General features: G+C 43.8%; 5 protein-coding genes and 2 pseudogenes across 7 annotated transcripts; 4 read left to right on the forward strand and 3 right to left on the reverse strand.

Moving 5' to 3' along the window:
* Positions 1 to 1,116: 1,116 nt before the first annotated feature.
* soul5 (heme-binding protein soul5) lies at positions 1,117 to 4,898 on the reverse strand (the record flags this gene model as incomplete). The annotated part of the gene is made up of 7 exons (XM_080523301.1): positions 1,117 to 1,183; positions 1,339 to 1,502; positions 1,640 to 1,779; positions 1,877 to 1,997; positions 2,108 to 2,189; positions 2,335 to 2,394; positions 4,825 to 4,898. The coding sequence occupies 7 exons, from the start codon at positions 4,896 to 4,898 to the stop codon at positions 1,117 to 1,119; spliced, it is 708 nt and encodes a 235-aa protein (XP_080379427.1).
* Positions 4,899 to 20,132: 15,234 nt separating this feature from the next.
* Positions 20,133 to 21,253, forward strand: LOC308150475 (kelch domain-containing protein 10-like; annotated as a pseudogene). The gene has a single exon. The product of its transcript is annotated as a kelch domain-containing protein 10-like (transcript).
* Positions 21,254 to 23,779: 2,526 nt separating this feature from the next.
* On the forward strand, positions 23,780 to 25,268 carry LOC308150476 (HAUS augmin-like complex subunit 8; the record flags this gene model as incomplete). Its single annotated transcript, XM_080523302.1, has 4 exons — positions 23,780 to 23,938; positions 24,178 to 24,319; positions 24,514 to 24,655; positions 25,142 to 25,268. 4 exons carry the CDS (start codon positions 23,780 to 23,782, stop codon positions 25,266 to 25,268), a joined length of 570 nt encoding a protein of 189 aa, XP_080379428.1.
* A 3,711-nt stretch (positions 25,269 to 28,979) lies between these two features.
* On the forward strand, positions 28,980 to 30,107 carry LOC308150477 (kelch domain-containing protein 10-like; the record flags this gene model as incomplete). The annotated part of the gene is made up of 1 exon (XM_080523303.1): positions 28,980 to 30,107. One exon carries the CDS (start codon positions 28,980 to 28,982, stop codon positions 30,105 to 30,107), a length of 1,128 nt encoding a protein of 375 aa, XP_080379429.1.
* Positions 30,108 to 32,618: 2,511 nt separating this feature from the next.
* Positions 32,619 to 34,107, forward strand: LOC308150479 (HAUS augmin-like complex subunit 8; the record flags this gene model as incomplete). Its single annotated transcript, XM_080523305.1, has 4 exons — positions 32,619 to 32,777; positions 33,017 to 33,158; positions 33,353 to 33,494; positions 33,981 to 34,107. 4 exons carry the CDS (start codon positions 32,619 to 32,621, stop codon positions 34,105 to 34,107), a joined length of 570 nt encoding a protein of 189 aa, XP_080379431.1.
* Positions 34,108 to 38,731: 4,624 nt separating this feature from the next.
* On the reverse strand, positions 38,732 to 51,389 carry LOC308150480 (3'-5' RNA helicase YTHDC2-like; annotated as a pseudogene). Its single transcript has 25 exons — positions 51,221 to 51,389; positions 50,974 to 51,064; positions 50,337 to 50,533; positions 49,881 to 50,083; positions 49,332 to 49,498; positions 48,995 to 49,097; positions 48,259 to 48,415; positions 47,829 to 47,936; positions 47,367 to 47,516; positions 46,838 to 46,973; positions 46,420 to 46,546; positions 45,896 to 45,961; positions 45,518 to 45,699; positions 44,873 to 44,969; positions 43,759 to 43,846; positions 43,469 to 43,549; positions 43,199 to 43,281; positions 42,618 to 42,723; positions 42,360 to 42,479; positions 41,930 to 42,114; positions 41,223 to 41,373; positions 40,493 to 40,699; positions 39,443 to 39,625; positions 39,024 to 39,101; positions 38,732 to 38,737 (listed from the first exon to the last, which is right to left on the reverse strand). The product of its transcript is annotated as a 3'-5' RNA helicase YTHDC2-like (transcript).
* A 2,818-nt stretch (positions 51,390 to 54,207) lies between these two features.
* On the reverse strand, positions 54,208 to 57,233 carry shfl (shiftless antiviral inhibitor of ribosomal frameshifting; the record flags this gene model as incomplete). The annotated part of the gene is made up of 7 exons (XM_080523306.1): positions 54,208 to 54,452; positions 54,683 to 54,759; positions 55,044 to 55,145; positions 55,251 to 55,354; positions 56,395 to 56,550; positions 56,802 to 56,857; positions 57,059 to 57,233. 7 exons carry the CDS (start codon positions 57,231 to 57,233, stop codon positions 54,208 to 54,210), a joined length of 915 nt encoding a protein of 304 aa, XP_080379432.1.
* Between the last annotated feature and the right edge of the window lie 14,856 nt (positions 57,234 to 72,089).

The raw sequence follows: 72,089 nt of genomic DNA on the forward strand, positions 1-72,089 counted from the left end.
TGTGTGTGTGTGTGTGTGTGTGTGTGTGTGTGTGTGTGTGTGTGCTACTTTATGTCAGTATGTCTGTTTTCCATGTAGCAGTAAACACTGACATGACGGTTCCAGTGGTTGTTAAAATAGAGGAGAAGAAAATGCCCGTCCTCCATCTTCTCACTCAGCCTTCTGCTGCCGTCTGTCCATCAAACAGCTCCCCCCAAACCCACAGATGAGAAGGTGAGTCCTCAGACAGGATGATGAACTTTCCTGCTTCTATGTTGAATTATATATTTTCATCCTCTGCATTTAAAAGGGTGTCTGACATATTTCTAATACTGCTGGTTGACACAAATTATTTTCCAATGCAGGTCATCCAGGATACAGTCTCACCTTCTGACCAGGCAACTAGACAAAGACCAGGCCACCTATAGAACAAATACTTCTACTATGTTGTTGGACAGGTAAGAGCATGTCAAACTCCATAATATTCAAATCCACATCAAACTTAACTCTTGAATATAATAACTTGCCTTTCTACTCTTTATATTAGAAATATAATATTCCCCCTGTGTGTTCCTTTTTTTCTGAGTGGGGCAGTCCCACTCATATTTTTCATTTTATTGGACAGATATAGTGAAGACAGACAAGTAAGGAGAAGAAGGGAGAGAGGGCATGTCAGCAGGGCATGAGCTGGATTCAAACCCATGCCGACATGGGCATACATGTATGTGTGCACTGTAGACTGCGGTGCTAGACCACTGGACCACCCCTGGCCACATCTGTGTGTTTTTAAAACAAACTTACAAACTAAACTACAGACTCATTACAGATTGTAGTTGTTTTTATTGAATATTTCAGAAAACATCAAACTCATTAGACATTTAAGTTTCTAGTCAACGAAAATCCTCCCTGTGCTGTCTCTTTTGACAATATCAATAATTTTGTACAAAAATGTCACATTATATACTTTGTGAATACATATAATTATGTAGATATTATATTCTATGCTATATTTCAAATGTATATACCGTATACTGATTATTTAACATGGCATATGACATATTCGTTTTTGATTATTTTGTATAGTTCTGTATCACATGCAATTGTAGTGAAGGATAAGGTTTAAGAGGAAGGAGCTTCTCAGCACACAGGTTCCCCCTTAACAACATACCACACCTCATTATGCCTGTTCAGAATCTTCATTGGGCTGTAATACAAACACACAGACACAAACACATCACATAGGGGCAATATACTGTGCATCTTAACAACAGAAAGGCAAATGATAATATTCAAGTATTTTGTTTTATGTAAGTTGAATGTTGTTTTTTAGTATAATTAAGGAGTTTGGCCTCTTCTTACCTATCATATCCAACAGCATAGTGGAAGTCTTCGTTGTAGGTGGCCTTGGCTTTATTTAGTGCATTGGACAGAAGGTAAGAATTCATCCTGGATGACAGGGACATCATCCATCCCCCATAGCCCCTCACATACACGTTCATGTCTGGCATGTCCAGAAAATACACCTGCATTGGAAATCACATAATCAACCAGCAGTATTAGTTAATATGACAGACACTCTTATAAATGCAGAGAATTCAAATAGATGTATCATTCAACATACAGTAGAAGCAAAGGTTAATCATCCTGTCTGAGGATTCACCTTCTCATCTGTGGGCTTGGGGGGAGCTGTCTGATGGACAGACGGCAGCAGGAAGCTGAGAGAGAAGACGGAAGACTGCCACATTCTTTTCTTCTCCTCTATTTTGATAATCACTGGAGCTGTCATGTCAATGTTTACACCTATGGGGAGAATAGACATGTTGACATCTTGCAAGGTAGACACACACACACACACACACACACACACACACACACACACACACACACACACACTCACCAGCCTCATTTGCTCCAGTGATATATTTGAAGAGCCTTCTGAAGGCCGTGGTTGTTGCCATCTCCATGAAGTAGGATTCCTCATCTGTTGACACCCATTTAACAGCTTCATAGTGACGCACCTGCAACATATGGACAAACATTCAGCTATGAGTGGAAAGTTACTGTTGAAGGAAATCAGTCAAATGTGTGTGGTGAATTTGCTTCTGAGTGTGGTTAATTTGTGGCTTACCTCATAATCGTCAGTTGTACAAGTCAGATTGTACAGAAGACATTCTTTTGTCTCCGTACAGAATGTTGCCTCAGAGGAATCCCTGGGGAATCAATGTAAAACAAATCAATATCAATTCAATTATAATTAACTCAATTATATTCAATTCAACATAAAATCTAAAATAATTGTATGATTTCTGAAATGTGTTGGTATCTTATAAGTGATAATAGTATCTTATAGCTTACCCAAGCCTAGCCTCTGCTGTCAACGCCAACAGGAAGCCAAACAGCACTGCAAGATAAACCCTGAAATACACACAAAAAGTCAGTGTCAACACATCATATATTGAAGGAAGGGACTGCAATACAATAAAATAAAGAAATCATCATCCTACCTTGGGAATACTGTTGCATTAAATAATAGAAGAAATTCCCATTCCCAGGACACTTCATTCATGCTCAATTTAAACAAAGATACATCATATCATAAGCCTTTTTTTAATCAATGTAACAACTTACAAGTCTACTTACATTCTGATGAAGAGTGTGACTGTGTTCAGTTCTCAGTGCATGCATCCACAGCTTGGTGCAGAGCAACTATTTATGCACATTCTGGTTATGAAAGCAATGTTGGTCACTCCCTAAACGTGTAAGACACACCCGTAACCAGAGAAAGCTTGACATTTGACCAATGTTTTTCTCTCAAAAGAGAAGTTTGCGTGCCGTGTAAGATAACATGATGTAATCAGCGTTGATGCTGTTACAAAACCAAGTATTGTGAAAGAGCCTGTGATGTGTGTGTATCACATGTAGACTACTGTTTCATACAAGTTCGTACAAGTTTAAAGTTGCACTAAGATAATAGAAATCAAACAAATACACTTTAGAGTTAAATAGGAAACAAAAGTAAACAATAATCAATTCAATTGCAGATCAAATCATAATCATACCATTCACATCCATTTGATACTTAAAGGGTTAAAAAATGCAAATATCTGCAAGGCAAACTCAAAATCAATTTATAACCTAAAGTTAAGTTGAATAAGTTAATACGTTTTGTAGTGTCTGCTCCAGCAAACAAGTAGGTGTTGTTTTCTTGTTTCCAGCAGTCCATTGATCATCAACCACCACAGCCCAGGGAAAGACCAAATCATCTGAAAGCCTTCGTTTCATGATGCTTAGACTTCTTCTTTGAAGTAGGGCTTCAAAAGGTTAAAGAGAGAGGTTATGGTGTGTACAGGCTTAGGAGTCACAATTGTGTTTGCTGACACCAGACATTCACTGCATCTGTCAGTGTACACATGCTTTGTCTCTTTCCGTCCAAAATGTAGTACTTTTACAGTACCTACAGTACAGTACTTGTTCTTTCATATGACACCAAACCAAACTCAGCTTTTGCCAACAATTGCCAACTATCTTTTAACTGTTGGGCCACAGTAAAGGGCTAATAAGACTCTGTATGACACCCCTCATGGTTGGTAACTGTTGGGCCACAGTAAAGGGCTAATAAGACTCGGTATGACACCCCTCATGGTTGGTAACTGTTGGGCCACAGTAAAGGGCTAATAAGACTCTGTATGACACCCCTCATGGTTGGTAACTGTTGGGCCACAGTAAAGGGCTAATAAGACTCTGTATGACACCCCTCATGGTTGGTAACTGTTGGGCCACAGTAAAGGGCTAATAAGACTCTGTATGACACCCCTCATGGTTGCAGTGGCGAAGCTACCAGGGTGGCAAGGGGTGGCAGCTGCCACCCTTGAAAAAAGTCCTGCCACCCCAGTTACACAGACCAACTGATATAATTTGTTGTATTATTATTATTTTATCTTTATCTTTATTTTTAATCAGAATTCAGTGTAAAATTCCCAAATTTGAAAAATAAACTCACTGTCTGTTCCACCCCTCCGTCTCAAATGGTTGCACCCTATTTCACACGGGGAGATTTGAATAGGCTAGGTGTGTTCCAATAGTTCACCGCACAGCTGATGCTGATTAATCAATTAAACCTGAGCTGTCTTTCTGGTGCTGTGCCGTGTGGAGCCTGTTGTTCAGGTAATGTTAAATGTGGTTTTAACTAATTATGTTATTACGGTTACAATTCATTACCTATTGGATATGTTAGGTAAATTAAATGATTTTTTGTTCGTCAATGTAACGTTATTTGCTGAGTTATGAAGCGAAGACTTAAGTCTCAGCTGTTAGCTAGCTATTTAGCTTTTACTTACTGTTTAGCTAACGTCGGCGTTATTATAGTTATGTCATTGTAACACGATGTTAATGTATGTTGAAAATATGGTGCAGGAAGAAGGGTAGTAACAATGTGTGTTCCAACAGTTTACCGCACAGCTGATGCTGATTAATCAATTAAACCTGAGCTGTCTTTCTGGTGCTGTGCCGTGTGGAGCCTGTTGTTCAGGTAATGTTAAATGTGGTTTTAACTAATTTTGTTATTACGTTTACAATTCATTACCTATTGGATATGTTTAGTAAATTAATAGATTTTTTGTTCGTCAATGTAACGTTATTTGCTGAGTTATGAAGCGAAGACGTCAGTCTCAGCTGTTAGCTAGCTATTTAGCTTTTACTTACTGTTTAGCTAACGTTGGCGTTATTATAGTTATGTCATTGTAACACGATGTTAATGTATGTTGAAAATATGGTGCAGGAAGAAGGGTAGTAACAAAATGAAGAGGAACGGCAACGGTGATATTAGGATTTTCTTTGGCAAGCGACATCAGCCAGATCATGGCAGTACAGAGGCTGAGGAAGCGAGTCATGGCAATACAGAGGCTGAGGAAGCGAGTCATGGCAGTACAGAGGCTGAGGAAGCGAGTCATGGCAGTACAGAGGCTGAGGAAGAGACACCAGTTGTCCCTAGTTCAGCTGCAGCTGGTCCTCATGGTATGAATGTTTATGATTTCCACTTTTTGTTCCAGTCCATTATTACATTTGAATCAAACCTCATATAATACAAGTAGTGACATGTTATCAAAGCTACAGTACAGTATCATGTGTTAGCTTTAATCAAAAGTATATTTACTTGGTGAATATAAGTTGTGACATTGACCATCAGGGAGTAATCCGATCAGACCTATATCTGATTTTTTTTCCCTCCTTTATTTTTATTTTCCTAGATATTTCCAAACACAGAGGAGATGGCCCGACACAACCATCCTTGGAGACGTTTCCCAAGACATTGCAGGGTGGAGCCAGAAGGAGTTTCCGTGCCGACTGGTACAAGATACATCCCTGGCTGGAATACTCCCAGTCGAAAGACGCAAGTTATTGTTTCTCTTGTAGACACTTTTCTCTGCCTAATGCCCCTAAGAGTGTGTTTATGGATGGATATTCAAATTGGAAGAAAGCCACATTTAAGGACAGTGGATTTTGTTCCCATGCTAAATCTGAGAGCCATGTTAATGCAATGTTTGCGTGGACAGAGAATAAGAAAATGATAGATAAAAACACATCAATGTTAGTAATGATGGATGAAGAGTCCAGAAAAAAAGTAATCGAAAATCAGAAATATATCAAAACACTAGGTGAAGTTCTGCTGTTAACAGCAACTCAAAATATTTCCCAGCGGGGTCACAGGGAATCTCCTGAGTCTGATAATAGAGGCAATTTCTTAGAGATTTTAGATGTCCTATGCAAGCATGACCCATTTTTAAAGAAAAGAATGGAAGAGCAAGCCAAAAATGCTAAATACACATGCAGCAGTATCCAAAATGAAATACTCCAGTGTTTGGCAGGGATGGTTCAAGAGGAGATCATAAAGGAGGTCAAAGAGAGTGCACAGTTTTCTGTTCTAGTGGATGAAACGAAAGATGTCAAGAAAAAAGAGCAGATGTCTTTTGTTCTTCGTTACTACTATAACGGTGTAGTACATGAGAGTTTTCTGGAGTTTCAAGAGGCAGAGAAACTGGATGCTGCCAGTTTAACAGAAAAAATTATAGGCTGTTTAGAGAAGCATGGGCTAGAATATAAGAAAAACCTAGTTGGTCAAGGCTACGATGGAGCATCAACTATGAGTGGGAAGCATTCTGGTGTCCAAGCCAGAATAAAAGAAGTAGCCAAGCATGCATTTTACGTTCATTGCAGTGCACACTGCTTAAACTTAGTGATAGTGGACAGTGTGAAATCTGTACCCGACGCTGCAAATTTCTTTTCATTGTTAGAGCGACTGTATGTATTTATATCAGGGTCTTATGTCCATCCCAAATGGTTGGCGGTGCAGAGGGAGATGTTTGATGGTGAACCAAGGGAACTCCAGCGGCTCAGCGATACACGATGGGCCTGCAGATATTTAGCTTGTCGCAATGTTATGGATAGGTTGCCTGCTTTAATGCAAGTACTTGAAGACATTTCAGATGAGGACAATCCGGACAGAGCTGTTGAAGCAAGAGGGCTACTGGTTCAAATTGATCTGAATTTTATTGGATGCCTTACAGTTTTGAGAAAAGTACTAGGTGACACCCGATTTTTGTCAGATATGCTCCAGTCAACACAGCTTGACCTTACTAAAGCTGTTGAGCTAATTGAAACACTACAACAGACTCTAAAAAACTATCGTACTGAGACATATTTTGATGAGCTTTGGATTGAAATACTCAACACCTGTGAAAGTTGTAACATTTCTACAACTCACACTCATAAGAGGGCAAGACGGATAACAAAGAAACTTAAAGGTAGTGTTATCACGTCTACACTAGGACAGCACACAATACCAGACAGCAAAAAGTCTTTTCTAACTAAAATATTTTATCCTGTCATTGATTGCATGATTGGTGAAATGCAAAGACGATTCTCTAGCTTTAACTGTCACATCATGCAGGGTATCCAGGCACTGAATCCATCCAGCAGCAGCTTTTTGAATGAGGAGGCAGTTAATCTTTTAGCAAATGCATATGGATCAAATGTAGATAACCTTAAACACGAACTGCAGCAGATTAGAAGATTGTTTGATCAACAAGCAACAAATGGAAAACAAAGTCCCTCCAGTTTAATGGAATTAGTTAATTTTTTGGATCCATACAAGATGGTTTTCTTGGAGATGTTCAGATTATGTAAAATAGCTGTAGTATTGCCGGTCACCAGTGCAGCATGTGAGAGGAGTTTTTCAACTCTTAAAATAATAAAGAATCACCTGCGCTCTACCATGGCAGAGAATAGATTAACAAGTATTGCAGTTCTCAGCATTGAGTCTAAACGTGCAAAAGCTCTGAATTTGGATGAGTTTGTGAAGCGATTTGCTGCACAGCATAGCAATCGTCGCATTCAGCTTTTGTAAATGTATTTATTTGTATTTTTTTATTATAATTTTTTTTAATAGCAGATTTTGTGGCAAGGCAAGTTTATTTGTATAGCACTTATACAACAGGGGCAATTCAAAGTGCTTTACATTATTTAAAAATACGTTTTTTTTTTTTTTTTATGTAATTAGGAGGATTTTGAATTCAATTCTCTGAGAGACTGGTAGCCAGTGCAGGGATCTCAGGATTGGTGTAATGTGTTCAAAGTTCTTTGTTTTTGTTAGGACCCTAGCAGCGGTGTTTTGGATGAGCTGCAATTTACGAACAGCTCCTTTAGATAGGCCTGTTAGTAGACTACAATACTCAAGTCTACTCCAAACAAATGCATGGATGAGTTTTTCAAGGTCTTGCTTGGACATGAAACCTCTCATTCTTGTTTGTTCTGACGATCAAGTTCAGCGCGCATTGTTCATGTTCCTTGTTTATTGTCTCAGAATGAAAGAGATAATAAAATGTTTTTTTCTCCCACAAACCTATGTCTTTGTAATAATTTACTGGATGAGAGAGAAACCTGTACACATGCACACACTAGTTCTATATGTAGAACAGGCTGTAAGGGATGATAAATATACATAAATGTAAGACATTAAGATAGCCACTTATCAAAATGATGGCCACACTAAAATATCTGCTTGCCACCCCTTTGCCACCCCATGTATAAATCTCTAGAATCGCCACTGCATGGTTGGTAACTGTTGGGCCACAGTAAAGGGCTAATAATACTCTGTATGACACCCCTCATGGTTGGTAACTGTTGGGCCACAGTAAAGGGCTAATAAGACTTGGTATGACACCCCTCATGGTTGAAACTGTTGGGCCACAGTAAAGGGCTAATAAGACTTTGTATGACACCCCTCATGGTTGAAACTGACTTGATATGTATACTATAGAAGTGTTGTTGAGTAGATTGGTAGTAGATTGGTAGTAAAAATGATGTTTAGCTATGTCATATTATTTGTGTACAGTCCATTGTGTGTCCTATGCAGTGCATATAGGGCACTTTGAAACTCATCTGATACATATTCTAGAAGTGTTGCTGAGTAGAGTGGTAGGCTACCAGAGATTAATTTAAATATTCGAAAAATATGTATATTAGCCTACATGTAATTGCACCAATAATGTAAATTGTACATAGTTTTTGTTGGGTAGAGAACACATACGTATCCAATTAAACCCAATTACCCACCCACAAACCCAAAACTATTAGAATCACAATAGTATCTCCATTGAGACAATCTTTATGAAACTTGGTGAATGATGGGTCTTGCTAAACAAATGGGACAATTACGAAATTACACATATTTGGGAATAAAACAGTCGGTTATGAAGCATCATTTAATACCGGCACAAGCCAACATCAATACTAAAACCAGAGTTGTCTAATAAAAAAGATCTGGCATTACTTATAGAACATCATTCATGGGAGTGCTACTACAGTGGAGTAATGTAGGGATGAACAGGACAATAGAGCTCCGGGAGTTGACGTCACGCAACCCGAAAATCCGAGTAATGGTCCTTAACGCCACCATTTTGGCAGAGTAGAAGCGGTAGTACAAAGCGGGAGAGCGTCCAGTCTTCCATTATTATTAATGAATTTTGAAACTAATTTTCTCCTATTTCACTGCATAGTGGACATATTATCTTGCTGGAGGATCTCTTGCAGTTAAGTAGCCCGGTTTGGTCTCAGATATGTTTGCAGAAGGCCGGCAAATAGCGTTAGCATTAGCTAACGTCAGTCTTAAGCTAATGTTATCCAGTCTGTATACACAGTATGCTGTGCTCTTACAAATGCCTGTGAGTCTGTTGTACCAGTCCAGTGAACACCTAAACTGTCCCAACAGGTGTGACATGCTACTGAGGATGTTCAAAAGTGAAATAAAGCTGATGCTTGTGACCTATTCCATGTTTTGTGCTGTCCCATGATTACACAAGTATGCCATGCTCTGAATGCAGACAGCCTAATACTGTGTGGGGTGACAACAGTTAAAGCAATGTTAATGTAAGACAAACTAGAAAGACAACATATTATAAATTGTACAATGTTGGTTGTGCAATTTGTCCTCTCACAGGTATCAGTTCACCCATCAATCCCCATTGTCTAGTGAACTGATACCTGTGAGAGGACAGGGGGAGCAGACAGAAGGCTACACATTTCTGCTGCTTGATCATAATAAATATGTAGGTGATAGGCATACTGTTTGCTTTACTTATACTGTTTGCTAGGTGAAGCGATTCGAAGTAATATAACTCTGGGTGAGATTAGGCCACATGGGACATAACGTTACCTAACGTTAACTTAGCCTCTGAGCAGACAGCTAGCTTGCGCTTTCGTTTTCTAATGGCTTGAATAGTACGCCGGGGGCATTATAAGGGTCGGTGATGTTCAATCTATTTAGTTTAGCGATGTAGCGTTCTTTGTCTTGGTCGGTGAAGTGGGACGTAAACTCCGATGGTCTGAAGTTGCCACTGGCGCTGGTGCTGCATCCATTGTTTTCTATTCTGCCAATATGGCGCCGTAAACAACATTTTGTGACTCGAGTCACGTGACGTCCGGAGCTCTATAGGGCGCATTTCAATAATTGTAAGTGGCCACCTACTTTGTCTCATGAATGAATGAATGAATGAATGGTCTTTATTGTCATTGATATAGTACAGGTACCAAACAACGAAATTTGGGAGGGGGGGCTCCCCTGGTGCTAGGAAAAAAAAAACTAAAAACAAGAAGGGAAAAGAGCTGGTTTACATAAATAAAGGCTATGTACACTATCCACTATACTATACTATACAAATAAAACATTGTGCTGTACTCTATGCTATGCTATACCTATTCTAACATTTCCTATTCTCTGAACCTTATAACCTAGGGTTGTCATATTGCACATAGTGTTATTGCACATTCATTTAAAGTGTCGCAGTTTGCAGGTTTGAAATGTACACAGTTGTGTTTCAGTATTACACTTGATTTCAATCTAGTAGCTGCCATCAATTTGTCTAGATTGTCCAGGGCCTAGAACCTAGGTCTTTGCTGTGTTCAAGGCCTGAATGGCCCTGGGGTAGAAGCTGAGCTTCAGTCTGTTTGTCCTTGCGAACATGGTCCTGAACCGCCTGTTCGAGGGCAGCCGAGCAAAGTGTTCGTACCCAGGGTGGGATGGGTCTCTGGAGATCTTGGAGGCCTTCCTGAGGCAGCGTGTGTTGTACAGCTCTTCCAGAGAGGGGAGGGGGGCGCCGGTGATCTTCTGGGCCGATCTCACGACTCTCTGTAGCGCATTCCTCTCTGCGGCTGTGCAGCTGGAGAACCAGATGCAGATGCAGTAGGTGAGGATGCTCTCCACTGCGCAGCGGACCAGCGGTAGAAGGTCACCAGCATCTCCTGTCCGATGTGGTCTTTCCTGAGGACTCTCAGGAAGTAGAGCCGCTGTTGTGCCTTCTTGATGATGGCTGCTGTGTTGATCTTCCAGGACAGCTCATCTCCTTCATCTACACTGACCTGATGAAAGAGTGAAAACAGAAAGGCAGAAGTGACTTTGACCATCAAGTTGTGTCAGATCAGTACAGACGGGAAAGAAACCACTGGAAGACGACTGAGATGCAGCATGAAACATTGAACCCTGCCCTACCTACACAATCAATGTACCCCCTCAGGATGTCCAAGTCCACAGTTAGAATACTGTCAGAAACCCACCTCAACCCTGAGCTTCAACATAACCCTCAATGACCCTGTGATGACAGCTGTTCACCTCCTCAAGAGCTCAGTGGGTGACTGGCCCAACTGTGAGTTCAACCCAAGAGAAAAATGTAAATGATCCTCCTCTTCTTGAACTCACAGTCAATACTGTAAACAGCCTCTGAGGTATTTTGCCTGTTCTGTGTGGGTGGCACATGGTGTTTTTAATTATCAAAAGCTCGTTGTGGAATTTTATAGCATCACCCCAGAAAGATCAGCTGGAACAACCACTGGCAGTCAGAGTAGCTACATTACAGGACCAAACAGTCAGCTACATACAGTGTAGATGTCCACCAACCATGTCTAATGTTAATCCCCAAAGCTAGCAGCCTGTAGTAAAGGTTCCCCTGCTTAAAATTGAACTCAGCATCACAGCTAGAGCCAGTAAACATTCATAATTTACCCTACGTTATAAGCTTGCTCTAGGTGAGTTGTAGGTTATCTTTTAGTTTCATTTAAAACACATAACACAATAACACTAGTAGAAGCAGTATTGGTATGTTGCTGATACAGTATTTTGCTTATTTCAAATATGAACCCTTTCAATATGCTATGGGTCCTACAGTCCACAGCCAAACCTAGTTCATGTTCCACCTTTACCATTAATTAACTACCAGTCCAGAGATCAGCACAGGAGACCAGTATGGCCTGTCTCCAAAAGTGAGTGTCTCCAGTTATGTTAACATTCTGCAGTTTATGACGTATCGACTTTCATAGTGTATTGTGTCTATATATGGGGGCCCTGTTCCAACACAAGAGTACTATAGCCTACTATACTGTGTGTAATGACTAACCTGGGATTTGAGACTTTCTATGGTGGAGCAGGGACAATAGGGACAATAGGGAATAGGGACAACACTCTGAGGAAACATAAGAGTTTACTAGAAGTGCATGTACATTTTTTCAATCATGCTGAAATTCCTGCTTTGTTTCCAGGTCTTATCACAGGTCACATGATACCATGGGGTTGAATGTTGGGTGTCACTGTCTGTTTGTTCACTGAGGCTCACATTGTCAAAACCCTGTAAGGAATTCTATACTATAATAGGGCAGTGTCAACCCACCCACATGTATAATTATGCGGAGACCTGATCGAAAACCCCCAAATGTTTTATAATTTAAAAAAATAACACAGAACTACTAATTACTGCTAGTAATCATTTTCACCATCTCAGCATCTTCTTGGTGTGCATTTGCAATGACTCAACTCATGCATACAAGGTGCACGTGTAAATAAAAAAATGCTGAGAAAATGCTGAGAAACGTGAATAACTGGTTGTCTGATTTTGCAATGACGTAGAGACTAAGATCCAGTTTCCATAGCGCACATAATTCTACAGGATTAAAATGTCATAATTATAACCAGTTGAACTAGTTGAAGTATTTAACAACTTTACATAATGGTTCAGAGGAATAGTCGGAATAGAGCTTCTAATTTAAAGACATTTAAAGACTAAATGCCAGTATACAGTGCCTTGCAAAAGTATTCACCCCCCTTGGCTTTTTACCTATTTTATTACATTACAACCTGTAATTTAAACATTTTTTTAATCAGAATTTTATTTGATGAATCTGCACAAAATAGTGTTAGTTTTTAAATGAAATGAGAAATATATATATAAAAAAAGAATTTAAAAAAATAAAGAACTGAAAATTGGCATGTGCATATGTATTCACCCCCTTTGTTATGAAGCCCCTAAAAACTTCTGGTGCAACCAATTACCTTCAGAAGTCACATAATTAGTGAAATGAAGTCCACTTGTATGCAATCTAAGTGTCACATGATCTGTCAGTATATACACACCTTTTCTGAAAGGCCCCAGAGGCTGCAACACCTAAGCAAGAGGCACTGTCATGCCAAAACCTGGCACTGCCAAATCCTGGCAGGGCCATCAACGATTCAGGAGCGAATTACGTGTTAAATTAGCATGCTAGCAGGTGTTTTCATATAAAATGTTATATATTATAGCTGACTAGTGAGCCTGCATCAACCTTAATGCTATTCAAGAGCAAGAAGATTACAATTGTCTTCGCAGTTTAAGATACACACATTAATATGACGGTGTGACGTCATTCTACTGCGCTGTGTTTACTACCGCAGCAGATTAATGTGTTCACTGCCATGAAGACCAAGGAACTCTCCAAACAAGTCAGAGACAAAGTTGTTGAGAAGTACAAGTCAGGGTTGGGTTATAAAAAATGTGCTTTAGCAGTATGCTTGGGGTCGTTGTCCTGCTGGAAGTCTCAAATCACTTACAGACTGGTACAGGTTTTGTTGGGCATAGATACAGCATTTTGAACTGTGTCATGATTGATTAGCTATTGATAGTCAATTCACAGACCTTGCATGCTTACCTGTGTATAGTCTGTTGTATGTTCTCAGTTGTTGCCCTCAGTTCCAACTATACTTGTACTTGTTGCATGGCAAATAAAACTTGAAACTGAACTATAAGGCTGGACATTGACTACTGAGCACTACACTATTTCCAGCACAAGACATCAGCAAATTACTCTTAGTTATTCTTATTCTGATTGATGATTTGTTTGGATCATTAAAAGAATAACAGTTACAACTACCTTAATGCCTCCGTAATAATAAGCTGGCTAATTACCTACAGTAATAACATTGCTAATAACCATGTTAGCAATAGCTAGCTATGTACTGTAAAGTTCTCTTTGAAAAGTCTATCTGACCCAGTGACTAACACTAATGTTTGCACACTGATTGTACTTTGCACAGCTTGTCGCACTATTGTTCTGCTGTAGTGCGACTACCATCACTTATACTTATCACTTTATTACTTATCATTACTTACTTTACTTATTTACTTATTATTGTGACTATGTACCTTGTTGAAGAACCAAAGCGAAATATTTTTATTCTTGTGTACTGTGAAATAAATTCTGATTCTGATTGAAGACTTTTTTGTATCATTAAAAGACAGTAACAATAACAGTTACAACAACCATAAATAATAATAAGCTGGGTAATTAGCTTAGGTAATACCTTGCTAGGTAATAATGTTATAGCTGTATAACTATAGCTGTCTGACCCAGTGACTAACAATGACAGGTATTGACAGCTGATAGCTGTCAATCTAGAGGGGGAGTGGTTGGGGGTGGGGTTAACCAGCTATTGTTACCACCCATTACCTGCCTGTGTGAAGGTGTGGAAAAAGTCCAAAATCTTTGAAGGCCGTTTTCTCAGGATTTAGTTTTCAGGGTTAACAAGTTTCAAATACTCATGTCGTCTTCCATTTTTCCCCAATTTCTATGTATGACACATCATTTGAAAGCTTACAATCTGTAGTTTAAGCATATGTAAAAAACAGAAAAATGACTTTGCCCCCTCCATGATCATTCCACCAGATCGCGTCACATATTCTCTCCTATGTGTCTGTTTTAGAGCAATCGTCTGTTTGCTTCTTGGACATCACTAAAAGTGTCTAGTTGAAGTGTGAACTCCACTGTCCCCCCCCCCCCCACACCAGGGGAAGCTGCTGGAGGTAGTCAGAAATCGGAGAACGGAATGAGGAATGATACCAGTGGTACCAGCAGGGCCGCTTTAAGGGGGGGCTAGCTGGGGCGGTGGCACAGGGCCTCGCGCTTTTTTTTTGGTACCCTGGCTGGCGAGGCCCTCCAAAGCGCCAGGCAAGGGACCATATTATTATTTTTGCCTTTAATACATTTCTAAATGTTCACACATGTGATAATCATAGTCAATCATACATCTAAAATCTAGCATACCTTTAGGACAGGGAGATTCTTAGCAACAGAAAAAAGTAATTTCCCCCTATGACACCTTACGTGAAACGTGAAACATTTTGGGCGCGCGTTGACACTTGTTGTGCATAGTGACTGCTTAGTGCAACGGACAAAATGCAGAGGGAACGAGACCGAGGAAGAAAATGTTAATCGGGTGCTGAAAAAAGAAATAAAAAGAAAAGAAAGGTAGGCTTCAGGGCCTCGCTTAGAGGTTCGTTCGAAACATTTCTAAAAACAAGTGAGGCTCCCGTTAGCACCGAAGAAGCTAACGTTACTGCTAGCACTAGCAATGCTAGTAGTAGCACGGCACAGCCCCCCCTGAGAGGCAAAGATGATGTCTCGGAGGTGGAGGAGGACAACAACAGCTACACCGGCAGCAGTGGGGCTGCCCAGCCCCAGGTGATGATGGTCAGGAGTGGCGAAGTAGAGGATACGGAGGCGGAAGATGGAGCTACTCAGAGCAGCAGCAGCAGGGTTGAGAGTGATGGAACGCAAGACGAGCCACGGTGTCAGATATGTCATGTATGATGATCCTGGTAAATTGGCCGGTACATATGGAATCTACAGTTACAGAAGTGATCATTAGAAGAGGTCCCCCAAAGATGAAACCTGGATTTAGTTATCCTAAAAATAATGAGAACAGGAACTTTAGTGAAACTTTATTTCTCCGAAAACTACCAAATGGGGAAAAATAGAAAGAAAGCTTGTGTACTCTCAAAAACGGGACATGTCTTTTTGCTTTTGCTGTAAGCTTTTCAACATAAAGGATAGGCCTACATGGTGGTGAGTAACATCTCTATTCATGTCAATAATGGCTTGTGCGTATTTAATGTTGGGTATGATGACTGCTTTATCCTAAATCCTAATCCTTTACGAGTATAAAAGGTTTGAAATGAAACAAACATGGTTGTAAACTATCTAAATAAGTAGATATTCTATTGTCTATCAGCACAGCATGTGAGCGCATTTCTTGCAATATATCGGTGCGTGCGTGTCGCGCGGTTATAACAGTAGCCTACATCATTATAAAAGGCCTCGCAAATCTGACTTCGCACAGGGCCTCGCATATCTCCCAAACGGCCCTGTTTGGAGACATGCCATAATGATGGTGAGGATTGTCTGGATGTTACTCCCAGATAGACTGAAACACCATTTACAGACCATTCCTGCGTGTGTTTTCACTGATCAAGGGGACAACACTGCAGGGCCAGACCAGTACAAGACCACATTTGAAAGCACACGTGCCTTTTTTGAACGTAATGGATTGCCTTTCAGAAACCAGCCAGATAGATCTAATGGTAAATTATCCATCACCAGAAGAGCTCCCAAGCCCCTGGCTGTTATGGGGACGGTCAGTCTGCATGATGTTTTGAAGGAGACCCAACTTGAAATGGATGTGAAGAGTGAGAGCCAGGAAATAAAACAGTCTGGGTCCCTGGGGAGTGTGGAGGCAGGTTCCCCTCCCACGAAGAGGCCAATAGAGCCAGACATGTGCATTCCTTTGCCCAGGGTGAAGAACACTTTATCCCTAGAAAAGGTAGCAGTTGGCCCCATTGAGATGAATCTGAGACGGAAGCATTTGGAATATCTCTTAGGAGAATCCACCGTCGTTAATACAGACACACTGAACATGTCTACTGAAACCCCTCCGCCTCAGGGAGTCACAGCATCACCGAAGGTAGAGTTGGAATGTAACAGTTCAGAGACACCGTGGATCAGCAAAGAGACCAGAGCCAAGCTGGAGATCCTCATCCAACGCAAGAGTAACAAGGCTTTAGTGGGAAACGTGAGGCACAAGAAAGCTCGCCCGAAACGCGTGAAAGAGTCTGTGAAAGCTTCTGAGCAGCCGGACGGTGCACCGGCGGAAGACCTGGATAAGAAACGTCCCCCCGGGGTCAAGGTTGAACCCCCCTCAGGGGCCTCTACGGACGCTTCTACGGAGGCTAAAGGGTCTCAGACCGCCACGGTGTCAGAGACAACAACCGACCAACCAGAAGCGAGTGTTGAGCAGACTAATCAGAACAACTCTCAGTGCACGAGGGATCCCAGCAGCACCATGAATGAGAAACCACTAAGAGGATGTCCGAAAGTGTCCCACTGGCCTTTCTCTCTGGAATGCTTCAAACGGCGTGTTGTTAGCCGTGTTTGTGGTCATTCCTGGTGACCATGCCTGTGATGAAACCCACGGTTCTTCTCACCCTCTCAGGTAAAGCGGAGGCGAGCCTGAAGGAGAGTGAGGAAGTGTTACAGCAGTGCACCCTGGGAGCTCTGCATGGCAACGCCACGTCTGCTGAGTGCCTGAGGGGGGTGAAGACTGCTGCCCAGGACATCAGTGAGCAGCTCTCAGGGTATGACCACAGAGTATCAGTAGAAATGAATGAATGCTATTTCTCCTTTTGGAAACTTTTTTCGTCACAGATAGACATGCATACATTAGTTTTGTCACTGCTTAAGTTAGTCTGTTGATGTGACTGGTAACAAACAATTGAGTCCTGGTTAGTGAATCTTGTACTTTAACTTGATGATTTTTTGGCATTCAAATGAAGGGTATGTGTTTAGCCTTTTAGTCTCTACTTTGCAAATGTTGCAGACTAAGCCTAGTTCTGACTGATACTTTCAACAGAAAGAATTAATCTTCATTGTGTTTTAATCTAGGACTAGACAGTCTAGGAAACCAGCGCTTGATGATTAATTTGTGAATGGAATCTAAGTAAATTGACACTATGGACAGGCAATGTGAAAGAAACGAGGAGGATATGAAATGAATGACTTGTTGTGATGTGACTTTGGTGTTGGTAGCTCCTCTGACCGTAGGGTGTCCTTCCCCCTCAGGGAGTTCTCAGCACTGCTGGAGCTGTCCTCCCTGGTCAGCCGCCAGACGGTCCACATCCAGCAGTCTCTGGAGGAGGAGCAGCTTGGCCTGACCAGAGCACAGGCACTCTACTGTCCTGAACATTGAAGAACCTTGTGAAGAACCTTGTATAGAATGGCTATGAATGAATGAATGAATATATTACTTTTTTGTAAATTAAAATATTTTTTAGCGTGCGGCTCTCTCTAATTTCTTAACTGTTTGTCACTTGGGTCCAGCGACCGGAGTTATTTTTATGATATGCGCATTATTATGATGATGTCTCTATAAAGAAAACTTGTTTTGTAAATAAAATAAATCCTAATTGACTTCGGTTTCAACAACCTGTATTATTTGTTTGCAAATGCTTTTTACTCAGAAGTTACTACCCTGTTATTGTTTAAAACATAATCAATCCATCAATCAATGTTGAATAATAATCTATTAATTTATCATAATGTTTTAAACTCTTTCACATTTGTTACTTCCTCTCCAAACATGGCTGATTTTTATTTATTTATTATTTATTTATTTTAAATGAAGGCCTCCTTTAGGCTACAGGTTGTAGCAACACCTCCCTCTAGGGGGGGGAATACATACAGAAGTTAATGCAGGCAGAGAGAAGATATATATGGGCAGAGATCTGCCACTAGAAACTGAATTTGAATTACTGACATTTGAATTTGAATTGCTCATTTTTAATACTTACATTAAAAAAATGAATTTGAATCACATAATTTGAAATGGTATTGTTTAACTCTGTTTTTCATTTCAGTTATTCAAGTTAAACAATACAAATTCAAATTATGTGATTCAAATTCATTTTTAAAATTCAAGTTGAGCAATTCAAATTCAAAGTCAGTAATTCATATTCAGATTCTAGTGGCATATATAAATGAGTTTCTTCGACATGTTGACCTGTATTAGCGAGGTGTACTTCGCTGTCCTCTGGGTTAGTCTCCGTGTGTTCAGACCGTGTGTGTGAGTGTCTGAGGCGGCTTGGCTAACGTTTCAAGCCTGCAAACTGTGACACTTTAAATAACGTGAAACAATACTATTGTGACAACCCTAGTCGTCTATCTGTACAGTATAGTACAGTGGATTGTGTACATAGCCTTTATTTATGTAAACCAGCTCCTTCCCTTCTTGTGATTTTTTTTTTAAAGTGTTTTTTTTTCCCTTTCCTAACACCAGGGGAGCCACCCCTCCTAAATCTCGTTGTTTGGTACCTGTACTGTAGCAATGACAATAAAGTCCATTCATTCATCTGTTGTCTGTCTGGGCGCAAGTTGTCATCCGCAACACGCGCAGAGGGTTTGAACTCCAACGGTCTCTGCTCCGATTGGCTGATCCGCGCGCGGCCAAAACAAACGACACGTGACCCTCCCCGCCTCCTGACGTTGACAGCTTTGTCATGTATTAGTAGGATTCTGTCTAGAACTCTTTTATGTAACGTTTTTTTTTCTCCGGTTGACTTGGATCTGGGGAAACATGGAGGACAGTGGCGAAGCTACCACGGTGGCAAAGGGTGGCAGCTGCCACCCTTGAAAAAGGTCCTGCCACCCTACTTGCCACCCCAGTTACACAGACCAACTGATATCATTTGTTGTATTATTATTATTGGATCTTTATTTTTTATTTTAAATCAGAATTCAGTGTAAAATCCTCAAATTCTCAAGTTTGAAAAATAAACTCAGTGTTCCACCCCTCCGTCCCAAATGGTTGCACCCTGGGTCACGTGACAGATTTGAGTTTGCCCGCTGAGCTGTCAGTCTCGTGGAGCCTGTTCAGGTAATGTTAAATGTGCTTTTAACTAATTATGTTATTACGTTTAGAATTCATTACCTAATGGATATGTTTAGTAAATGAATGAATGTTTTGTTCATCAGTGTAACGTTATTTGTCGAGTTATGAAGCGAAGACGTTTTTGCAGTTCAGCTGTTTACCACTTAGCTAAGTTCGCTAGCTATTTAGCTCGCTAGCTATCGTTAGCTACACAGATACAGCTTTTACTCACTGTTTAGCTAACGTTAGAGTTAGTATAGTTAACTATGAATTAATTCATTACAATAATCAAGTCTACTCGAAACAAATGCATGGATGAGTTCAAGGGCTTGCTTGGACATGAAACCTCTCATTCTTATTATGTTTGTTCTGACGATCAAGTTCAGCACACGTTATTCATGTTCCTTGTTTATTGTCTCCGAATGAAAAAGATAATAAAATGTGGGTTAGGGTAAAAAAATACAAATAAAAATCTCCTACAAACCTATGTCTTTGTAATAATTTCCTGGATAAGAGAGAAACCCGTACACATGCACACTAGTTCTATATGTAGAACAGGCAATAAGGGATGATAAATATACATAAATATTAATGACATATTAAGATGGCCACAAATTATGGCCACGCTAAAATATCTGCTTGCCACCCCATGTATAAATCTCTAGAATCGCCACTGATGGAGGACCAGCTGAATAGATTCGAGAAGCTGTCAGAGAGGCCTCCTCTCCGAGTAGCAGGTCATCGTACTCCCCCCGCGCTGAGCGGCCACCGCTGCGTGGCCGACAACACCAACCTGTACATGTTCGGAGGGTACAACCACGACGCCGAGTTCAGGTCCAGGGAGCTGTGGAGGTACCACTTCGCCACGAGCACCTGGCAACAGATCCGCACAGAGGGCTACATCACGGAGCTGGCCTTCATGTCAGCCGTTCTGCACGGCAACAACCTGCTAGTAGTCGGAGGCACCGCCGGGGTGAACAACGGGAACGACGTCCACGTCTACAACGTCAAGTACAAGCGGTGGTCCGTGCTGAACTGCCGAGGGACGAAGCCCAACAAAATATACGGACAGGCCATGGCCATCATTAACGGCTTCCTGTATGTGTTTGGAGGAACCGCAGGGTACAGCACAGACCTGCACAGGCTGGACCTGACCACCAGGGAGTGGATCCACCTCAACAACAACCCCCTGCCGAAACGGTACAGGCATGAGATGGCACACGACGGACAGAGGATCTACCCTCTGTACAACCCTCTGGACAAGATTCACGCCTACAATCTGGAGACCAACTCGTGGGAAGAGATCGCCACCAAGCCTCATGATCAAATAGGGTACTATGGAGAGGTCACAGCTGTGTGCAGTTAAGAAACGACGTGTTCCTGTGCGGCGGGTACAACGGGGAGATGATCCTGGCGGACCTGTGGAAGATGAACCTGCAGACGTTCCAGTGGACCAAACTGCCGGCGGTGATGCCGGAGCCCGCCTACTTCCACTGTGCTGCCGTCACCCCGGCTGGCTGCATGTACATCCACGGTGGCGTGGTGAACAACATCCACGGGAACACGCGGACTGGCTCCCTGTTTAAGATCTGGCTGGTCGTGCCCAGCCTGCTGGAGCTGTGCTGGGAGCGGCTGCTGAAGGCCTCCCCCCACCTGGCCCAGCTCTCCACCATGCAGCTGCTCAACCTCGGCCTCACACAGGAACTCATAGAGCGCTTGAAATAGGGGAACGGACGGACGGACAGAGAGACGGACGGGATGGGAGGAGAGGAGAGGAGAGGAGGAGGAGAGGAGAGGAGAGGAGAGGAGAGGAGAGGAGAGGAGGAGGAGAGGAGAGGAGAGGAGAGGAGAGGAGGAGGAGAGGAGAGGAGAGGAGAGGAGAGGAGAGGAGAGGAGAGGAGAGGAGGAGAGGAGAGGAGAGGAGAGGAGAGGAGAGGAGAGGAGAGGAGAGGAGGAGGAGAGGATTTCTTTTGAAGAACAGAAGTGTTCTTCTGCCTACGTAGCCCCGCCTTAAAACCAAAAACAATGGGATGCCTTTTAATATAACATTTAAAAAACAACTCCTGCTGATTTGGAAAGGTACCGAACTATATTATTTACAAATTAGATAAAAGATATATGTATGTACTGCAGTAGAATGATGTGAACAGGCTAGACGCAGCCGCTACCAGTGGAGCTCTCTGCTGCTGTGCTAATGGCTGCGTTCGTTAATTCGCTCTGAGAGCGCCGGAGCGCACACTGGATTCAACGTCATAAAGGGACCAAGTCATTTGATTGGACAAGAGGCATTGCATGAGTGCTGATCAGATTTCCAGAGCGAATTTACGAACGCAGCTAATGTTTTTGTTGTTAACTGACAGAAGTAATTACAAATAAGTATTGCCGTGCAGTGTGGAGGGTTGTAATGACAATTCCCTAACTTTTGTTCAAATTCTTGCAGTTCTAAAGAGAGCGACAACAGCAACCCCAATAACAATGGAGCTAGAAAGAAAATCAAATGTAAGTTTCATTGAACTAGCTAACGTTGCCTTTGTGAAATACACTTTTAAAGTTTCATGAAACTGTCATATTCATCAAAAGTTCTGATGCTACAAATAACATTCTCCTCGTCCTCAGCTGGGAGTACAGCAGTGAAGTCTCGATACCTGCAGCCTGCAAAAGCACCTCTTTCTAAGGTAAGATGTTTTAGTTCATGACTTGTCTCATTAATTACCTCTAGGCCTATATATGCTTTTTGTTTTTGTCATTGGTTACGAGAAACTACAACCCTTTGGAGATGTTGCATTTTGAGATAATGCATTTAGCAAATCTAGTCTATTGCCTACTGTCTGAATTTATAGTAAAATCTCACAAAGCATTGAATTGATTCTAACATATCAACATTCTATCCGGTTGCATCCCTCTGTCTGTCCACAGAGCAGCTCACTGACCAATGAGACCACCAATGTGTTGCCACCAAGGCCAGCCTCAGAAGCCGGGTGGGGTTAAACCACGGATGGGCACTCCCCCAAGACGCTCAATGGCGCCTCAAAGTCTTCCAACTCGTACGTCATGAATAAGTGATTTCCTTTTAAGTTTGTCCATACCATAACCCCTGACAATAACCATGTTTATGTTTACCATTAGATCAGATGATAACTTTATTATCCGCAGTATATTTTGTTTGAGGCATTGTGTATAATAAGAAAAATTGTGTGTAAACAGAAAGTGAGAGAGACAGAAACACTATGCTTATTTGATGTTCCTATATTTTGGGCATTGATGTCATGCTATGATCCCACCAGGGGGGTATTCCATCAACTTTAATAATAATATTATGCCCACCATTATTGACCTGTGGGATATTCCATCAACGTCTCAAAAGCAAAGTCCTAGATTTTCCTTTAGCGACGTTGATGGAATACCCCCCAGGTCGATAATGGTGGGCATAATATTATGAAAAGGTGTTTGGTTTGTGAGCGTACTGCCATTCACTTAACCCTGTTTATCTTTCAGCAATGATGTCCAGCCTACTTGAGACTTCACAAATGGGACTAAGTGTGCTACAATCCACAATCTTAGACGGCCACGTTAAGCGCCCAGACTTTGATCTTTCAATCATTAGAGGTAAACTCCATTCATTTTCGTTTTATGGCACTGACAACTCTTAGGTTGGGGGTTTGATTCCCGCTGGGACCATATATTCTGATAAATGTATATGCACTCACTGCAATGTAAGTCACTTTGGATAAAAGCATCAAATGGCATATATTATTATATTATAGGACAAAATACCTCTTTTACAAGGGAGACAGGTATATTTCACTCTAATTCAGGTCATGAAGGTGATTGATGAATGTGAAGTGGTAATAACACCCAGTCCCATGCTTTTCTTTACCTGTTTTTCAGAGAAGACAGTGTTACAGAATGCAGGAGAACCTCAGAGGAACAGCGAAGATGAGAAGAGAATTGTCGAAATGCAAACATTCCTGTTAACCTACATCACAGCCAAGGTTTGAGGAAAAAACGATTATTGTTTTGTCTATTTTCAAGACAGCCAAGTGGGACAGCGTCATGTGGTCCACTGTGGCTCAGTTGGTAGAGCATGGCACTAACAACGCTTAGCTTGGGGGTTTGATTCCCACTGGGAATCCCATATATACTGACATGTATGCACTCACAGCTAAATGGCATATATGATATAGATTATTATCGCAGTAGATGTTATTACCTTCATGACTCTTATCATGATGGACTGGTGTTTGAAATCAGATGGAGAGTAACACAGAGAAGTTGAAGGCACAAGCGGAGGGGCGTATCCTAGCAATGACGGAGAAAGAGGAGAAGCTACGCAAGCAGGTCCATGAGAAGAAGCGCCAGTATCTTCTTCTGGAAAAGCGCAAGCAGATGAATGACTTGCTGGATTTGCAGGTCAGAGGCCTGTTTCTGAGCCGTTTGATTTCTCTCCCATGGCATTTTGATTTGACTTAATGTCAACAACTTGTGTTGAACAATTGTGTTATCGTCTTTTTTTTTTTGTATCTTCAACTGATACTAAATGAATGATTTGTGATTTTTAAAGTGGCATTGAAAAGGTTTATTGAAACATCCAAGTCTGTCATCAGCTCCAGGCTTTGATGAGGAATATGTGTGTGCTCTATTGTCCTCAGATCGCAGCATTAACTCCTGTGGCTGCGGCTGCCCAGCGCTTCACAGAAGAATACAAATCCTTTGGCACAGCAGTGGACACCACCCGCCATGAGCTGCCTGTAAAGAACCTCCACATTGAGGGGGACAGAAGAGAATTCCTGGGTTGGTTTAAGTTTATTTCCTTCAGTCAATACAGCAGAGTTAAGAGCATTTGATAAAGAAAAAAAAACTGTGAAATGGAATCCTGAAGAGGGTCAAGTTTTCTACACGTAAAAAAGGCGATTGTCTACAGTGTTTGTGGTCATTCCTGGTGACCATGCCTGTGATGAAACCCACGGTTCTTCTCGCCCTCTCAGGTAAAGCGGAGGCGAGCCTGAAGGAGAGTGAGGAAGTGTTACAGCAGTGCACCCTGGGAGCTCTGCATGGCAACGCCACGTCTGCTGAGTGCCTGAGGGGGGTGAAGACTGCTGCCCAGGACATCAGTGAGCAGCTCTCAGGGTATGACCACAGAGTATCAGTAGAAATGAATGAATGCTTTATTTCTCTTTTTGGAAACTTTTTTCGTCACAGATAGACATGCATACATTAGTTTTGTCACTGCTTAAGTTAGTCTGTTGATGTGACTGGTAACAAACAATTGAGTCCTGGTTAGTGAATCTTGTACTTTAACTTGATGATTTTTTGGCATTCAAATGAAGGGTATGTGTTTAGCCTTTTAGTCTCTACTTTGCAAATGTTGCAGACTAAGCCTAGTTCTGACTGATACTTTCAACAGAAAGAATTAATCTTCATTGTGTTTTAATCTAGGACTAGACAGTCTAGGAAACCAGCGCTTGATGATTCATTTGTGAATGGAATCTAAGTAAATTGACACTATGGACAGGCAATGTGAAAGAAACGAGGAGGATATGAAATGAATGACTTGTTGTGATGTGACTTTGGTGTGGGTAGCTCCTCTGACCGTAGGGTGTCCTTCCCCCTCAGGGAGTTCTCAGCACTGCTGGAGCTGTCCTCCCTGGTCAGCCGCCAGACGGTCCACATCCAGCAGTCTCTGGAGGAGGAGCAGCTTGGCCTGACCAGAGCACAGGCACTCTACTGTCCTGAACATTGAAGAACCTTGTGAAGAACCTTGTATAGAATGGCTATGAATGAATGAATATATTACTTTTTTGTAAATTAAAATATTTTTTAGCGTGCGGCTCTCTCTAATTTCTTAACTGTTTGTCACTTGGGTCCAGCGACCGGAGTTATTTTTATGATATGCGCATTATTATGATGATGTCTCTATAAAGAAAACTTGTTTTGTAAATAAAATAAATCCTAATTGACTTCGGTTTCAACAACCTGTATTATTTGTTTGCAAATGCTTTTTACTCAGAAGTTACTACCCTGTTATTGTTTAAAACATAATCAATCCATTGTATGGAATTCATCATAATGTTGAATAATAATCTATTAATTTATCATAATGTTTTAAACTCTTTCACATTTGTTACTTCCTCTCCAAACATGGCTGATTTATTTATTTATTTTTTAAATGAAGGCCTCCTTTAGGCTACAGGTTGTAGCAACACCTCCCTCTAGGGGGGGGAATACATACAGAAGTTGATGCAGGCAGAGAGAAGATATATATGGGCAGAGATCTGTGCCACTCGAAACTGAATTTGAATTACTGACATTTGAATTTGAATTGCTCATTTTTAATACTATATAATAATAATGAATTTACAGATATGATCATTAGAAGAGGCCCCCCAAAGATGAAACCTGGATTTAGTTATCCTAAAAATAATGATAACAGAAACTTTAGTGAAACTTTATTTCTCCGAAAACTACCAAATGGGGAAAAAACTCAAAAACGGGACATGTCTTTTTTGCTTTTGCTGTAAGCTTTTCAACATCAAGGATAGGCCTACATGGTGGCAGGGGCGCCGCTAGAGATTCTGGGCCCCATGACAGAATATCATTTTGGGCCCCCCCACCTAAACCACCCATCAACCTAAACCCAGTTGAAGTTGATGAACTATTGATGCACTGCAAGAAATCCAATGATGGACATCTTTTGTAAATGTAATTTAAAATTACAGTTAATACAGGAATCAACAATTCAGCAAAGAAATCTCAACATTCTTTAACTTATTAAATTAAGACTTGAACAACACAAAGACAAAAGTATAATTAAATGAAGATTGGAACCCAATTATAAAAGTATAAATCACACAAAAAGTAAAAAATATAATTTTAATGGGGTGGTATTGTGTCTAAATAAATGTAGATCTTGTAAAGATCAGTTGGCCATAATACTGTCAGGATTAGATCAATGAAGAATTACAGCAGAGAGATATTTACTGACTCAGCATTGCTTGTTTCACACAAAGACAAACGTGTCTTGTACAAGAGGGAGCAACACAGACATGGTGCCAGCGAAATTGAATGTGAAATGGGAAGATTTTTATTTTTACACTGCGGCAGTACTGTGGAATAGTATACCTGGAGAGCTAAAAACTATATCTAGCCTAATGCACAACGATTCAAGATAGGAGTAAAGAGATCAAATCAAATCAAAGCTAAACGCTGGGCCTTCTTAGTAGCAAAATCTTTAATAAGATCCTTGAAATCTAGTGATAAAGCCAACTTGCTGTGCTGCTGCTGTCATTGTCCTTTGTTACTTCTTGCTCTTCTTCTGCCTCTTTACCTCTTAATTTTTTAAATTTTAATTAATTTAGCCATTTAGCAGACGCTTTTAATCCAAACAATTACGAATTACAGGGACATTCCCCCTGGAGTAACTGAGGGCTAAGTGTCTTACCCAAGGGCACACTAGTAGTGGTGTGGTTTCAGGCGGGATTTGAACTCACAACCTTCCGATCACAAGTCCAACTCACTATCCACTACTAGACCACCACTACCCCACCACCTCTGCTCTCCTCTCTGGCTGCCTTGCTTGAAGAGGGCCCTGGCATGGAGTATCCATAGGTACATAATTCATAAGATGTCTTATAATAGTATTAACATAGTAATACATACATTACACCAGATTAGCTAACTTAAATGTTATCTAGCTAGCTAACAATATTACTAAGATGCCAGTGGTCAATGTTATTGCAATTACTGGAAGAACTATTAACTAAATATGAATATTAGCTAAAGTTGTATTCAATGCGTGCATGGTAATGCAGCATACATTAAAATATTCTAAATATGTTTGTTAACCCCAAACTCCTACTGCCCACCTCCTTCTCCTTCAACTGGGAGGTGCATCTGTGCATGACGTCATTAGCATGTAACATTATACTAGCAAGAGTGCATAGCTGCTGGATACAAATTCACTGAGCTCTAATAACCTATATTTGGACCAAAATTGCCCTCATCTCATACATTTATACTGAAATTATACTGACAGTGCACTGTAAGTTAACTATACTTGAAGTTAATGTTAATTAGCTATAGCGAGATCATCCACGCAGTGATTAGATCACTAAACCACTGTTTTTAGTGATTTTTTTTACTTTTCTCTTTTGAGACCCTGACTTTGGCTTTGCCTTTCACGACATCGTCCACGCACGCACACGTACATTTGATGCATTTCCAATCTGGCTGTCCTCCATCTGTCCCACACACATACTACAGCAGGACGTGTTGGTCATGGAAACCTGGTCAGAATATTGGCGGTAACGTTCCTCTAGTCTAGCAGCTCGCGCGTGGTGGACTGAATCATGCAGTGAATAAATAGAGGGGTAAATAATCAAGATTCATTTTGTTAAACATAGAGAAACAAAACTCCAGTTTGTTTCTTTTGTGACTTTTTTTAATACATAGAATTATAATTTGAATTCGGCTACATTAACGTCCTTATGATAATAATAATAATAATAATAATATGTAACGTTTTTTTTTCTCCGGTTGACTTGGATCTGGGGAAACATGGAGGACAGTGGCGAAGCTACCACGGTGGCAAAGGGTGGCAGCTGCCACCCTTGAAAAAGGTCCTGCCACCCTACTTGCCACCCCAGTTACACAGACCAACTGATATCATTTGTTGTATTATTATTATTGGATCTTTATTTTTTATTTTAAATCAGAATTCAGTGTAAAATCCTCAAATTCTCAAGTTTGAAAAATAAACTCAGTGTTCCACCCCTCCGTCCCAAATGGTTGCACCCTGGGTCACGTGACAGATTTGAGTTTGCCCGCTGAGCTGTCAGTCTCGTGGAGCCTGTTCAGGTAATGTTAAATGTGCTTTTAACTAATTATGTTATTACGTTTAGAATTCATTACCTAATGGATATGTTTAGTAAATGAATGAATGTTTTGTTCATCAGTGTAACGTTATTTGTCGAGTTATGAAGCGAAGACGTTTTTGCAGTTCAGCTGTTTACCACTTAGCTAAGTTCGCTAGCTATTTAGCTCGCTAGCTATCGTTAGCTACACAGATACAGCTTTTACTCACTGTTTAGCTAACGTTAGAGTTAGTATAGTTAACTATGAATTAATTCATTACAATAATCAAGTCTACTCGAAACAAATGCATGGATGAGTTCAAGGGCTTGCTTGGACATGAAACCTCTCATTCTTATTATGTTTGTTCTGACGATCAAGTTCAGCACACGTTATTCATGTTCCTTGTTTATTGTCTCCGAATGAAAAAGATAATAAAATGTGGGTTAGGGTAAAAAAATAAAAATAAAAATCTCCTACAAACCTATGTCTTTGTAATAATTTCCTGGATAAGAGAGAAACCCGTACACATGCACACTAGTTCTATATGTAGAACAGGCAATAAGGGATGATAAATATACATAAATATTAATGACATATTAAGATGGCCACAAATTATGGCCACGCTAAAATATCTGCTTGCCACCCCATGTATAAATCTCTAGAATCGCCACTGATGGAGGACCAGCTGAATAGATTCGAGAAGCTGTCAGAGAGGCCTCCTCTCCGAGTAGCAGGTCATCGTACTCCCCCCGCGCTGAGCGGCCACCGCTGCGTGGCCGACAACACCAACCTGTACATGTTCGGAGGGTACAACCACGACGCCGAGTTCAGGTCCAGGGAGCTGTGGAGGTACCACTTCGCCACGAGCACCTGGCAACAGATCCGCACAGAGGGCTACATCACGGAGCTGGCCTTCATGTCAGCCGTTCTGCACGGCAACAACCTGCTAGTAGTCGGAGGCACCGCCGGGGTGAACAACGGGAACGACGTCCACGTCTACAACGTCAAGTACAAGCGGTGGTCCGTGCTGAACTGCCGAGGGACGAAGCCCAACAAAATATACGGACAGGCCATGGCCATCATTAACGGCTTCCTGTATGTGTTTGGAGGAACCGCAGGGTACAGCACAGACCTGCACAGGCTGGACCTGACCACCAGGGAGTGGATCCACCTCAACAACAACCCCCTGCCGAAACGGTACAGGCATGAGATGGCACACGACGGACAGAGGATCTACCCTCTGTACAACCCTCTGGACAAGATTCACGCCTACAATCTGGAGACCAACTCGTGGGAAGAGATCGCCACCAAGCCTCATGATCAAATAGGGTACCCGGCTCCTAGGGAAGGTCACAGCTGTGTGCAGTTAAGAAACGACGTGTTCCTGTGCGGCGGGTACAACGGGGAGATGATCCTGGCGGACCTGTGGAAGATGAACCTGCAGACGTTCCAGTGGACCAAACTGCCGGCGGTGATGCCGGAGCCCGCCTACGTCCACTGTGCTGCCGTCACCCCGGCTGGCTGCATGTACATCCACGGTGGCGTGGTGAACAACATCCACGGGAACACGCGGACTGGCTCCCTGTTTAAGATCTGGCTGGTCGTGCCCAGCCTGCTGGAGCTGTGCTGGGAGCGGCTGCTGAAGGCCTCCCCCCACCTGGCCCAGCTCTCCACCATGCAGCTGCTCAACCTCGGCCTCACACAGGAACTCATAGAGCGCTTGAAATAGGGGAACGGACGGACGGACAGAGAGACGGACGGGATGGGAGGAGAGGAGAGGAGAGGAGGAGGAGAGGAGAGGAGAGGAGAGGAGAGGAGAGGAGGAGGAGAGGAGAGGAGAGGAGAGGAGAGGAGGAGGAGAGGAGAGGAGAGGAGAGGAGAGGAGAGGAGAGGAGAGGAGGAGAGGTGAGGAGAGGAGAGGAGAGGAGAGGAGAGGAGAGGAGGAGGAGAGGATTTCTTTTGAAGAACAGAAGTGTTCTTCTGCCTACGTAGCCCCGCCTTAAAACCAAAAACAATGGGATGCCTTTTAATATAACATTTAAAAAACAACTCCTGCTGATTTGGAAAGGTACCGAACTATATTATTTACAAATTAGATAAAAGATATATGTATGTACTGCAGTAGAATGATGTGAACAGGCTAGACGCAGCCGCTACCAGTGGAGCTCTCTGCTGCTGTGCTAATGGCTGCGTTCGTTAATTCGCTCTGAGAGCGCCGGAGCGCACACTGGATTCAACGTCATAAAGGGACCAAGTCATTTGATTGGACAAGAGGCATTGCATGAGTGCTGATCAGATTTCCAGAGCGAATTTACGAACGCAGCTAATGTTTTTGTTGTTAACTGACAGAAGTAATTACAAATAAGTATTGCCGTGCAGTGTGGAGGGTTGTAATGACAATTCCCTAACTTTTGTTCAAATTCTTGCAGTTCTAAAGAGAGCGACAACAGCAACCCCAATAACAATGGAGCTAGAAAGAAAATCAAATGTAAGTTTCATTGAACTAGCTAACGTTGCCTTTGTGAAATACACTTTTAAAGTTTCATGAAACTGTCATATTCATCAAAAGTTCTGATGCTACAAATAACATTCTCCTCGTCCTCAGCTGGGAGTACAGCAGTGAAGTCTCGATACCTGCAGCCTGCAAAAGCACCTCTTTCTAAGGTAAGATGTTTTAGTTCATGACTTGTCTCATTAATTACCTCTAGGCCTATATATGCTTTTTGTTTTTGTCATTGGTTACGAGAAACTACAACCCTTTGGAGATGTTGCATTTTGAGATAATGCATTTAGCAAATCTAGTCTATTGCCTACTGTCTGAATTTATAGTAAAATCTCACAAAGCATTGAATTGATTCTAACATATCAACATTCTATCCGGTTGCATCCCTCTGTCTATCCACAGAGCAGCTCACTGACCAATGAGACCACCAATGTGTTGCCACCAAGGCCAGCCTCAGAAGCCGGGTGGGGTTAAACCACGGATGGGCACTCCCCCAAGACGCTCAATGGCGCCTCAAAGTCTTCCAACTCGTACGTCATGAATAAGTGATTTCCTTTTAAGTTTGTCCATACCATAACCCCTGACAATAACCATGTTTATGTTTACCATTAGATCAGATGATAACTTTATTATCCGCAGTATATTTTGTTTGAGGCATTGTGTATAATAAGAAAAATTGTGTGTAAACAGAAAGTGAGAGAGACAGAAACACTATGCTTATTTGATGTTCCTATATTTTGGGCATTGATGTCATGCTATGATCCCACCAGGGGGGTATTCCATCAACTTTAATAATAATATTATGCCCACCATTATTGACCTGTGGGATATTCCATCAACGTCTCAAAAGCAAAGTCCTAGATTTTCCTTTAGCGACGTTGATGGAATACCCCCCAGGTCGATAATGGTGGGCATAATATTATGAAAAGGTGTTTGGTTTGTGAGCGTACTGCCATTCACTTAACCCTGTTTATCTTTCAGCAATGATGTCCAGCCTACTTGAGACTTCACAAATGGGACTAAGTGTGCTACAATCCACAATCTTAGACGGCCACGTTAAGCGCCCAGACTTTGATCTTTCAATCATTAGAGGTAAACTCCATTCATTTTCGTTTTATGGCACTGACAACTCTTAGGTTGGGGGTTTGATTCCCGCTGGGACCATATATTCTGATAAATGTATATGCACTCACTGCAATGTAAGTCACTTTGGATAAAAGCATCAAATGGCATATATTATTATATTATAGGACAAAATACCTCTTTTACAAGGGAGACAGGTATATTTCACTCTAATTCAGGTCATGAAGGTGATTGATGAATGTGAAGTGGTAATAACACCCAGTCCCATGCTTTTCTTTACCTGTTTTTCAGAGAAGACAGTGTTACAGAATGCAGGAGAACCTCAGAGGAACAGCGAAGATGAGAAGAGAATTGTCGAAATGCAAACATTCCTGTTAACCTACATCACAGCCAAGGTTTGAGGAAAAAACGATTATTGTTTTGTCTATTTTCAAGACAGCCAAGTGGGACAGCGTCATGTGGTCCACTGTGGCTCAGTTGGTAGAGCATGGCACTAACAACGCTTAGCTTGGGGGTTTGATTCCCACTGGGAATCCCATATATACTGACATGTATGCACTCACAGCTAAATGGCATATATGATATAGATTATTATCGCAGTAGATGTTATTACCTTCATGACTCTTATCATGATGGACTGGTGTTTGAAATCAGATGGAGAGTAACACAGAGAAGTTGAAGGCACAAGCGGAGGGGCGTATCCTAGCAATGACGGAGAAAGAGGAGAAGCTACGCAAGCAGGTCCATGAGAAGAAGCGCCAGTATCTTCTTCTGGAAAAGCGCAAGCAGATGAATGACTTGCTGGATTTGCAGGTCAGAGGCCTGTTTCTGAGCCGTTTGATTTCTCTCCCATGGCATTTTGATTTGACTTAATGTCAACAACTTGTGTTGAACAATTGTGTTATCGTCTTTTTTTTTTTGTATCTTCAACTGATACTAAATGAATGATTTGTGATTTTTAAAGTGGCATTGAAAAGGTTTATTGAAACATCCAAGTCTGTCATCAGCTCCAGGCTTTGATGAGGAATATGTGTGTGCTCTATTGTCCTCAGATCGCAGCATTAACTCCTGTGGCTGCGGCTGCCCAGCGCTTCACAGAAGAATACAAATCCTTTGGCACAGCAGTGGACACCACCCGCCATGAGCTGCCTGTAAAGAACCTCCACATTGAGGGGGACAGAAGAGAATTCCTGGGTTGGTTTAAGTTTATTTCCTTCAGTCAATACAGCAGAGTTAAGAGCATTTGATAAAGAAAAAAAAACTGTGAAATGGAATCCTGAAGAGGGTCAAGTTTTCTACACGTAAAAAAGGCGATTGTCTACAGTGTTTGTGGTCATTCCTGGTGACCATGCCTGTGATGAAACCCACGGTTCTTCTCGCCCTCTCAGGTAAAGCGGAGGCGAGCCTGAAGGAGAGTGAGGAAGTGTTACAGCAGTGCACCCTGGGAGCTCTGCATGGCAACGCCACCTCTGCTGAGTGCCTGAGGGGGGTGAAGACTGCTGCCCAGGACATCAGTGAGCAGCTCTCAGGGTATGACCACAGAGTATCAGTAGAAATGAATGAATGCTTTATTTCTCTTTTTGGAAACTTTTTTCGTCACAGATAGACATGCATACATTAGTTTTGTCACTGCTTAAGTTAGTCTGTTGATGTGACTGGTAACAAACAATTGAGTCCTGGTTAGTGAATCTTGTACTTTAACTTGATGATTTTTTGGCATTCAAATGAAGGGTATGTGTTTAGCCTTTTAGTCTCTACTTTGCAAATGTTGCAGACTAAGCCTAGTTCTGACTGATACTTTCAACAGAAAGAATTAATCTTCATTGTGTTTTAATCTAGGACTAGACAGTCTAGGAAACCAGCGCTTGATGATTCATTTGTGAATGGAATCTAAGTAAATTGACACTATGGACAGGCAATGTGAAAGAAACGAGGAGGATATGAAATGAATGACTTGTTGTGATGTGACTTTGGTGTGGGTAGCTCCTCTGACCGTAGGGTGTCCTTCCCCCTCAGGGAGTTCTCAGCACTGCTGGAGCTGTCCTCCCTGGTCAGCCGCCAGACGGTCCACATCCAGCAGTCTCTGGAGGAGGAGCAGCTTGGCCTGACCAGAGCACAGGCACTCTACTGTCCTGAACATTGAAGAACCTTGTGAAGAACCTTGTATAGAATGGCTATGAATGAATGAATATATTACTTTTTTGTAAATTAAAATATTTTTTAGCGTGCGGCTCTCTCTAATTTCTTAACTGTTTGTCACTTGGGTCCAGCGACCGGAGTTATTTTTATGATATGCGCATTATTATGATGATGTCTCTATAAAGAAAACTTGTTTTGTAAATAAAATAAATCCTAATTGACTTCGGTTTCAACAACCTGTATTATTTGTTTGCAAATGCTTTTTACTCAGAAGTTACTACCCTGTTATTGTTTAAAACATAATCAATCCATTGTATGGAATTCATCATAATGTTGAATAATAATCTATTAATTTATCATAATGTTTTAAACTCTTTCACATTTGTTACTTCCTCTCCAAACATGGCTGATTTATTTATTTATTTTTTAAATGAAGGCCTCCTTTAGGCTACAGGTTGTAGCAACACCTCCCTCTAGGGGGGGGAATACATACAGAAGTTGATGCAGGCAGAGAGAAGATATATATGGGCAGAGATCTGTGCCACTCGAAACTGAATTTGAATTACTGACATTTGAATTTGAATTGCTCATTTTTAATACTATATAATAATAATGAATTTACAGATATGATCATTAGAAGAGGCCCCCCAAAGATGAAACCTGGATTTAGTTATCCTAAAAATAATGATAACAGAAACTTTAGTGAAACTTTATTTCTCCGAAAACTACCAAATGGGGAAAAAACTCAAAAACGGGACATGTCTTTTTTGCTTTTGCTGTAAGCTTTTCAACATCAAGGATAGGCCTACATGGTGGCAGGGGCGCCGCTAGAGATTCTGGGCCCCATGACAGAATATCATTTTGGGCCCCCCCACCTAAACCACCCATCAACCTAAACCCAGTTGAAGTTGATGAACTATTGATGCACTGCAAGAAATCCAATGATGGACATCTTTTGTAAATGTAATTTAAAATTACAGTTAATACAGGAATCAACAATTCAGCAAAGAAATCTCAACATTCTTTAACTTATTAAATTAAGACTTGAACAACACAAGGACAAAAGTATAATTAAATGAAGATTGGAACCCAATTATAAAAGTATAAATCACACAAAAAGTAAAAAATATAATTTTAATGGGGTGGTATTGTGTCTAAATAAATGTAGATCTTGTAAAGATCAGTTGGCCATAATACTGTCAGGATTAGATCAATGAAGAATTACAGCAGAGAGATATTTACTGACTCAGCATTGCTTGTTTCACACAAAGACAAACGTGTCTTGTACAAGAGGGAGCAACACAGACATGGTGCCAGCGAAATTGAATGTGAAATGGGAAGATTTTTATTTTTACACTGCGGCAGTACTGTGGAATAGTATACCTGGAGAGCTAAAAACTATATCTAGCCTAATGCACAACGATTCAAGATAGGAGTAAAGAGATCAAATCAAATCAAAGCTAAACGCTGGGCCTTCTTAGTAGCAAAATCTTTAATAAGATCCTTGAAATCTAGTGATAAAGCCAACTTGCTGTGCTGCTGCTGTCATTGTCCTTTGTTACTTCTTGCTCTTCTTCTGCCTCTTTACCTCTTAATTTTTTAAATTTTAATTAATTTAGCCATTTAGCAGACGCTTTTAATCCAAACAATTACGAATTACAGGGACATTCCCCCTGGAGTAACTGAGGGCTAAGTGTCTTACCCAAGGGCACACTAGTAGTGGTGTGGTTTCAGGCGGGATTTGAACTCACAACCTTCCGATCACAAGTCCAACTCACTATCCACTACTAGACCACCACTACCCCACCACCTCTGCTCTCCTCTCTGGCTGCCTTGCTTGAAGAGGGCCCTGGCATGGAGTATCCATAGGTACATAATTCATAAGATGTCCTATAATAGTATTAACATAGTAATACATACATTACACCAGATTAGCTAACTTAAATGTTATCTAGCTAGCTAACAATATTACTAAGATGCCAGTGGTCAATGTTATTGCAATTACTGGAAGAACTATTAACTAAATATGAATATTAGCTAAAGTTGTATTCAATGCTTGCATGGTAATGCAGCATACATTAAAATATTCTAAATATGTTTGTTAACCCCAAACTCCTACTGCCCACCTCCTTCTCCTTCAACTGGGAGGTGCATCTGTGCATGACGTCATTAGCATGTAACATTATACTAGCAAGAGTGCATAGCTGCTGGATACAAATTCACTGAGCTCTAATAACCTATATTTGGACCAAAATTGCCCTCATCTCATACATTTATACTGAAATTATACTGACAGTGCACTGTAAGTTAACTATACTTGAAGTTAATGTTAATTAGCTATAGCGAGATCATCCACGCAGTGATTAGATCACTAAACCACTGTTTTTAGTGATTTTTTTTACTTTTCTCTTTTGAGACCCTGACTTTGGCTTTGCCTTTCACGACATCGTCCACGCACGCACACGTACATTTGATGCATTTCCAATCTGGCTGTCCTCCATCTGTCCCACACACATACTACAGCAGGACGTGTTGGTCATGGAAACCTGGTCAGAATATTGGCGGTAACGTTCCTCTAGTCTAGCAGCTCACGCGTGGTGGACTGAATCATGCAGTGAATAAATAGAGGGGTAAATAATCAAGATTCATTTTGTTAAACATAGAGAAACAAAACTCCAGTTTGTTTCTTTTGTGACTTTTTTTAATACATAGAATTATAATTTGAATTCGGCTACATTAACGTCCTTATGATAATAATAATAATAATAATAATAATAATAATATTTATACATTTTTTTTTTAAAAGATTCTCATGGGCCCCTGTCAGTGCTGGGCCCTTAGAATCGTCCTAACTTACCACCCCCTTAGCGGCGCCCCTGCATGGTGGTGAGTAACATCTCTATTCATGTCAATAATGGCTTGTGCGTATTTAATGTTGGGTATGATGACTGCTTTATCCTAAATCCTAATCCTTTACGAGTATAAAAGGTTTGAAATGAAACAAACATGGTTGTAAACTATCTAAATAAGTAGATATTCTATTGTCTATCAGCACAGCGTGTGAGCGCATTTCTTGCCATATATCGGTGCGTGCGTGTCACGCGGTTATAATAGTAGCCTACATAATTGAGGTAGTGGTGGTCTAGTGGTAGTGAGTTGGACTTGTGATCGGAAGGTTGTGAGTTCAAATCCCGCCTGAAACACCACCGCTACTAGTGTGCCCTTCAGTAAGGCACTTAGCCCTCAGTTACTCCAGGGGGAATGTCCCTGTAATTCCTAATTGTAAATCGCTTTGGATTAAAAGCGTCTGCTAAATGGCCAAATTTAAATTAAATTAAAATTAATAAAAGGCCTCCCAAATCTGACTTCGCACAGGGCCTCGCATATCTCCCAAACGGCCCTGGGTACCAGTACCATGTTTGATACAATTCCCTATTCAACTCCATGCATTACAATGAGCATGTCCTCAGATATCTACCTCCACCAGCCCCCCCTGCTCCACACTCCCTACCTCTTGATACCACACAAGCATCACCCTCTCTCCCCCATGTAACCTGCCCTTGTCTCTGCTCGTACACTGGTTGGTAACACACACTCCAGGCTATCCCACTCCTCTACTGCCTTCAAACCACTTCACCCACCAACACACACACACATACACACTCCAGGCAAAAGGCCAGAGCTACAAATCATGCTGTATAAATATGTGTGATTAATGTATTTTATATTTCTGCAGAGGGCTGTACACTGGACCCAGACTGCCTTGGTGATAGTAAACATTGGCCTGCCGAAGAGCAGAAGGAAACCCTTGGAGCTTCAGCGGGGGTTATGCTGCTGAGAATGCTCCACGCCACCAACAGGGGGCGACCTCAGTAATGAAAATTAACCACTGTCCCTGCCTGACATGAGAACCCAATTCACTACACATCCATACAAACGTTACTGCTGCAAAAAAAAAAAAATGCCTGGTATAACACACATATACACATATACATACACACACAGACACACAGCTGGAGGAAGTGAGTGAGTAAACTATAAGCTCTAAAATGTATGTTTAAAGTGAGTAATTTGTCTTAATGCTTCAGTTCAAATATGCATCGTACAATCCACTGGATATGGAAAGAATGGAAAGAATGTAAATATGTAGCAAATAAATCTTTACTTGCACTATTGAAGTGTGTGTGTTTCCTAGGTCACATAAAAAAAGAACTGACATGTGGATTCAGTGTGTTCAGCTATTCTATGCCTAAGAAGGACACGTGGATGCAGAAGAATGACCCACAAGCACTCAAGGGATTGTGATATAAAACAGTACCTTTATATTACTTCAACAGTAAAACCATTAAAAAAATGAACAATTTGTGGTTTTAAACCTTCCCTACTTTTATCAGGGATAAACTAAACAGATATAAAACACTGCCCAGGTTTAACATTTAACATTCCTGTAAACAAAGCATTCCGACAGCTTCCGCCAGTTTCTCTTTCGTATCCTTCAACATACATCAACATAACATTATCGCATCTGAAAAAAGTGACCAACAGTCTGAACATTAACTGCAAACTTCTGCTTCACAGTCAGGGAGGGAGGGAGGTTCTTCAAGTCTTCATCGAAGCAGCGCAACCTTTCATGGCTGAGGAGAGGGAGAGACAACTGCTTACGGGGCCCTACTACTTAATAATAATAATAATAATAATAATAATAATAATAATAATAATAAGTAAAACATTTCATAACTTAACGAAGACTTCCTAAAATGGAGGTCTGTGGTTGTAGGTCGGCTGTACCTTGTGTTGCTGTAGTTGCTGTTGCTGTTGTTGTTGTTGTTGTTGTTGTTGTTGTTGTTGTGTGTTTATGTGTAATGCTATGAAGTCTGCTGGTAAAGACGAGGCCTGTGGAAGTGGTAGCCTGTTGTGTACCTCGTGTTGCTGAAGCTGCTGCTTCCCTGACAGTCTGTCCCACAGCTGCAGCAGCAGACCTCCAGCCTGGGACTCCAACTCCAACAGGAGGGGGGGGGGGGGGGGAGGAGAGAGACAGAGAGGTGAGGATGGAGGGAGGGAGGGTAGGATGACTCAGAGAGAAGGAGGGAACAAAGGATGACCCAAAAAGGAGGAGAGTGAGCGAAAACAATAATGACCCAAGAAAGGGAAAGCGAGAATGAAATAGTAGATAATAATCACAATTATAATAGAAATTGTCCAGAAATGAGGTGAGAGGGATAATGTGACGTGCGTACTAACATCTGTCGCACCTCTCTCTCTCTCTCTCTCTCTCTCTCTCTCTCTCTCTCTCTCTCTCTCTCTCTCTCTCTCTCTCTCTCTCTCTCTCTCTCTCTCACCTGTCCGTCTCTGCTGATCTGCACCTTCTTGTTGTCGTTCCAGGGGTTGAGGAGCTGGTGGGCGTACTGGAACGGCAGGCTCTCCTTCCTGATCCACTCCACGCAGAACACCCCCCCCAGCCCAGTGGACCCCCAGTCCTGGCAGCGCTCCTGGCCGATGTCAGACGTCATCCTCGCGTAGCCCTGAGACAAAACAACAACATTTGAGTCTGCGCTCTCGCTCTCTGTCTGATGCACAGTTGTGTGTTGTGTGTGTGTTTCTCTCTCTGACAGTCTCTCAAACACACACCTATAAAGTACATGACAACCCCAGACTTTCTAAAGGCTCTTTCACACATAGTTCCCTGTAATTTCCATGGAATCCCAAGCTGTGTCGACCGGGCATTAATACATGTGGGACGGAGGTATGATATGTGGCAGATAAGGGTGTGTGGCGGTCTCGCGCGCCTGTCTCGTTCCAGCGCGTCAACTCGTATTACCAGCGCTTACCATCACCATGTTCGCTCGCCAACTAAAGCACTTGATTACTGTTGATATAAACATACTATACTAGTCCATAAGCACAGTATGGGAGAACTTGGTGATAAGCATAATACAAGTTATACATATGCGCTCTGCGCTGCGGGCTATGCGCGATGCAAGATAACTGAGAGGAGACGGTGTGTGTGCACTGCTTCTATATCATAAGATGTACATTTGAAGTACAAGTAAGCTAGCTAAGTAAGTAATCTAGCTAACTATGCCTGCTGGTTGCGCGATGCAGGACAGCTGTGAAAGGAGACTGACCAGGCAATGTTCAGGCTTCCGTTCAGACATACCATGACACGGTACTTTCCATGGAATTATACATGGTCTCGACCAGGGTAATTGCCCGAGCGGATTTCCCTGGTCAGACGCATTCAGACATACACCGCCACGGGAAATTGCATGGAATCTACTGGGAAGGCTCGTATGTGTGAAAGGGACTTAATTCAATGCCTTCCAGATCAAATTCCATCCAGGTCACACAATCTACCAGACACTCTCCTCATGTTCTGGAACATGCTGTACCTGGAAGTGTCCCGAGCCCTGGACAGAGAAGACTAGCAGCACCAGGCTGCCCTCCTGGAAAGCTCTGTTGAGTTTGAGCTCGTTGGAGGGAGTGGTGGACCAGATGCCTTTCTGCTGGGAGATGTCGATGTTCCTCAGGTTACAGCTCTTCATGATGAAGTAACGCACCATTGCACTGCCTTGGCGAGGGGAGAGGGGCTTGGAGCACTAGAGGGTGGGGGGGCCCCGGGTGGAGACGAGGGATGGAAGAAAGGGGAGGGTGAGAGTGAAGAAGTGAGTGAATGGATGGAGGACAGTTTGTGTGGAAATCATTTTCTGTGTACCTTTCCTGAGGAGGTGAGCTGTTATAGGGATTGGTAAAGACCACAGAGTCTGTGTGTGTGTGTGTGTGTGTGTGTGTGTGTGTGTGTGTGTGTGTGTGTGTGAGTGGGTTGGGTGAGTGAGCATGTGTGTGTGTGTGTGTGTGTGTGTGTGTGTGTGTACCTTGCCAGAGGAGGTTAGCCGTTATGGGGGCTGATAAAGACTACAGAGTCAGTGTGTGTGTGTGTGTGTGTGTGTGTGTGTGTGTGTGTGTGAGTGAGTGGGTGGGTGGTTGGGTGGGGTGAGTGAGTGAGTGTGTGTGTGTGTGTGTGTGTGTGTGTGTGTGTGAGTGGGTGGGTGGGGTGAGTGAGTGAGTGAGTGAGTGAGTGAGTGAGTGAGTGAGTGAGTGAGCGTGTGTGGATGTGTGTACCTTTCCTGAGGAGGTGGGCGAGGGGCTGTTACAGGAGTCAGTGGACTTGGTGGAGGAGTGGTCGTCTGACGAGCGTTTGGAGTGAAGCAAGGGCTTGTCTCTGCTGTGGGAGGGTTTAGGCTGGAGGAGGGCTGGGGACAGCCTGGAGGACCTGGGGGGGGGGGGGGGTTCAATCGACAGTTCAATCGTTTTTAGACTAGGATCTATTCATACAACAAGGGACACAACACTGTGGCATTTCGAAGAGAGAGCCTCAGCCAACGTTGGACCCGGAAACACGTCACGACTTAACAACCGAATAGCCATGTGTGTTTGAGGTCAGGCACAGAGTGAAACCTTGAAGAAGGAGGCAGCTTGGTTGAATCACTCATTAGCATCATGGGGAATCACTCATTAGCATCATGGGGAATCACTCATTAGCATGGGAGTGAGTACGCAACTCTCTTTCTATCGGTTGACGTCCAGCCTATTTGTGGTTGTGTGTGTCTCAGGTCAAGTCTCCTGTTATAGGGAGCTGCTGCCATTCAAACAACTACATTTAGACGACTAGACCATCTTCCTCGTTATTCCTTTCCTCACAATATATATATATATATATTTTTAAATATTATCATTGGAGACGACAGAGATAAAACATTCAATTCACAGTTGCTCAACGTTCTTTTATCTCTTAACGTTAAGATGTGTTGCTGGCTACCTGTCCGTGCCATGTGGGTGTGTGGGAGTCGTCCAGCAGGTCGGCGGTGTCGTTGGAGGCGGGGGTCCGCCTGCTGTTGCTGCTCCTCGAGGAGGCGGCGGTCTGGGGGGGCTCCTCAGAGGACATGGAGCGCGGCCGCTGGCCGATGCCAGTGGGCTGCTGGAGGCCTGACGACTGCTCCTCCGCACCCAACACCTGGGACAAAACAACACAATGACTGGACATTATTCTATTCTTTTGTTAAATATGTTTTAGGGCATTTCGGCTTTATTGGGATAGAGACAAGTAGAGATTGACAGGAAGGATGGGTGAGAGAGAGAGAAGGATTACATGCAGGATATGTCGACGGCCTGGCTGCACACAGAAGTACTGCTTAAATCCGATATGCAGACAACAACAGTGTGGAGTGAGGGGTTGTGGGGGAAGCTAGCGTCTCTTACCTTGAGCATCTGCACAGCGTTTTTAACAATGATGGCGGGGGGAGGCTCAGGTGCTTTGGCCAGGAAGTCAGCGATGGGACAGTTGATGGGAGCCAGCAGTTTGGTGTGGAGACAGAGTTTCTGGAGGAGGGAGAGAAGTCAACCCTACAAATAAAACTATGCCAGTGTGTGTGTTAGTGTGTGTATGAGTGTTTTAGTGTGTGTGTGTGTGTGTGTGTGTGTGTGTGTGTGTGTGTGATTGTGTTAGCATGTACGTACCTGCAGGGGCATCCTCAGCAGCTGAGGGACCTGGTACTCCAGCATGTTTTTGAACCTGAGGCGACTGAACAGGTGGTAGCATATCCCCGGCCTGCAACGCCCAGCTCTGAGGAGACATTAGTTTTCAACTAGGGTTTCATAGAAAACATAATGAAACATAATGAGACTTCTGCTGCATTTAAGTGTTGCTCAGGAATGGTGAACTCAGAAAGGTCCCACTAGGAAATTTGTATTACTCTGAGATCTCAATGAAAGGCACTTTTTACATAGACAAATGTTTCAAAGTGCTTCACATCATAAACAATAAAAATATATACGTATATATAAACAATAAATACAATACAAACAAATATGCTCCAACACCAAACCATAGACCCCCCCAAAAAGAGCAGAGGAAAAAAAATATATGAGTTTCCCCACTGAGAGCCATCTCAGGAACAACCAATAGGGTGTGATTTCAGGAGTTTCCGAGGAGCACAGAGGAGAACCCACTCCATATCATCATCATGAGTCTTGCAGTGGATGAAATTAATAAAGTATATCAGATTCTGATGGTGAGTCTCTGAACGTCTAGGACTCACCTCCCCTTCCTCTGCAGAGAACTGGCCCTGGAGATCCACACCATCTTGAGCATGGTCACGTGGTTCAGGGCGTCAAAGGACTTCTGTCATGGGGAAACGTCGGGGGAACGTACACATCGTTAACACATTGGTGATTGGTTCATGACTCTGAAATTCTTAAGAACGAGTGCACTCAGTATACTGTTGTTATTGTTGTTGTTACTCTGCCATAGAAACGGCCCGGGGATGGTATAACACAGGGTGTTGTTTTCAAAGTGAATCTCACTGTACCTCTTTGACCTTGCCTGAGTCGATGACAAAGACCACGTCGTTGACTGTGATGCTTGTCTCTGCGATGTTGGTGGACAGAATCTTGAAATAAAGACAAAAACATACACACGGGTGTTAACACTCAGGGTATTCATCTACACCTTGTGCGTTTGTGACAGGGGAGGCTAGTGGAGGTAGAAAATCGGAGGGCTGGCTCATGGCAATGCATGGAACGGAATGAGGAATGGTATGAAACACGTGAAAAAAATTAGGAATGGTATGAAACACATGAAAAGAAACTGCTGACGTACTATTTTGCGGACACCGGTAGGAGTGTTCTTCAGGACTCTCTTCTGGTCTGCGGTCTGCATGTTGGAGTGGAGGGTGAACACCTGGTACCTGATGGACCAGCAACAACATATGTCACGACAGGCTTGAGACTGAAGCAGGTTGAGGTCAGGGGAGGCTGGTGGCCTAATAGATGTGAGTAGTGAGTTGGACTGGTGATCAGAAGGTCAAATCCCACCTGGGAACACCACCACTTGAGTAAGGCACTTAGCTCTAAGTTACTCCAGGGAGAACGTCCCTGTAATCTCTAATTGTTGTTATCGCTTTGGATAAAAATGGTTATAATGTAAAAATAGTGGAGGTGGAAATCACAGGCTCATTGTAATGCTCAGAGTGGGAATGAGGAAAACGTGTTTGATACCATTCCTCATTCCGTTCCATGTGGTACAATGAACCCGTGCTCTGATTTCTACCTCCACCAGCCTCCCCTGGTTGAGGTTAACCCTACACTAGGGATGGACGGTTTCAGGTTTTTGAAACCGAGAAACCGGTTAAACGGGATTCAAAATGACATTGTTGAGCCGCCAATTTCAAATAATGGAGCCCCATTATACTACTACAATACATTCATGTTGAAAACACCAGAAGCACAGTTGCAACACAATTAGATTACTTCATAGTTTGGGACCGTTGCTATTTTTAGAAACCCCGGTTTTCGGTTTAACCGAAAACCCTCACAAAGGTTGGGATTTGTGAGGGTAAACAAATCCTAGTTCTGTGTATTGAATATTGTGTAATTTATTTGGCCATTTTTTGTTGATCTATTGATGTCACTGAAGCTTCCCCCACTCTCTCTAACCTGACTTGCTAAAGTGTTGGGTGTAAATCTACAATCTAGGTGCCTAAACAGGAAACACAGTAACATTGTGAAAATGAGTAGCAAATGACAACAATAACAAAATAACTACGAAACCCAAATAGACTGATGGATAGAAACATTAGCTTCCTTGATATACAGAAGATTCAATCATTCAATTGTTGACAGTTGTCAGAATTACTCCTTGTTTAACTGTTTTTACTTTAGCGTGACCCACCGTTAGTGCCATACTAAGGTGCGTGTTTTGATGCCATTATTACCTGTGAGAGTGCTCAGAGAATCTTCTGTCGTCGTAGAGGATACGGTCCCTTAGTCCCACGATCTCATCATAGCCAGGCAGGAAGATCAGAACAGCACCTGGAATGGAAGAGCAAACATGGAAAAACTGAATTTTAAAACAAATCAATCAATGTTTAGGCATAGTGTGAAGTTAGTTTGGCCCTTTTATATCATTGTTAAATGGCCTAGCACTGACAAAACAAAAAAGGAAAAAGATATGCATGACTCTAAATTAAGTTCCATTTTGAATAAAGTGTTTCTGGATGCTGTATAGCCCAATTGTTCAATGCATAATCAGCATCATCACTGTGGCTTCAGCCAACCCTTATGAGATAGTGGTGGTGGTGTTGGTGTGCTGGCTAGCTTGTTGCTGGTTCGGGGGCCCTAGCTCAAATCAAATCAAATCAAGTTTTATTTGTATAGCGCATTTCTCACAAGATGTGACTCAATGCGCTTCACATAATGACAGAGCCGCAAGCAGGCCAGGAGAATTCCCTTGCAGCCCTCTACTCATAGAGCGACTACTATCAGTTTGCCTACCAGCACACAGCAGTGGCCCCCAACCCCCCCCCCCCCCCCTGGGGGGCCCCAGCCGCCCCACACACCCGACCCGCCCCGTCTCTCACCGTCCTCTGAGCTGGTGCAGATTTTGTGCAGCAGGTGCATGATGAGGTCCAGGTCCACCCTCTCGTCGTCGAAGCTGTGGTGGTAGCCCTTCAGCAGCTCCTGGTCCTCGGCACTCAGCTCCGTGGCGGCCGCCGCCTGCACCAGGGACGACTCATCCAGCTTCCCAGCCTCCAGCGACGACCTGGGGGTGGGGGTGGTAGTTGTTTGCATTTTTGTGTTAGTAGTTTTTTATGTCCGTTTCTTTTCCTTGCATTCACATGAGGGTATATCCAGCTCTAATTGGAGTTTGTTTCACATTGCAGAATTAGGTTTGGCTAAATCAGTCATTCTTTGTTAACCTGGCCACAATATGGAATGTTATTTTAAACAGCTCTCACAGGGAGGATTCTAGTAGATCCAATGCGTCAGCCTGCTGGAAGTGCATGGCCCAGTCCAGAGCAGTCCTGAAACAAAACAAGAGGATTGATCAACATCTCACATATCTCTGCATCATCAGGTGTTCCTGAACCAAGGGGCCTGATGGAGGTAGAAATCAGGAGGCCTCATTGTAATGTATGATTTGCACGTGGTTGATAACATTCCTCATTCCATTCCATTCGTTACAATAAGCCTGTCCTCCAAAGTTTATCTTCACTAGCCTCCTCTGTCCTGAACAAAAGGCGTTGTAAAATTAAACGAGGACAAAACAAATCACAGTAGTCTGGTAACAGCTTCCCAGAACGTGGGTCGAATTACTATTAGAATGTAATAATTAGAAAATATTGTTGGCTTGAACCTGCCTGGAGTTTGCAATTTTGGAACTACTCAACTGGCTCAATTGTGTGCAGGGAAAACTCAATCAAGCACAGTCAAGTATCTGTACTATTTCAAATACTATTCGAACCCAGGTCCGCTGCCTTACCAGCCGTTGGAGGCCTTGACGTTGACATTGGCTCCCATGCTCAACAGCTGCTCCATCTGACTGAGGAAGCCCCGGCCTGCCGCCGCCATGAGAGGAGTGACACTGGTCCCACTGTGCATGTAGTCCACTGAAGAGGAGGAAGAGGAGGGAGGCTCAGCCTGGGAACTACATTACCCACAATCCCTGTGTTATATTAGTATAACATACATTCATTCAAAGAGGTTTTTGTGTTCATTGGGCAGGTTTCCCAGGACACAGGTTAAGCTTGATCTTAGACTAAAAAGCGTCTTCAATGGAGGTTCTATATTGAAAGTGGGATTTACGATCTAAAAACTAGGCTTAATCTGTGGCCCTCAACGTATACAGGAGCTAATGAGGATATTACAAGAAAGGATGAAAAATAAAAGCCCTGTCGTACCGCTGACGTTCTCGCTGAGGATGAGGTTGAAGAGCTGGACGAAGGCGTCTGCGTCCTGGTTGAGGAAGATGTCAGAGATGCAGGCGTCCATCTCCTTCAGCAGCCATGGGTCCAGAGACGACACATCCTTCTCATTCTGACAAGACAATCAGACAAGGACATCTGACTGTTGGGAAACATACTGTGCTCAACAATACTGTAATGTCTGTTATGTTGTGTTAAGATGTTGTGATCAGGAGGTCATGAGTTCAAATCCCACCTAGGAACAGCACCAGTAGTGTGCCCTTGAGTAAGGCACATAGCCCTAAATTACAGCAGGGAGACGGTCCCTGTAATCTCTAATCTCTGCTAAATGGTTAAGAAAAAATAATAATGCTATCGTCTAACATTCAACCTCACCATTCACAGAGTACACATATCAATCAAAACAAGATCCTGTTGGTGAATCAGTATGGACTGAGAACAAAAGACATTGAGAGATGCATCACAGAATGGCTAAGGAAGAAACCGAACTGCCCTTTTTCCTTACCAGCTGGTTGAAGACTCCGTCCCCTGTCATCCAGCAGGTCGTTCTCCTGTAGGACACAAGAGGGCGCTGTCTTCTTTCTCAGAGACCCCTGGCGAGCGCCCCCCTCCTGGACCTTACACCACTCTGTCAGAGACGTCTGCTGCTTCTCCTCTGGCGGGGGAGTACGCACGCGCACGCACGCACACGCACACACACGCACACGCACACACACGCACACACACACACAGACACACACAGACACACACAGACACACACACACACACCCCCACACAGACACCCACACACACAAACACACACACACACACACACACACACACACACGACAACAGAGACGACACACGCTTGATCATCCTGGACATTGACTGATTACTTACTGTGAGGGGAAAAACACAAACATTTACATTTCTAGAGGTTACGTTCAGAAAGCAGGTAATTAAGCAGTAGAATATGACTGACGGTTACCTCTCTGCATCTCTGTCTTGTATGTGACCATGTCTTTGTTAGTGTAACCCGTCGTCCTCAAGATGTCCTCCAGAAACAGCTGCCTCACCTCGAAGGGTCGTCCTTTGACTAGAACAGACCAGAACATAGTAGTCATCAATTTCCAAAACTTACTTTCAGTAAAGGCTGCCTTTAGTCCCCGTAACATGGTTAAGTCATGATCTCTTGAAATGAGATCACCCATATGAAATGAGACGACCCTAAATGGTACCATCATCTCTGTATCCGCAACCCAAAATCAGTATGGCTGCCTGAAGATCAAAGTTGACTTTGCTATGGATGAGGTTTGACTTTGCTATGGATGAGGTTTGTTTGACTTTGTTATGGATGAGGTTTGACTTTGCTATGGATGAGGTTTGATTGACTTTGCTATGGATGAAGGTGGTCTTACTGTGTATGACAGGACAGGGTCCGAAGTATCGGAGGAAGAGGTCTACGTCGAGGGCAGCGCTGGAGAGGACCAGCTTCAGAGTGGGCATCTTCTCCAGCATGTCCCTCATCTTAGTCAACAGGAAGTCAGTCAGCCCGTCTCGCTCGTGAACCTCATCCTGATTGGACAGAGAGACAGGAAGTTGAAACTATTAGTATTACACCAATGGAGTAACCAATCAATGACTCACTTTTTATGTGTTTCCATGTACTGCAGATAAAACAGCTAACTATAATAAAAATGACATACGGCTAAGTCAAATCTCTTTCTTGGGACACTTTGAAGTGGTTGCACAGAAGGTGCACTTTGTCCCTTTTTCTGTGCTTCGGGCTGATTTCTAGGACACAACAGAAGACTAATCCCGAGACTAGAATGCATCCTCAATGGAGGTTTTCAGACTGAAAAGTGTATTTAGTCCAGGACTAGGGCTTAATCTCCGGTAAACCAGGATCTCTCAATGTTCCATTTGGCCACGTGTGTGGAGCATTTACATGACATTTTGACCATTTAGCAGCTTTTATACAAAGCGACTTACGATTAGAGATTACAGGGACAGTCTCCCTGGAGTAACTTAGGGCTGAGAGCCTTACTCAAGGGTGGTGGCTCCCAGGTGGGATTTGAACTCATGACCTTCTGATCACCAGTCCAACTCACTATCCACTAGTCCACCACCAGCCCGGGGGATGGTAGAGCTTACCACGATGACGTGAGTGACAGCGGCCAGGGTCTCGTCGCCGGACATCAGAGTCCTCAGAAGGACTCCGCTGGTGCAGAAGGTCAACAGAGTCTTAGGGGAAACCCTGGGAGGTCAAAACAGAGAGGTCAATCAGGGCTATTCTCATTCATATCAGTAGGTACTGTATGTAGAGACTTGTCACGTATGGAATGTGAGGTACAGTAGGTAGGTGGGGAGGGGGCAACCAGAGGAGTCAGTGAGATTTAAGCTAATAAAAATAAAAATAAACTCTTTGATAACAGGGCTGGAGGAATTACTTTCAATACAGCGCACAGTGAAAGAGGACAGAAGTGTCTACCTGCTCTCCAGGCGGATCTGGTATCCGATGGTCTTGCCGATGGTCTCCCCTCTCTCTGCTGCCACGCGCTCGGCCACAGCGATGGCCGCCAGACGTCTGGGCTGGGTGCAGAGGATCCGACACGGGATCCTGTTCCTGCAGCCGTCGTCCAGGAGGAACTGAGGGATCTGGGAAAAACAAAAACACTTCCCAGTTAAGTTTACAGATAAAGAATTATTCTCAGCATTCACACAAATCTCAAGGCAAACGAGATATCGACAAACACCTGTGCGGTTCTCCCAGAGCCCCCTCTATCTCACCTGAGTGGTTCTCCCATAGGGCTTTCACACCGGCAAAGAACCGTGCCGGTTCGCATTCGCGTTTGGGAACCTCCGAACGTTGGCGCTGTCTGGCGAACGAGCCCGCGTTCATCGGGCTTGTTCGCCAGACAGCGCCTACGTTCGGAGGTTTCCGAACGCGAACCGGCACGGTTCTTTGCCGGTGTGAAAGCCCTACCAGAGCTCCCTCTCTCTCACCTGAGTGGTTCTCCCAGAGCCCCCTCTCTCTCACCTGAGTGGTTTTCCCAGAGCCGGTCTCCCCGATGATGAGGACCACGCGGTTGCATTTGATGACCTGGACGATCTCCTCCTGGCGTTCGTACACGGGCAGGGAGCGGCGGAAGGAGTCCAGCTCAGACGGGCTTCTCCTCTCGGGCACCTGGCGGACGCCCCTGCCTAGCCGCCCGCACGTTCTGATCTTGTCCCGGCTGTTCTCTGAGTGAGTGAGACAGACAATTCATGTAAAACTCTAATTAAGCCGTAGCCTCTCCCCCGGTCCTTACGCACAAAAACCTGTGTCGGACCCATCCCAAAGGATTTGCTTACGTTGGTCAAAACCTTTCAGATCTCCATAAGTGTGGGCACATAGACACAGGGATAGAAACAGAAGATCACCCCCCTTTCTTTCTTTCTTTCTTTTTCTCTCTCTCTCACTCTCACACACAGACACACACACACACACACTTACCAGGCTCCGGAGCCACTGAGCACCACCTCTCAGCGCGAGGCAGCAGGTCAGTGCGTTCCTTGTTGGTGATGGGGAACCCCTGCAGCAGGCTGCGCACCAAGTGCTTGGAATTCTCGGAGAGGTGAAAGGTCATGATGGACTGGGGAATCTCAGAACCGTCCTTCTTGCTGATATGGAGGGTTCGGCTCGATCCCTTACTGAATATGAGACAATTAAAAAGTTAGTCAAATGTATTTGTTGTAAGACACTTTGGAATAAGGTGCTAAATGCCAAAAAATGTACAAATCGCGAGTGTTCATACTTTTCTATGCTACTACTGATGACCTGATGTATCAGGGTCATGAAGGGTTATCCCATTTCATAGGGGACGATTTCAACCACTAGCCCTTGTAACTCTGTTCAGAGGAGTCAAGTCGAAAAGCGAGGGGCACTCGAAAAAAGAGGGGTAGGGGTAAAAAAAAAAAAAAAAAGGGATTGGGCCCATGTTGTCACGTTTGTTAGAGGGGTTGGTGAAGGCAAATACAGATCTGTGACCAGGCTGTATCCTAAAGCAGATTTTCCCAAAACACTATACACTAGTCCCATTCTAAGACCCCTACTCTAGATAGGAAACGGATGCAATTCTGGCTAGCTTTACCCTCTGCTTTTAGAGATGTAGCCAAGGGACTGGGCCAGGCGATGAACGAAGGCCCTCTCAGTGCTGGAGAAGGAAGAGGGAAACTCCATCTCTGTGGAATCAAAAGACATACAGTTGATATATTGAGTTCTACACAAATAATCCGTTGAACTTGGCTAATCTTGCAGAGCCAGACAGTGTGGGATGTTAGATAAGAAATAATAACAAATCAACTGTCCTCCTGCACTCATTGTCATTTCACCGTTACCTTTCTGCTCGCTGTACTGGAATCTCTCCAGGGAGATGTTCACCCCTATTTTCACCTCCTCTTCTATGCCTTGTATGTCTTTCAGCCCTTTGCCCCTGGGTCCCCCTCCACCAGGATGGTTAGACTTGCCCGGGGTAGACTGGGGGGAGGCTGTACTGGGACGGGACATGTTGATGCACTGTACAACACAGAAATGTACCATCATATAATCAACATTAGCAATGATCAAACTGACAAAGTAGCTTGCTATATTCTTATCACGTTGCTAGCTAGGCTACTGATTAACTTAGCTGACTTTAGCTAGGTTAGAGATGGATATTAACGGTGTTTGGCTAAATGGCTAGATGCAATGACCTACTACTACTTGCTAGATGACTGTCCCAAATCTGGCTTTAGCTATTACCTGAACAAAACTACAACTCAACTTTCACTACCTCTCTGTCTGAACTAGGCACTGGAGCAGTTCCCAATGAAGCTAAACAAGTTAGCTCGCTCGCTAACACCCGGCTAGCCGTCAACTCATTAGTTAGCACCCGAAAATACCGAACAAATGTGTCACTTCGTTGTACCGACTCATTGGTGAATTATACACACATCGTTGGATACAACATTCATATATGTTTTTTTAAATATAAAACCACACTATCGCATAGCTTGCAGCTGATTACCTCTGAAGTTCCTCTTCGTGTACCGCAGCTGTCTCTTCGGTTTGAAAACAGCGGGAAATCTGGTCAGCACTCATGGAATGCCTCTTGTCCAATCAAATTACTTGGTCCGTTTATGACGTTGAACCCAGTGTGCGCTCCGGCGCTCTCAGAGCACATTTACGAACGCACCCAGAAACGTCACGCAGTGCACGCTCAGCGTAGGAAGCTCTGAACAACTCAGGGTCTCTCAGGAGACCCAGGCGCATACAGTACATCCGGCTCATGTCTCTATCACAACCACAGCCCGAGCTACGCGCGACTCACGCGAAGGGGAGCAACATATTGATTGATTGCAGGGCTGGACTGGCCATCTGGCATACCGGGCATTTGCCCGGTGGGCCGCGGTAGTTTTGGGCCGAGCCGACCGGCAAAAAATAAAAATAAAAATAAAAGTTTTTTTTTTTTTTTTTTTTTTTTAACCAGCCGGCCTGGCCGAAAGCTACCATCGAACGGCCCATAAATCGAAAGCTACCATTGAACGGCCCATAAATCGGGGACCGCGGCCCATTGGTCAATTTTCGATACAGACACTGGGCTGGCCCAATCAACAGAGAGAAGGGGGGGGGGGGGGGGGTCAGGGGTCACGCACGCACGCAGCACCAGACCTCCGTCTCAGTTTCGCGGTAGTTTTGGGCCGAGCCGGCCGGCAAAATAAATGTAGTTTGCCTGGATAGTTACTAGATAGATACTGAGAGAGATGGAGCGCAAAAGCACACTAAAACGGAAGGGAGGCTGGGAAAAACTTAGGGAGAAAAACAAAAAGAAACTCGAAGCAGATGCTGCCAAATGTGTAAACATTAGGGACATGTTTGCTGCACCCTCAAGTTTACCACAGCAGCAACAGCAACAGGTTGAAGAGGAGGCTGGCAGGGAGGAGCGGGAGCAGGGGACAGATACAGAGGATAGAGAGGATACAGAAGAAGCGGGGCCGAGTCAGCCTGTAACCGTTGACCCGGTAAGGAAAATATAGGTAGCTGTTAGGGGTGTAACGGATCGCCCCCCACGGTTCGGCACGCATGTGTACCACGGATCAATTGCAAAATGTAACCAAGTAATAATATTACTTAATATTAGTTAATATCCCTTGTAAATCACAATGTAGAGTTGCCATGAATAGATAGACGCGACAGTTGCGTGCTTTGTTTTTAAAAGCGCAATGATAGGTTGATAATGGAAAAAAAAATCTAGAACAACAAGGCTGCGTTCGTAAATTCTCAGATCACTGAGTACACTGGTCTACTTGCACTGGTACCATTGCTTACTGTATGTAGTCGTCTTTGTAGTGGTTTGGGGGAATACTACAGTTTGTCATATGACTGTACAGCACAGTATATAAGACGAGTATATAAGGCAAGTATTTTTGTGCTGGTGGGTGTGGTCCGACCGATTGGGGTGGGCCTGTCTGGGCCAAAAATGCCAGGGCCTAATTGTTGTCCCAGTCCAGCCCTGATTGATTGATTGATTGATTATACTTTAATGTCCCCGCTTCAAGTGCTACAGAGACGATACATACAACATACAGCAGGCAAAGTAAACAACAGGACAGCAGCAAACATTGAGTGACATTGGCAGCAGTTTCCACCTGGACATGGCATCATTTGGTATATATTATGCACATGCCAATTTTCAGTTCTTTATTTTTTTAAATTCTTTTTTTATATATATATTTCTCATTTCATTTAAAAACTAACACTATTTTGTGCAGATTCATCAAATAAAATTCTGATTAAAAAAATGTTTAAATTACAGGTTGTAATGTAATAAAATAGGTAAAAAGCCAAGCAGGGTGAATACTTTTGCAAGGCACTGTATTTGTTTTGCACAAAATGTAACTTTGGAGAATGAAACCTGAGCAGCCGTGTCCTGAATTGAGTTGTCTGAACAGCTTAAAGGATTTATTTTCTTACACAAAGACACAAAGGACACTCTCCCAACCCCTGTGCAAAAACAGTCCTCTCCAATGTTATAGAACATTCAAACATACTGGATGAAGGTTAACAGAACATAATCAGCATGAACGAAAACAAAAGAATCATATTCTTCATAATCCATCAACATTGGCTATATAAATTATATACAGTTATAACGTTTAACTGTGATCAATGAAATGTTTGCCCATGGATTACACAATGAAAGGACAGTGTGATAGTGAAGTCTGAGAGCCCTTCCTCTCTGAGAGAAACTGTACACAAACTAGTATTAGCAATAATCTCTCTAAGAAAGCAATCATGTTTTGATAGTGGGGTGAATCATTGTGGAGCTGCTAGTATCAGTGCTGCTTTAGCTGCTGCTACTGCTAGCACTGCTGCCTGAGTGGGCTCTTCTGTAGCCCTCCTCTTCCTCATTCTCCTCCTTGATTTCATCCATGATGAGGAGGTCAACGTTCTCCAGGCTGCCCTGACTAAGACAGGTCTTGACCGTGGAGCCTGTGCTATCGTGCTCTGGGCTGGGGTTCACCACCTGAGGCTTCCTGTTCCTCTCGCGGCTGCGAGGGTGGACACACTCTGACCCAGGAACATGGGGCTCTGAGGGTAGGAGAACAACATCATTGTGATTGTAATGCATGTTTCTCTTTGTTGATATCCAGCATATTTGAAGTGATTTGAATACCAATAGTCAATCACTTAAAGACTTTTTGCAATTGAACTGTACTAGATATGTTCAGGAACCGTTCACTGTGCATGGCTGTACAGCTATCCGTGTGTGTGTGTGTGTGTCTGTGTGTGTGCGTGTGGAAGAGACCCATTGGTGTAACCTTGTCTGTTGTAGCAGTCCTCAGCAAGGCAGCTGTGTGGGTTCTGTCTCCTCTGTCCTCCTCGTTCTGCCCCTCCCCTTTGTGGAGAGGAGCTGCCTGTGGGGATGACAAGTTCTGCAGGTGAATAACTAGCTAGCAATGTGTGAGGACGCCCCCTTGTGGTATTTGCTAGTAACATACTCAAATACTGCATACTGCAAATTATATTGAACTGTACAGCAATCATATGTGTGTGTGTGTGTGTGTGTGTGTGTGTGTGTGTATGTGTGTGTGTGTGTGTGTGTGTGTTTTTCTGTGTGTGTAACCTTGTCGGTCGTCGCCATCGTTAGCTGGAAAGTTGTTTGGGTTCTGTCTCCTATACCCTCCCTCTGTCACACCCCTGCGTGGAGGCAGAATCAGGGTTGGGATGACAAGAGTTCTGCAGGTGTAACATGGAGAGCCCAGATCCATCCGCCCAAAGCCCCTGAGAGAGAAATCAATCACAGGTAGCAAAAAGTTCAGAAATGTAATTACACAGAAATAGCTTCATGTTATTCTCATAATCTTATGATTCTGAATATGAGTCTACCTAAAGAGGCGTGTGCAGGTGGAGCAGTGGAACTCTCCAATACCCCACATTTTGTCTAATGGGACAGGATCATATTTCTGCTTGCACAGATGACAACGCGAGACCTTAGAGACAATAGCCAGAGGAAACCACAATAGATTAACTGGTTATGCGAAACCCACCTGCACTAACACACCACATTACAATAGCATGCATGAAAAGTTAGACCACTTCATCTGGACTCAAATCTGAGCAGTTTGTTTGGCATGAGTGTGTACACATTAGGGGTGCAAAGGTTCAGTTGGCCCATGGTTCGGTATGAACCTCGGTTTTTGGGTCATGGTTTCGGTTTGGTTTCGGTACCTTCGGTACGTGTTTTGTGCGTAAGGAGAAAATAAATGCTACTATTTATTTACAAACTGTTACTTTACTTTATTTTGCTTATACTTATGGACCTTTAACACATGTGACACATTCCAGAATATGACTGGTATATTGTATAATATAAAAAATATAAATATATATAAACAATAAACAAACTTTCAAATGTATAAGTGCCTCCTAGCCTTGACAGCTGGTAACCCATATACAATCTAGGGGAACATTCAAAAGTAGCACTTAGCCTATTTTAAATAAACATATCTTTACTTCAGTATAGACTATAGTATTCAGAGGATGTAAAGTGCAACATCAATTAGATATCAGCTAGCCAATCTATTCCTATATTGTGATGTTCTTCTGTAAAAAGATAAGCTTGTCGACACTCTCTGCAGCAAGGCGAGAGCGCATATATGACGCGCGTTAAGCAATGCTTGCAGACAGTAACGTTTCTGTTCACTGTTTTTGTTCCCTCATCATTGTATTCAATGCCAAAACCGAAATGACCCCACACCGCAGATTTGTAGGAATCCAGGGCTTCCTCAAACTGTTGCCTCTCAACCACATTCATGCTCTCAACTCTGCTCGCCATGTTGACAGTTTTTTTTTATCAACCCCCGACTTTGAATGGAACGCAGCATAAACCGAAAATGCCACAATTCTCTAGTGCGTATTGAACCGTGAATGGCGAAACGTACAGTTCAATATAAAACCGAGAACCGTTGCACTCCTAGTACACAGTATACAAGGAGTGAAGAACCCAGGGGTCTCTAGGTGGGGGTATTACCTTCTTCCTCTCAGGCACACGGCGCCACCAGTGCTTGTCACAGGTCTGGCATGCAAACTGGTGCAGGGTTGAGGGGGTGAGGTTACGCTGGGCATTATCAAACATGAGCTTATTCATCTCAGTAAGAGGCAGGACTCGCAGACGCTCCCCCAGCTCCTAAAGAAACATGGTACGTACAGGCCCATGCCAGACACACACACAAACACACACACACACACACACACACACACACACACACACACACACACACCTTTCATCATTGACTCTACAGATTTGTCCCATCAAAATTAAATCTCCTCACAGTGGGGTGTTCCCTCTCCTCTGCCATAATAAGTCTCTGCACCATGTTCTGAGGAAGAGGTCAATGAGGGGTCAGATGATAACCGACCAATCATTGCTAAGACAACCTTAACAGCCGGATCGGTCTCCAGGCAGCGTTTGTCCTCATCATCATCTGCATACACTGGAATAATACAGAAGCACAAGGAAAATATGTCAGGTAAGATTGTATATGTAGCCAACCCTATAATGTTACTGGAAAATGTTATATGTGGATTTTAACTGTAATATGTATGTGGATTTTTTATTTGGGAAGTTGCAAAGTTAAATACAAAGACATGGGGTTCTCAAAGTGGCATGATTGGGGTTTGCATTTATATTGTACCATCTCTGTCTTTCTTCCGGATAACTTCCAAGGAGACCTCGTGATGGTTGTTTGCATAGCGCCTCATAAGTAGGGTTGATTTGTCAACTGCAATCTTGCCGTGGAACTTTTCTCTGAATCGCCTCACACTTTTTTCCAGCTTGGTAGAATGGAACAGACAAAGAATACAGGTCATATGACATACTGTACAATAGGAAACTGACTAAACAGGAAAAATACCAGAACTATGCCACGTAAACAAACTACCGACAGATCAGCAGATCAACTGTTGGGAATTTGTATTAAAATAACTAGAAGTGATAAATCATGTACTATGTGCTCATTTAAATAATATGTGACTGAGGTCAGTTGAGAACAATAGGAAGGTCACGCAAAGCCAAAAGAGAGGTTCTGTTTTTGAGCGACAAGAAGAAGACGAGCTCCTGACTAAAAGAACGTTTTATGATTCAAACTGCCTGTAAATTACTTATTTTTTACCTATGTGCTAACAACCATTTTACACCTGCTGTTATGATATTCTATTTTTCTGTACTGATTTTATACTTTCATAACTAATGATTAATGATAAGTCTATTCTTCTAATACTATATTTTAACTTGTACATCGAATCCTAATATTACTGTGTAACTTCAATAGTTGTGTTTTCACAAGACATTCTGATAAGGACACTGACTCGCTCTGTGCTCACAAAAGTATGGATATCACCATGACAACGGGAGGCCAGAAGGAGATAACACAGAGAGGAGTGAAGGCCACATACCTAATTAAAACACTTCCTCGCAGCTGCAACGGATTTTGTACGGACAGTTGGAAAACTACTAGATAGGGGGGGGGGGAGGCACCACCCAGCCCCAAATGTTAAATCAAATGTATAAACACTATGTACCAAGAAAAAAGGGGACTCTTGTTTGGTGGAGCTCCTGCAGTTAACTTGTTGACGGCTAGCTGAGACGTGCCTGCAGAGGTGAAACTAGATGAGACCACTTTTCCATGGAAATGAACTATTATTGCTTGCTGATGTGCTTGAATAAATATTATCTTAATGAACAGTTCAGTAGTGGTGCCTAATATTTGATTGGATCATATCATCTTAAGAAGTGATATCAAGGACGTCTCGTTGAGATTAAACGAACTCGCTTGTAAGTGACGACTCAATTAAATCGATTCTGGAGAAGTTGATCGCCTTACACAACTCAAGGTGAAACTGAATGGGAGACCAAGGGAAATGTTTACATTTTTTACCCCATTACTCAGAAACCACTCAACTAAGACCAGTCATTTTTGATATCAGAAACCTGTCTATCTGTCATAAATCTGTCTACTTATCATTCATACATTTCCTGCTCTCTAAAGAGGACGCTTGGATCACAGTATTGATTTTAATCCAAAAAGTCTGATGTTACATTTGCCCTTTGAGTGTCCAACAGAACAGTCATTATGAAGTTAGAATTCATAGACATTACACCTTAAGACAGCAGAAGAAAATACTGTAGATGATGAAAAAAGCTACATTTAAACCTTAAAAAGCTACGTGGCCCAATACAACCTGCAGATGATGAGATATTTGTCTGAAAGCTTTCATGCAGAGAGTAAACCTAACTGCATGTACAGTACTGACTGAGTCTCATCTCTCTAACTTGTTGCTGATTGGACAAAAGCACAATTACAATTGACCCGTTACATTTGTCACAAATTATTCATAATTCATAATTAGTTCACAAATTATTATTTATGAGGAAGGAAGACACACGTCGCTCTTTGCCCTCCCACATTACTAACCACATAAATCAGTATGACCACACCCTAAAAGGTTATTCTAGGGAAGAGAGAATATAGGATGTTTCATGCTTCATTGCTATCATGCTTAGTTGAAAATATGTTGTCTTAAATTATTCAATGATAGAATAATGGCAGGTCAGCCGAAAACTATACATCTGTAAATTCTTACTACGCAGCACCCTCTCGTAACGGAAAATAACAACATGCTAAAATTGACGCCAAAGCACAATGATTAAGTATCAGATAGTCACATTGGCAAAGAGATGCCCATATATAAATATCATATCAATATTTACTGTATGTCAAAAACACGCAGAATTGCGCAAAACACATTCATGATGACGAAGAACAAAACATCTTGATATTATTGAATAATGAAAGCAGTTTTTTCAGCAGCCTACCTCAACTTCATTATTCAGAGAACTCATTTTGTTTTTCGTCTTAACACTAGAAAAGCCGTGTCTATGTTACCTACTATAAGAGCCGCCTCGGGGGTCAAATGACCATAGTCTTTACAATGGGAAGCTGCTACTTACACACAAAGACCACTAGTTGGCGCGTCTTGTAAATTAGCCTGATTCCTCCTACACAGAAAAACTGCAAAATAGCTTTATACTAGCTTATCCTGATGAGATTTAGAACATGTAAGGATACTGGGTGGTAGAACGCACATATCTAGGAAAAGTCATGAAAGGAGGGTCCTGAAATTTGATCGAGTGCAGAGGTATAACTCACAGGGTTAACTATTTACTCACCCATGGCTGTTCTAGTGTTAATGACCACACCCATGGCTGTTCTAGTGTTAAGGACAGGGGTGGACTGGGACTTTCTGCCTCCTCTCCTAGTGGTGCCAAGGTGAACTGCAGGGGAGGCAGGTGGAGGTAGAAATCGGAGGACCGGCTCGTTGGAATGCATGGAACAGAATGAGGACAGGATGTTAGATGTCTTAGTCATGTGACAGGATGGAACACACCTGGACTAACACACACCTGGACTAACACACACCTGGACTAACACACACCTGGACTAACACACACCTGGACTAACACACACCTGGACTAACATACACCTGGACTAACACACACCTGGACTAACACACACCTGGACTAACACACACTTGGACTAACACACACCTGGACTAACACACACCTGGACTAACACACACCTGGACTAGAACACACCTGGACTAGAACACACCTGGACTAACACACACCTGGACTAACACACACCTGGACTAACACACACCTGGACTAACACACACCTGGACTAGAACACACCTGGACTAGAACACACCTGGACTAACACACACCTGGACTAACACACACCTGGACTAACACACACCTGGACTAACACACACCTGGACTAGAACACACACCTGGACTAACACACACCTGGACTAACACACACCTGGACCAACACACACCTGGACTAACACACACCTGGACTAACACACACCTGGACTAGAACACACCTGGACTAGAACACACCTGGACTAACACACAACCTGGACTAACGGACACCTGGACTAACACACACCTGGACTAGAACACACCTGGACTAACACACACCTGGACTAACACACACCTGGACTAGAACACACCTGGACTAACACACACCTGGACTAACACACACCTGGACTAACACACACCTGGACTAACACACACCTGGACTAACACACACCTGTACTAACACACACCTGGACTAACACACACCTGCACTAACACACACCTGGACTAACACACACCTGGACTAACACACACCTGGACTAACACACACCTGGACTAACACACACCTGGACTAACACACACCTGGACTTACACACACCTGGACTAACACACACCTGGACTAGAACACACACCTGGACTAACACACACCTGGACTAACACACACCTGGACTAACACACACCTGGACTAACACACACCTGGACTAGAACACACACCTGGACTAGAACACACACCTGGACTAGAACACACACCTTGACTAACACACACCTGGACTAACACACACCTGGACCAACACACACCTGGACTAACACACACCTGGACCAACACACACCTGGACTAACACACACCTGGACTAACACACACCTGGACTAGAACACACCTGGACTAGAACACACCTGGACTAACACACACCTGGACTAACACACACCTGGACTAACACACACCTGGACTAACACACAACTGGACTAACACACACCTGCACTAACACACAACCTGGACTAACACACACCTGGACTAACACACACCTGCACTAACACACAACCTGGACTAACACACACCTGGACTAACACACACCTGGACTAGAACACACCTCTTATTGAGTTTGCTACAATTGCTTTATAAGCATCCTACTGTTATTTGTTATGTTGTTATTTGTGTGTGTGTGTTAGTCTGAAACAGGCCAAATGGCTAGGATCACACAGGACAACACACATACACACACACACACACGCACACATACACACACATACACACACATACACACACATACACGCACACACACACACCAACTACCAGGTGCCAGACACCCAGGGGCCAACTTCCTGTCCTGAGAGGGCCCACCGCCGTCAGCAGGAAGTGTCTGTCTGTCGTCCTGTTAAACACATAATAAAGATGAGTCCACCAGAGCCCTTCCTTCTCCTGTGTGTGTGTGTGTGTGTGTGTGTGTGTGTGTGTGTGTGTGTGTTTGTGTGTCCGCGTCTGATGGCACCTGTGTCAGACAGGGTATTTTCCTCCAGTGATGTCCATCTCCCTCCCTCCCTCCCTTGTCTCCCCCCCCCTCCCTCGTCTCCCCCCTCCCTCGTCTCCCCCCTCCCTCCCTCCCTCCTGAGTGTTATCCCAGGTCTGCTGTCAGTGGAGCAGGCTCGTCCAGCCCTCCTCTCTCCTCTCCTTTCCCTCCCTCTCCTCTCTCTCTCTTCCTCTCCTCTCCCTCCCTCACCCCTCTATATCTCTTCCTCTCTCTCCCCTCACCCCTCTCTCTCTTCCCTCTCTCTCTCTCTCCCCTCTATATCTCTTCCTCTTCCTCTCTCTCCTCCCTCTACCTCCTCTCCCTCTCTCTCTTTCCCTCTCTCTCTCTTCCTCTCCCTCCTCCCTCTTTCTCCTCTCCTCTCCTCTCCTGTGTAGATCTGCTGTTGTTACCAGAGCTAAGGAACTAGGAGACTATGGAACTAGGGGACATGGGGACTAAGGAAATAGGGAACAAGGAATCAGGGAACCAGGTCCGTTGTGCTGGTGTGGTGATGGACCCTCTGAGAGTTCTGGTGCTGGCTCTGCTGTGGACCCTGCCTGCAGGTACCGTACGCTGTCAAAGATACACTCTCAAATAACATCATATTGTGCAAAAAAGCAACATCCACACACTCAAAACTGTGCAAAAAAAACTTGTTTATTGTGAGCTTTTGGCCATGGAAAGTCAGGCATGCCTGAAGAAGGTCTATGACTGAAAGCTCGTAATAGACAATGTTTTTTGCACAGTTTTCAGTGTGTGGATGTTGCTTTTTGGCACAATATAATTTTATTTGAAAGTGTTAACGTAGAATATTCAGTTCGCTCGCTAACCGCCAAAGCATTCCGGAACACTCACCACCTAGAGAGTTCCCTGTGTTTTATGTTGTGGGGGGAGGGGGTCTGGTCTCAGGTTCTGGTGGTGATTGAGGGGGTCTGGTCTCAGGTTCTGGTGGTGATTGAGGGGGTCTGGTCTCAGGTTCTGGTGGTGATTGAGGGGGTCTGGTCTCAGGTTCTGGTAGTGATTGAGGGGGTCTGGTCTCAGGTTCTGGTAGTGATTGAGGGGGTCTGGTCTCAGGTTCTGGTAGTGATTGAGGGGGTCTGGTCTCAGGTTCTGGTGGTGATTGAGGGGGTCTGGGTTCTCAGGTTCTGGTAGTGATTGAGGGGGTCTGGTCTCAGGTTCTGGTGGTGATTGAGCAGGTCTGATCTCAGGTTCTGGTAGTGATTGAGGGGTCTGTCTCAGGTTCTGGTCTCAGGTTCTGGTGGTGATTGAGGGGGTCTGGGTTCTCAGGTTCTGGTGGTGATTGAGGGGGTCTGGTCTCAGGTTCTGGTGGTGATTGAGGGGGTCTGGTCTCAGGTTCTGGTAGTGATTGAGGGGGTCTGTCTCAGGTTCTGGTCTCAGGTTCTGGTGGTGATTGAGGGGGTCTGGTCTCAGGTTCTGGTGGTGATTGAGGGGGTCTGTCTCAGGTTCTGGTAGTGATTGAGGGGGTCTGGTCTCAGGTTCTGGTGGTGATTGAGGGGGTCTGGGTTCTCAGGTTCTGGTGGTGATTGGGGGGGTCTGGTCTCAGGTTCTGGTGGTGCTTGAGGGGGTCTGGGTGCAGGTTCTGGGGTACCGTGTCGGGGGTTCAGACACCTGCAGAACGGACGGACCTTCTTCCGCCACGGCGGGCTGTTCGCTACCTTCTCCTGTAACCGCGGTTACCGTATCCACGGTTACCGCACCAACAGCTGTGTGTCGGGACACTGGACCAGAGAACCTCCGCTGTGTGTCGGTGAGTGTGTGTGTGTGTGTGTGTGGGGGGGGGTCGGGGTGTGAGTGTGGGTTGGGGTGTTTGTGTGTGTGTGTCGGTGAGTGTGTGTGTGTGTTGGTTAGAGAGTGTGTGTGTGTCAGTGTGTGTGTGTGTGTGTGTCAGTGTGTGTGTGTGTGTAGATATTTTAATAGATTTTATTTTCATTCATTAACGCTAACTGGATGTTTTCTGCTGTATATTTTGTGTGTGTGTGTGTGTCTGTCTTCTGCTACGTGTGTGTGTGTGTGTGTGTGTGTGTGTGTGTGTGTCTGTCTGTCTGTCTTCTGCTACCTGTGTGTTTGTGTGTGTGTGTGTGTGTGTGTGTGTTCCCCCCACCCCCCCCAGCCTCAGGGTGCCCCCCCCCCGGGCCTCTCCTCCACGGGGTCAGCAGGGTGGAGGAGGGGGGGTCCTGGGTGGGGTTCAGCTGCCTGCCAGGCTACCGTCTCCGTGGCCCCCGCCTGCTCTACTGCACCGGCCGGACCTGGAACACCACCACACCTGTCTGCACAGGTGAGACACCACCACCACACCTGTCTGTACAGGTGAGACACAGCCTATCTCTCTCTCTCTCTGTCTCTCTCTACATGTCACTCTCTCTGTCTCTCTCCCTCTATCTCTCTATCTCTCCTTCCCTGTCTCTCTCTATCTCTTCTTCTGTCTCTCTCTCTCTCTCCTTCTCTCTCTACATGTCTCTCTCTCTGTCTCCCTCTATCTCTGTCTCCCTCTATCTCTCTCTCTCTCTCTCTCTCCATCTCTTCTTCTCTGTCTCTCTCTCTCCTTCTCTCTCTACATGTCTCTCTCTCTTTGTCTCCCTCTGTCTCTCCCTCTGTCTCTCTCTCTCTCTTAAAGGTATTAGTTAGTTGTTGTCTTGTAATAAGAACGTGAATCCTCTTCTTCTTCTCCTCTCTTCCTGTGTAGAGTCTGACATCATGAGTTCTGGGAGGTACTCCGCTCCGCCGAGGCCCAGGATTGGTCAGAACCTGGACACTCCGTTGGTTCTGAAGGACCGCCCCCGGGTCCACTACCACGCCCTGACCCACACGGCTTCTAAAGACGTGTTCCTCCACCCCCCGTGCTGCTGGCTAACCCCCCTGTTGGACCCCCCAGCCCCCCCCCGTAACCAGGCCTCCCTGCCCCCCAGCTCCCCCCATAACCAGGCCTCCCTGCCTCCCAACACCCCCCATAACCAGGCCTCCCTGCCCCCCAACCCCCCCCATAACCAGGCCTCCCTGCCCCCCAACACCCCCCATAACCAAGCCTCCCTGCCTCCCAACGTGGACACAGAGAGAGAGACAACACTCAGCCCTCCCCCCCACCCCCTCTACCCATAGACGGATCATGAAAAAATGGGCCCCTGGGCCTGGACGTGTAGAAAGGCCCCCCCCCCCCTCCCCAGCGCAAACACACTTTTTTTTTTAGAGCGCAAGTAAACACAATGCCAACAGCATATAAGACATAGCCTACGTTCACCTGCATCTCAACAGGTTTTACAGCGGAGGAACACTCAAAGCCAACAGCACAATAACTAGAAAAAAATTTATTTCAACGACACAGGTTTTACAACACAGGCATGCCACACTCAATTGAAGCCAACAACAGTACATTAACAAAATACACCGCTTTCAAACAAAAACAATTGGCAACACTATGGTGTCACATATAGAAACCACAGGATGGCTTTATAAGACTAAATTAATCATAAAATAGTCTTACCTTATGCAATGCATTTTTTCCTGGCTCTGCTTCGTGCAAAATCATCCACGATATCATTAAAGTCCAGTGATTTGGTCAGTTTGCTCTCAATTGCCATGAGAGAAAGAGCCTTGAGACGGTGTTGCGTCATTTTAGTCCACAATTCGTTTTTAATCCTGGACAGCACAGAGAATGGCCGCTCCCCATCGCAATTGGTTACAGGCAGAGTAAAAAATAGCCGCAGCGCAACATAGACATTTGGAAACATAGATTGCAGGCCACAATCGATAATTACGCGGAGTAGTCCTTGTGGGCTTTTATCATCTTCAGCCTTAATAAAAGATCTGAGCTGAATTAGTTCATCGGCTAAACTGTCATCTAGGTCAGATGGGTATGCAGATGCCAGAACTTTTGCCTTTTCAATGAGTGAGGCATTGGACCCATTGGATTTGACATAGAAAAGCACATTGAACAAACTGCACAGGTGTCCGTAGGCCTCCAGACGGTGTCCGAGGCTCTGAATAAGCGTGTCGATGGCAACATTGAAGGTCTCTATCTGAAACTTGCGTCTTCCATCAAGCTCAATATCCTGCTCTCCATTCTCGTCAGCAAAAGTCTTGCGTCTCTTTCTGCGATGGCTATCATGTCTGCACTTTACGACGTCACGTTCTGTACGTCCGTTAGAGCTTTACGACCTGTGTGTGTGTGTTGTGAGAATGAACAGTGACAGTAAACGGAGCTCAGTTTGTATACCTGTGTGGATCTACATTCATTAGCATAACACAAACATAATAGTGGGCCCCTATAAAATTGTTCAAAATAGTATATTCAAAAGTATATTCAAAATAGTTTTTTTACGTTCATATAAGGAATCTCATTTGTCCCAGTTACAGTAGGACATTTTCTACCGGCATCCCTGCGACAAGAAATGCAAAGGGCCCCCTGATCTCTGGGGCCCCTGGGCCTGGGCCCGGTAGGCCCGTTCAGTAATATGTCTTTGCCTCTACCTCACCCCCCCCCCCACTAGACCAGGCTCCGACCCCAACGCCAGCCAGGGACGCGGAACAGCCAATGGGACGGCCAGGAGTCCCAGTGTGACTCCTCCCTCCTCTGAGCTGACTCCTCCCTCCTCTGAGGTGACTCTGCCCCTGGGTGAGTTACGCCGCTTTAACCCTGATGTCACCCCAGCCTCCTCACCAGGGGGAGGCTGGTGGAGGTAGGAATGGGAGGATCAACCCACCTGTGGACAGCTGGTTCAGAGAGAGGCTTGGGGTTGGTCCTGGTGTTCTCATCAGAACCACCTCTGTGTGAATAATACTGTTATACTGTTTAATCATATGCATCGAGAAATTGTATACAATTATTATATAACTTACATTTCTAATAAATTAGTCTACAATCTAATCATGACCTCAATCTTACATTCAGGAAAGTAGGCTTCCATACTGAAAACGATTGCATTAGTATTCCCAAAGGTGTGTTGTACCCCATATTCTGCAAACAAACTCAAATACAATCATCATGTCTACTCACTGTTGCCTTCAGGTGCTGCCAAAAACTGTACATTTTTGCCACATGAGCCACAGAAGACTTGAACAGTCCCCAGATCTTGGCCACAGAAAGGACAAAACATGGCAGCCTGGAAGACAGGCATTGATATGGTTTATTATTTAATATTAACACAATTATAGTATTAACATTAATACTAACACAATTATAGTATGGAACCCCAGCCAGGCTGATAACCCTCCGTCGCGGGAGGGGAGAGTGCCTCAGTCGGCTGTGAATTCCCAATAAAGAATCCCTCCACTGCACAAGCTTCTACGAACCCTTCGTAGGGTGTAGGGCATAGAATGAGCCCTTCGGTTTGAAATACAGCACATGTTATCTGCAGACATAAATAAGAAATATAATATGTACCTTTTATGTCGCCTCTTCACTCCACAACCTCTTCAGAACTGCTTTTCGGAACTTCTTCAAAAAAAAGTCTCCGGTCCGTTCCACTTATCGTTCCCCCCCAGAACACTTCCGTTGTGAGAACACTTCCGTTGTGTTGTGAACTGAATTGCAGCGTTTTCTACACTTCCGTTGTGTTGTGAGAACACTTCCGTTGTGTTGTGAACTGAATTGCAGCGTTTCTCTATATGCAGCGCGTTTCTCTATATGCAGCGCGTTTCTCTATATGTAGCGCGTTTCTCTATATGTAGCGCGTTTCTCTATATGCAGCGCGTTTCTATGTAGCGCGTTTCTCTATATGCAGCGCGTTTCTCCATATGCAGCGCGTTTCGGTATTTGCAGCGCGTTTGCCCTTGTCGGCCACCGTATAATGTTGATGTATCACCAAATAGGCCTACATATGCCATTACAAACTGTAGCCAGCTGTGAGTGAAAAAGAAATCAGCATGTGGGACAATCATAATATTATTATTATAGGGTTACCTCCTGCAATAATTGACATATCAAATAACAATAACAAATAGTGCTGTGTCTATTGAACTTTATCAATAGACACCACATATTGTGGTGATGAGCAGTGTCATGGGCATTCAGGGTGGGTACCTACTGAAGTTTTTTTTTTTTTACAGTATTTCCATCTATTTCCTTGAAACCTGAAATGTTCATTACGTTTGTAGGAATATATATATTATTGACATATAATATATATATATATAGATTTTCACAGTGGTCCTCTACCTGTCACCCTCTCCCACCACCCTGCTAATAATGACTCTTGTGGAGCCTGGTCCAGTGGTGACAGAGTTTGAGAATAAAGTGTATGAGGATTCTGAGAAGATGGACCTCTCGAGGACAGATGAAGAGACTGCTAGAATCTTCCGTCAGATCTACCTGCCATACTCCAAACAGATCTTCACCACCCTGGGCCAGACACCTGAGGAAGTGGCAGAGGTAGGTTGTTGTGATCACAGTGAAGGACCCTCAATTTCGCCACCAGACCAATCGCCTGTACATGCCTATGACCGCCTTGAAGCATGCCGACCCCACTGGACGCTTGCCTCTGGACAGTTTCTACAAGATGATCTTCAAATATGACCGCGTGTTCAATTCCAGTCTGCGTCTGTTGTGGAAGAGAATGGGACAGACTTCTAGACTCCCTACGATTGTATTTTGTCAGGATCAGATGATAATGTGAGTGTTTGTGGTCACACGAAACACCTATTCAATGTCCAATGAATCCCAATAAGCTAAATCATCAATATCCTTGCACTTCAAGAATACACATTTGGATTCATGTACAAAACTGTGTTTACTGTGTAAACACATTCAAATACGCTCATGAAAGACCAGTAAACATGTTCAGACTACATAAACTAAGTGTGTCATCCTCAAGTTCACCTCTGGTATGTTTCTGCAGTGCCTGGTCTCTGACAAGGATGAAATTAGACTTTTACTGGATCAGCCTCTCAGAATCTAGTCCCTTAACATTCTTTTAACTGTTCCTTTAGAGGATTATACTGCTATACTACTACAGCATATAGGAGAGTAAAACTGACAAAATAGTATTTTTATTATCTTTAAATTGTGGTACTGTACATTTTGATAATAAACAAATACAGTTTTATTGACTGTGTATGACCTTGTTTCCCTTTCCCTTTTACTGTCTCCAGTAAGGCATCTCTTAGAATGTCACAGGAAAGGAGGGGAAATTGATCACTCACCTACACCCTTCAACTTTGAAGTCACTGAAATGCAGCTTGTATCCAATCAACACCGAGATATATTTACATTTAAATTTTTGCCATTTAGCAGATGCCTTTATCCAAAGTGACTTACAACAAATACATTTGTCTAAGTAAGTGAATCATCTATCCATCAGTCATTGCAAGAAAAAGTACGGTAATCTATGCTCGGGCCAAAGGCCATTGGCAGTCAAAAATGCTACAGGAAGGAATAATATATAGTTAAGGTGTAGCCTGAAGATATGAGTCTTAAGTCTAGGGCGGAAGATAGGAAGTGACTCCCTGAAGCTCGTTCCACCAGCGGAGTGCCAGGAGGGTGAAGAGCCGTGACCAGGTAGCGCGACTGCTACATCCCTGTAGAAGCGGTGGTGCTAGTCGGCCAGCAGCGGTGGAAGAGCGGAGTGAATGGGCAGGTGTTTGAGGGTTGACCATTGTTTGCATGTGGGAGGGCGCAGTTCCCATTGCTGCCTGGTAGGCGAGCACCAGGGTCTTGAATCTGATGCGAGCTGCTACTGGGAACCAGTGAAGGGTGCGAAGGAGAGGGGTAACATGGGAGAATTTGGGGAGGTTGAACATCAGATGGGTGGCCCCATTCTGGATGAGCTGCAAAGGTCTGATGGCGGAGGCAGGGAGCCCGGCCAAGAGTGCGTTGCAGTAGTCAAGGCAGGAGATGACCAGTGTCCGGATCAGCTGCTTTTCAGGAGAGGAATGGACATATCCTTCTGATGTTGTAGAGGAAGAATCTGCAGGAGCGTGCTGTCGCTGTGATATTCGCCGCACAGGATAGGTGGTTGTAGGGTTGCCACCTTTCAGTCAGAGAAATAAGGGACACCCCTCGCAGTAGGGGCCCCGCTCCTCGGGACCACGACCACCACGGGCCCAAGGGCGGGGTGGGGGCGCCAGTGTTAGTCAATCATAAGTTAAACATCGTTTCAATAAAGCCTTATGGGCTGCCAAGTTTCACCAAAAGTTTGGAGTGAGATTTTTTTGGCGGTGGAGCGACCCAAAACTGTGCACGTTTTGGCAGCGGCGGCCCCTCTCTCCCACACAATAATTTGAGCTAGTTTCCTGCAATTTTATATGTTGTTCATAATAAACCAGCACAAGAAATACAAATAATTGTAACATTTGATAAAACAAGACAAATTCAGACAATATATCATATTTATGTAAGTCTTAATAAACAAATACAGTAGCCTACAGAGTCTAAAAGAAAAATGGGCCCCATCAACAGGACTCAGCCCCTTGGTCAGCAGCAGAAATACCCTTGGTCATTGTAGTATATTGCTATGTTTAGCATAGATCTGGGATTGATTGCTATTGCCTCCGTAGCATTACATCTTGACAATGTTATCATCGATTGACTAGTGTGGTCTAGTTGTTGTTGGAATGGTGAATAAAGACGCACGTTGAACGTTGCTCCAGAGACCAGAGTCATTATTATTATAAAGTGTATCTTGTAAGTCAGAGAGAACAACAAGACACAACATGGTGTCAGAAGATGTGACTTCTTCACAAATATAAGGAATTGCGAGGCGCCGTCGATCTACGCAGAAACTTTGTGGAGAACTATAGTTAGCTATCGACCCTGTGCGACGTTCGTTCGTAGTAGCTAGCGAGTGAAAGCAAAGCATGGAACAGTTCAAGCCTCCCGCGCCGCTCATGCTCTCTGGAAACGTGAGTGAGAATTGGCGTCGGTGGAAACAACGTTTTGAACTGTATATGATTGCCACTGGTGCAGAGGATAAAGATGAGCATGTGAAAATAGCCATCATGCTGCACACCATAGGAGAAGAGGCATTAGAGGTATATAATACATTCACCATTGATTTTGAAGACCCAGCATACGAGACAATAAAAGAGATCATGGATGCATTTGAAGCATACTGTATCCCCAAAAAGAACATTGTTTTTGAACGTCACCAATTCTGGTCCCATTCTATGTCAGAGGGAGTTAGTGTCGACAAGTTTGTGACTGAACTCCGTCAGAAATGCAGAGACTGTGAGTTTGGTGCAGGTGAGAATGACACATTGAGAGACAAAATGGTGTTTAGCCTAACTGATCCTCGCATGAAAGAGAGACTATTGAGAGAGACAGACCTAACCCTGGACAGAGCACTAACCATATGCAGAGCTGCAGAAGCTGCCAAGTCACAGCTGCAAGCTATGGGGACAGGGCACGCAGACGCCCCAGTTCAAGCACTGTCCAGAGGAACTACTAGCTACTCTGAGATGAGAAGAGGATACAGAAAACAAAGATCGTCAGGAAGAGCAAATGAGCAGACGGACAGCACAAACACATGCGGGAAGTGTGGAGGGACACACCCGCCCCGCCAATGTCCTGCCTTCGGGACCACATGCCACAAATGCAACAAGAGAAACCATTGGTCCAAAGTGTGTGGCGCACCACAGCATGGGACAGTCACAGCAAGGGACGTCAGTCAACTTGAGAGCGAGGTAGATTCTTTATTTGTAGGCTCAGTGTTCTGTGTTAGGGTAGATAAGATCACGCAGCAGACAGACAACGCGTGGTACACCACAGTCAACCTCAGAGACACCCCGGTCAGATTCAAGCTGGACACGGGGGCGGAGGCGAACGTGCTTCCAATGTGCATTTTCGAGGAGATACCGGGGCCCCCACGACTAAAGCCTACACAGACACTTCTCATTGCCTATGGAGGAGCACGCCTGAAACCGAAAGGAACAGTGACATTCACGTGTGAGACACCCAATAGTGCAAGAGCAAATCTATTTTTTTTTGTGACTGCACAGTCCACCACGCCCATCCTGGGCAGAGAAGCGTGCGAGACACTGCAGCTCGTGAGGAGAATAGAGACGCTTGCAGTCAAGGCACCAGCTACAAAAGAGGAGCTGGTGGGGCGGTACGCATCTGTCTTCAGTGGCCTGGGTGAGTTCCCCGGTGTGCACCACATACACACAGACCCAAGTGTGGCCCCAGTCGTCCACGGATGCAGAAAGATCCCAGTCAGTGTCGTGGACAGACTGAAAACAACCCTGAAAGAGCTTGTAAAAAAGGACGTCATAGCACCTGTGACAGACCCGACCGAGTGGGTGAATAGCCTCGTCATCACTGAGAAAAAGAACGGATCACTGAGGGTGTGTTTGGATCCTCGTGATCTGAATGAGGCAATCAAGAGGCAGCACTACTCGATACCAACCCCGGAGGAAGTCCAGAGCAAGCTCTCTGGGAAGTCAATATTCACGATCCTGGACGAGAAGGACGGATATTGGCAGGTGAGACTTGACGAGCCATCATCTATGCTGTGCACATTCAGTACGCCGTGGGGAAGATTCCGCTTTAAGAGACTTCCTTTTGGCATCAAG

This window comes from Nansenia antarctica (assembly GCF_963989245.1).
Source record: "Nansenia antarctica genome assembly, chromosome: 2".
NCBI classification, from domain to species: domain Eukaryota; kingdom Metazoa; phylum Chordata; class Actinopteri; order Argentiniformes; family Microstomatidae; genus Nansenia; species Nansenia antarctica.